The 72,089-nt window shown below is 46.3% G+C and overlaps 1 protein-coding gene across 1 annotated transcript; it reads right to left on the minus strand.

Moving 5' to 3' along the window:
* Positions 1-4,199: 4,199 nt before the first annotated feature.
* Positions 4,200-29,837, minus strand: SMOX (spermine oxidase; the record flags this gene model as incomplete). The annotated part of the gene is made up of 6 exons (XM_082316170.1): positions 4,200-4,545; positions 5,864-6,024; positions 12,326-13,025; positions 15,867-16,040; positions 24,883-25,109; positions 29,630-29,837. 6 exons carry the CDS (start codon positions 29,835-29,837, stop codon positions 4,408-4,410), a joined length of 1,608 nt encoding a protein of 535 aa, XP_082172296.1. The 3' UTR covers positions 4,200-4,407.
* Between the last annotated feature and the right edge of the window lie 42,252 nt (positions 29,838-72,089).

The raw sequence follows: 72,089 nt of genomic DNA on the forward strand, positions 1-72,089 counted from the left end.
AAAAAAGCAGACACCATCGTCATATTGTCTGCACAAGGCGGAAAAAGGAGCTTTGAAACCCTGATTACCAGCACAGCAGCTTTTCTTGGATATCCCATGATAAAGAAGCCACAGGAGAAAGCAACCCGTTGGCTTTTTCAGGGTCATAGCCTCATATGCCCAAAGGATTTGGTTTTCTCCTCTGCTTCCACTTTGCAATAGATCTGGCTGCTCGAGATCAACTCTGGCTCCTTGAGGTTAAGCTCTGGCAAAAGCCGAGTGATTGAAGCTGGACAGACTTTTTATCTTTTGTTCTCTTCAATTTGAGCTTGCCGCACTCTCTTCCCACAGCACAACTCTCTCAACTCAGGAATATCACGAAAAGGGGTTTGCTTCTGAGATAAACTGGGAGAAAAAAATCATAAAGTCAACGTAGTGCAGTCCTTTTCAGCTTTCCAGCAGCCAGGAAGGCATCCCACCTCCACACGACCGCAGAGAACCAGCGCAATTTAGCTGAGGTTGGAGAGAGTCAGTCAACGATGGTGCCTCCTCTCCGGACATCTACCTTGGGATGCGCTGACTCACCCTCTGGAGAGGTTTTCCCCCCCTCTCTCTGTCCCTTTCCCTCTCTTTGTCATCTCTAGAAGGACCCTCCGTAACTGATTTATCCACTGGACATCCTACTTCTAAATAGCTGCGGCGAAGCAACGCGACTCCCACCCCAGATGCTTCGTGGAAAAGCACAAAGAGAGTACGCACGCTTCGCGCGGGATCGCAGATGCCAAAGCAGCCGCATTCTTCGCTCCTTGCGTGAGCCCTTGGCCAGCAGCCAGCCAGATGGATTAACGAAACGCGGAGAGATAAGGCAACAGCTAAACACACGTCTTCTTCATCCTGAAAACCTTTTTTTTTTTGGAAAAACTCTGTTTAGACATTTTAAAACTATGCTGATGTCTACATTTTGTTCAGTTGACTTTAAAAAAGAGGAGGATTTATATCTCTAAGGAAAAAAAAAATGTTTTTTCTCATTCCAGAAGGCACCTTTCACAAGGTCAGGACAAAACCTTGCTTGTTACTAACATCTGTGCCTCCTGACACACATCTGCACAGTTCAGGGGCTGTTTAGGCTGGAGGAGAGCGCTCCTGTTAAGCTGGAGGACATGCAATTAAAGCAGAAATCAACAAATGGACTCATTAACAAGGGGGCACATTGTACACAAGTCCTCATGGAAGCTGTTAACCCAGGGGAAGAGCGGAGCCATTACTGGGGTGAAACACTGCAGCGAGGACAGCCATTTGCCTGAAGGTAGGCTCCAAAAGCAAAAAGCTGAGCTTCAAACCTTCACACTACAAAACCTCCTAGCGAGAAAGTGTCCTCCGAGGATTCAAGTGTCAGCCCCGGTGACACCAAGGCATGAAGTGCCACTCTCCGAAGCGAGCTGTTGGCCTCGGCGCACCACGGCTCGTAACGTCCCTGCCCGAGGGTGCAGAAGACACACGTACACACCCCTTCTGCGCTTGCTGTAGCGGCATCGAGCGCTGCTCAACTGGGTAAAGGCTCAAAGCCAGAATGAGTCATCCGAAGCCTTCTCTCTAATCCCACGCAGTTCAGGGGATCCCGGATCCTGATGGTCTGTGAAGCCTGCACGCTTCCCAGCTCGGCACCCAGCTCCTCTTCAGGACATACTGGGAGTTGGCGCGGCTGCCATTGGGCTTATGGTTCATCGAAGAAACATATGTCCTAGCAAATACTTGCCTACACAACCAGAGAACTCCGAGGGAAACAAACCATGCACACACACACACATATGCTTCAGTGACTAAAACCAGAACCCGTTTTAAAAACAAACAAGTTTCTTTTCAGGAAGCCTATTTGGGTCCATGGAGAATTCTCTCACTAAAGCGAGGGGCAGCTTGAATTCAGCACCCAGATCGTTTCCCACTGACCACAGGCCTGTTAGCTTCGCCCTGACCGGACCTCTCTGGTCCAAATCACATTGCTGGAACAGGAAAACCCCAGTTCTGAGAGATTCTTCCATACAAAGCACCATTTATGTGACATATTTCTGACACTGTGTAATCAGGATTGTTCATTTCCATACGGACCGCTATAGGTGATTACCTTAAGGCTCCACTGAGAACGTTTGTCTCTCCATCCAGAAGGAGAGTTTTACCTGGGATGCCTTCCCAAAGGTTTAAGTGGTGTACATTAGGACAGGCTTGTTGCATCATCTTTATTCGTTCAACCCAAGTTAATTTTCAAAACTTTTTCGTGTTAAATTCCCCTTTTTCATCAATTTTATTTGTAGCCGTTTTTTCAAGCACATTTGAATGAATTTTCAAGCAGTTCTACTCAGTCATTGCAAGAGGTGTCACTGCCAGAGGTGCTCTTCAGATGAAGATGTGCTCTCCGGATCACAGGAGGATCCTGAACAAACCTTGCCAGGCATTCCTTACCCTTGGCACTGGTGTTTAGTCTTCTTGTGGGTCAGCAGCACTGGCCTCTCTGCCCAAAACATGGAGGAGAAACTGCTTCCACTCAAGCAAAGGAAGGAAGAACATCTATTCAATCAGCCTTCAAACGCTGGCTGGTCTGGCAGTCCCCTAAAACAGTGTTTCCCAGTGTTTTGCTTTATTGCAGAAATAGTTTAACATAAGAATGAACCTTGTTGATAAACCAAGCACGTTTATACGCAACTGGGCCCAATCTGAACATAAAGGAAGAGACATGGGGATCCTCACTGTGTATCAGAGGTTCTGGGGTGACACCTCCTCTCAAACAACGTAAAAATCATTTTAGTGTGAGATGCAGCATCCCCACAGGGAAAATTAAGCTTTCCAAGCTGTTTCCTAAGGTCTCAACTCTTCAGAGATAACCCAGGGCTGCCCAGCTTGTATTTGGACTAAGCATAAATCTGGGATAATTGCATTTAAGAAGTTTTAATTGAAGCCCTTGTCCACTACTACATGTAGGCTCCACGGAAAATATATTTTTAATCCAGATGTAAGGTGACTGAGCCAAGCTTTTACATTCCTTCAAAATTCCTTACTAGTGGGAATGGCCTTGACCTCCCTGACAACACTCTTCAACATCAGTGTTGTCATTCAGACTTTTGGATCCTCTTTTCTGGGGGCGGGGGGTGAAAACCTCACCTGTTTTGGGTACTGCTGTCCAACAAAAGATGGAGTTGTACCACAGAGGTAGTTCAAGAATGCTGCTTCTCATCATTCTCCTTCTTGCCCACACTCCCACATAATTTTGCATGGCGTTTTCCACTTGGATTAGTTGCCATAGACTGCAACTTGGATTAGTTGCATAGACTACATAGCTACAGCTGTAGACTGCACTCCAGCTGTATCTGCATTACCAAGGTAGTTAGGGGGTTTTACTTTGCACTTTAGTCTGGTGCACAGGTACGAAAGCTCCTTCCACAATGTGGTTCCAGAGTTTTTGATGCACGAGTGATAGATTAGACTTTGATGTTCTCTTTACAGGCTGCACCATGCCTGGGGAGTTCCTGGAGAAATGCTTCTGGTTTAGTTTCCTTACAGAGAAGCCTGACTTGTACACCTCAAAACCATTTTGTGAACCAAATCAGTTTTTGGAGAGTGGGAATGACTGGGGCACTCCCTTCAAAACCAAGATACTATTCCAGACCAAATGTGGGCAGAGTCTCCAACGCTGCTTTCATCAAGGCTGTTTGTCTCTCTGCTTTGCAGCACTGCGATTCCTTTGATAACTTCCCACAGACCGGCTGAGTGAACCCAGAGGGAAGACAAATTCCCCCACGAAATTAGAGGCAGGTTTCCTGAAGCACAAAGGCCCACACAAGCTGACAGACAGATGACACACAGCATTACATACGTAGTGATACAGAGTGATTTCTGTGCTAATCTGTGCAAGGCAATGACTGTGTCTCTAAGGCGCAATTCTTCGAACAAAGAGTGAGATCAACCGGTACGTTGAGTATCCAGACCTATCTCAAGATCCTCCTACTCCAAATTTTGTAGGAAGGGAGAAAAACGCTATTTTTATCATGTTGAATAAGAAAGTTGCAAGTTACTGAGTGAAGTGTCCAGGAAGTACCAAAGCACCCAGTCTTTTTATTACAACATTTATTTTAGTATAGAAGGCACTTACAATACAGAAAGGAAAAAAAAAATATGATAGGCACCAAAAGTGAAGTTAGAATTAAAATGACAAAGAAACAGTTTACCAGACAAAAGGATCACCCTTCCCTGTTAACAATACAGCACATGGAAATGAAGCTATTGGTGACTAACTTTTTAAACAGTTAGGGCTTTTTTTTTTTTTTTTAATAGAAAAAGATAAAAGCTGTTCTACTGTGAACTGAAATTAAAAAAGAACCCCTCCACACACCTGTACAAGGATTTGGGAGTTGGTGGTATTCACAAACATGGGGCCTTTCAGCTCCGGCACTGCAGGAGGTCCTGGTACATCTCGATGAGGTGAGCGGCCTCTCTCTGCCCAGAAAGCACAGCACCGTGGGTAGTGGAATAATACTTCCTGTGAGTGGCCTCCCCTGAAAACATCACCTGCATCGGCTGGAGAGGGTAAGAAAAGCAGAAAAGCTCAGCAGCGCTTACTGGAAAGCAGACGCGAGGCTAAAAGGAGACAAAACTTTCTGTGCCCTCCCACACCCCCCCGAGCTGACACCAGTGTTTGTAGAGCGCTGGTTCTCGAAATCCCAACGGGGTGCACCACAGGGAAAGGCACAGCACGTGTCTGCCAACGTCAAGCTCATCCTCGTTGCTATGCCTGCACGGAGCTGTTTGCAGGGCTGAGGCACCATCACGGAGCCAGGTACAAGCTCCAATAACCTCAAACCAACCTGCACGAGTCACAGAGCACCTTACTTCTCTACTGACTCCCCCCTTTGCTCTCCTAAATTATACTTTAGCCTTTTAGGCATTAAGGATTTTTTTTTTTTCTGAACAGCAATTCCAGAAGGAAAAATAGTCATGTCTCCAAACCCATAGGGTGAGACACAGTGTCTTGTCTCTTACATCAATAGTTAGGCGCTTGCTAAAATTGCTGCCAACGCCGTTCTGAGGCAGGAATTTCAGGTACCTCTCTTCCACAGGAACTACAGAGAAATATTCCTAAAGCTCCTGCTATCTTTTTTAATAGATTTCTGTGCTGAACAGCATTCCGTGGTGGGGTCAGGCTTTGGATAGAGGAGATGGACCGGGCAGATGCTTGGAGGCTGCGTATTCGTCAACCATTGTCTTTGGATTCGAACACATAACCCTGAACGACGGGGTGAGTTTGGCTTAATATATTACTGCTCATCAGCTGAGCTGCAGTAACTATCTCCATGTGTGCTCTTGTTCTCCATGCTGTATTCAGAAAGCAAAGGCAGTGTCTGAAGAGCAAATTCATTGTCCGCTGCCAACGCATGAGTCCCCCAGCCAAGGACTGGGCCTCCCTCACCCTCTACTGCCAACACAGAAAGATTTCCTAATATGCACCTCCGACACATTCAGACCTAGCCATTAGCTGCGGTCGTGCATTGAATGTTCCATATACAGACTAGGCTTTAAATCAGATTAACGTGCTTTCCTAGGGAATTTCGAACTGGCCAATGGTCTTTAAATGCAGAGATCAGAATTCCAAAAGCCACGCAGATGCCCAGCTCTTGATAATTTCACGGAGATATGTGGGAATCCCCGAGATGTTGGGATTCCAAACATTAGAGGTAAAATCCTACATACATTATTTGTCCAGAGGGGTATGTATAAAAAAAACTGGAAAACGCACTACTGGAGGCCCAACCTGTTTCTTTCAACCTCTCCCCAGAAAACCCGCTGCCCAGCGTCATGTTAGTCTTCTTGCCACACAACCAATTTGGGCCATACTTACAGCAGTTTTGGAGCTTTCAGCATAAGGCAGTGGTTTAGCGAGTTTCTCTACATCAGCCCCACTAGACCCAACTTGGGTGTAAGAGTAGGATCCACGGAAGTTGGGATTGCTGCCCCAGGAGGACCGCAGGATCCGGCGAGGTTTCGGAATGTTTGGATTCCCTGGGTGGAAAGCAGGAGAAGACAAAAAGTAAGACCGTGTCTGAGAGAAAACATGACAATGCCTGTGCAAGGTGTGGAGTGGCACGTATTCAGTCTGATTTATTGCAAATACATCCTAGCAGAGCCTGCAGGCTATAGGAAAGAGGCCCTAAAGCTGATATCTCTTCTACTACTGAGTTGTAAGTATCTATATAACAGAAATAGCATCCCCTTTAATCTCAGCTGCAGTCTTCCATTTTGGGAAAGACCATTAAAATGTTTATGTTCCCAAGAGATTAGGGAGCTTCAGGGAACCCCGGACACAGACTGGTTGAAAATACAGAGCATCTCCTAGTCTCCTTTGCCATGGGGAGCCTGGTGGTGATCAAGCACATGATTGATTTCACCTAATTTTATGTATTTAATTGGGTGCCCAGGCTAAATTGGATGTTTAGGTAGTCTTGTGAGAGAGGTGTGCATCCAAAGAGGAACAGAGATAAGGATGTTAGAAGGCAAATCCTCATTATGTGGGGGCATAGGAAAATCTGACAGAAAGTTCTCAAAACATGTTTTACTCACTCTAACTGCTACCCAGTTGCCCCCAAAATGAACCTAAAATCCAGCAGACCCATTTTGTGGAATTCACATGGCATGGAAAGAAGGCTTTTGAGGCTGGAAGTAGGATTTCTAGATTGCTGTAGGATTTCCCCTGCTAAGAGGATGTAGGACCTAGAGGCGAGGGGCACCGGAGTGCACCGATGATAGGGCCATCATCAGCCACCGTCCCCATCCCCAAGAGTACAGGAGCACATGGGATCCAGGACTGTAGCCGAGGCAGCCCACCAGCTGCTGCCCCAAGAGCCTCAGGCAGAACTGAGATAGGGAGGGTCATACGTTGGAGACCCTCTTGCGAGGCTGAGACCATCTCAGTGTCATTGACCGAGATTTTGTTGGTGTCCCGTGATCGTGTCTGGCTTGGCAGGAGAGGAATGGGGAGAGAGGTCATGGAGAACTGCTATGAAGATAAATTCTGTCTGCAGGAGAGCTGAGACCCCTCCTTGAGGCCACCTTTGAGGCAGCCTCACATATCCAGGCAAGGTTCAGCTACTAGAACCTGGGAGATTGTCAGCACAAGAAGCAAGAGTAATTGAGACATGCTTGCATCTTGCATAGTTCCTGTGCCTGCTTCAGACCCCAACTCTCTAACCCTTCAGCATGCTTAGCCTGCTATGAAGAAGATCCAAATTCCCCCACTTTCTTCATCACGGCTTAGAGAGGGAGACATCCAACTGTAAAGACTAGTTAGGCACTACATTATTTAGTTCTACTAAAGAATTATTTAGTCGTGCCTTCGATTCCTTAAAATCAGGAGCAGGTTACTTCCCTGGTTCAGCTACCGCTTTTCGGAGTACCATGTGCCAACCAGACCGATGAAATACAAGGCTGAAACACAGCAGAGGCACCTGGATGGCTTGCCAGAGTATACTGTGAACACTTTCTAACCGCTAACCCCCAGATCAAAATATGGCACAGACTAGCAAATAAATATACCCTACAAACAAAATACATCCTACAACTGAATGTTGTTTCAGGAGTAACAATTTAGCATAACAAAGCCTCTAAAATGTGCTCCTCCAAGAATCTTCAAAGCAGGAATGCCTGGGATGGAAGTGAAAAGCCCAAGGGAGTCTGAGAACAGGGAGCTCTCAGATGCATCAAGGAAATAAGTTATCACGTTTTATTTTTAAGGGCTGTGGGAAAGCCCAGGAGAACGCACCATGAAAGCTGTTAGACAACGCAACACCAAACAGGGCCAAAGCAGGCATCCATCACGTTGCATTAGACAAAAACAATCACACAATGTATTTTCAAATAAAAGGAGTCTCTGCAGCAGGCTGGTGGTGCCTCTTCTGTAGCTGGTGCACGTTCTCGTGTTCCAGTGTCAAGGTACCCAGAAGATTTTCAATACAGGGGTCAACAAGTAAGATGTTGATAAAAAGATGATTAACATTAGGAACACACAGTGTTTACAAGCAATGAGATGAGGGCTTGTCAGCCTGCAGATAAGGTCACAGATCTGCTAAAAGACTGAAATTTGTTAACGAAAGGGTTTGTGGAGTCATAAGCCCAATCAACAATTGTATAAACCCAGCAACATTTAATAGAGCAATCGTTCAGACTGGTAAAAGCAACAGCTTTGTCTCTCTCGAGTGGTTCCCATGGATGACCTTGTACTGTGTATACAAGCAGGTAAACAGCAGCCTTCCCACCGGGGAATTAGTCTTCACGTAGCAACTTCATCACAAGGGAAACTGCAGCACAGCAACATGAAGCATGTGGCCTTGGACAGATGGCAGAGCTCATGCAGAAATGCCTGAGCCAGCTGCCAGCGTGGAGCAGGGCTAAGGAGCCTGGGTACATGCAATCGCAGCTGTACAGCTCCCAGAACCGAAGCCAGTCTCCTTCCCTAGCACCACGCTGTGTGGTGCAGACGTACCAGCTTTCATGAGCTCCTTTAAGGTTCCTCAACACATCAGACCTCCTGAGCATGATGTGAGCGTCCACTGTGCAGCTACTGTGCCCCTGCGCTTCTGCATTTATGCACCTTTTAATGTGAGGAGCTGTTTCTAAAAGAAAAATCAGAACTTCATTTCTGCTGCACACAGAGAGGAGGAGCTTGGTTGAAGGTCAGATGGGACCACATAACACAAGCTCTGATCCTGAACTGTTGTTTGCAAGACAGAAACTACGAAGACTGGGAGGGCCGCACTCGTTCATGGAAGATATTTAATTGGACTTTCTCAATCTGCTCTTAAATAGATGGGTAAACATGTGCCTTTGCCTACAGATAAAAGTAACAATTAATACAGATGTGGAGACAGTGGAGTTTCCACTGTCCAAAGAGAGAGAAAATGACTAAAAAAGGACTAAAATAGGAGGGCACATATCTTTATGCCACAGATTCGCACTTTTGAAGCTATGGAAGAGAAGTCCATGTGCCTCAAACAATCCTGTCTTTATTCAACTACTGGGAGGTGTGGCTACATAGATTCACTGCTTATGGGGCTGATTACGAGATGCAGGATTATCATAAAATCAACCCACAGATCTAAATTAAGACACCCAAATTTAGTTGCCTACCTGAGAGCAGGGTATCTAAGATACCCACCAAGGCCACCAGAGATCTGTGGTACTACCCACACATTAGCGTCTACAGCCACCAGAGAGACATTAGGGTATCCCAGGCATCCACATGGGGCTGGCGGATATGACGCCGAACCTAAAAGAGATCCGTTCCCCTCTAGAGGAATAGCTGAAGGACAGGGAGAACAACGCGGGGCATCTCCAGCCACAGCCTGACAAATCAGTGAGTCCTTCAGAAGGGAGCAGGCCTGCAATTACTGCCTTCTGCCTTCTAACACCCAGAGCTCAGCCAACAAAGAAACCAGAGCAAGACTTCTAATTGTTCGAAGGCATCCCATTTAATCAGATTTAGAGGACGCTGCTTTTCAGCCATCCAGTTGTGAAAAGCAGTAATTGTCAATGGTTCTGAGGTTAGAACAATCCTCAGAGCTTTTCACAGCAAAGCCAGATAATCCGCAACGCTAACCCGCATGGGAAGTTTAAGGTCACAGAGGCAGATCACCTCCTGTCAGAGAGAAATTCTCAGTGTGAAATAACACCGAGTCTAAAAGAATGGATTTAACATAGGACTGGTCTAACACCCTCTGAAGCCAAAGCAAAGGCCTCCATGAGCAACGGACTGGGAAAACACAGCTGAAGATGAGAACTCACCTGGCCAATGCATAATTCTTTAATAGAATAAGAAGAAATAAGAACACGGGGCATTTTATACCCAGAACATGAAAGCTACAAAAGACAAAGTGAACATTAAAAGGCTCATACTACCTGCTTTCATTACTCAATATAAGGCTCTTTCTAAACTCAGTAGAGAAAAGCTTCTTGAGAAGATGTCACAGAGCACCAAGTGAGGTGTGGGAGATCTGAGCTGCCTTATGGAAGAGTCTGTCTTTCCACTAAGCTTAGGATCCTAGGAAGACTAGCTTCACAACTCAATTAGCTCACTTACACGAAGCTGGGTGGTGGGAAACTCTTTAGAAGCTGTGTTTGGTGGTGCTAACTGGACCAGAGGAGACCAGACATTTTCAGAAATGACTACAGTTAGATCACAGGCAGAAGGCTGCTGTGTATCCCCCCAGCCACCTCCAGGCTGGTCTAACCCACTCTCACGCTCCTGATGACACAGATTAGTGAAGAACACGGTAGGTGCATGGAGAGCTGTGCACGCTTCTGTTATTTCAGCCTGCCTGGCACCTGGTCCAGATTAGCCTCGAGATAGTGCTTCTTCTGTGAAGCTGCTAGGGAAAATGGGAGCAAGGATAACAGGATAAACGCAGCTACCTTAGCAAGGCCATCCTGGATGATCTGTGAAAAGGTTTTCTACAGGCTAACAAGATTTTTGGGCAGAAAGCGGAAGAGGTCATGTTGTGTAAGGGGTACTCCAAGGACAGGTTTTCTTCTCGCAGTTTGGAGCAGCTGAGAGCTGACCTCTCAGCTTATGCACAAAATGTTCATTGCAGAGCAAGGCCCTGGTAAATTCAGTCTGAAACTCTCCAGGGTTAGATAACCCAGGATTAGCAGAAGGCTGAGATAGAGCTCACGCTGCTGAAGAGCCTGATGGACAGTGACCAGGTGCAGTATCAGCTGGAACAGCAACTGCAGCACATACCAATGACCCAGCGCAGACGTATTTCCATCCTGGGAGGAAGAGAGGGACATCCAATGCATGCAAACAATAACAACAGTGAAGGAGCGCAAGAAGGAAGAGGGAGAGTATACTCCCATCTGCCAAACCACAACAGACCCGAAGAGCCAAATTCCCACTGCTGAATCGAGGTGTTTTAGAAAAAAGAGATCTTAAGCAAGAAGCGCTGCAACAAACGAGGTTGTTTATACGCTCTGCGAGATGTCAGCACCGGAACAACTTGGCCTTAAAGAGAAGAGCCTCCTGCTACGCCTGCGTAGGGCAGCAGTTGGCCTGCTGAGGTCAGGAGGAAAGAAGGCGCGTAGGTACTGACATAACGTAGGGATACCCAACACCACTGAAAACAAACAGCTCAGGAGGCAGAAGCTGCCCGGAGTCCAGCATTCACTGATTCATCCTACTTCTCTGCAGTAGCCAGTTATGCAGGTAGTCCTCACCTTCCAGGACCCTTTCTCTAGATCTCTGCCTTGTTGGTAGCAAACGGTCTGTAAGCACAGGGGAAAGCTACACTTGCGAAGGCAAATTTCCTCAGTTAATTGGAGGTCCACGGACAAGAGGTAAGGCTGGAAACCCACTGGGTGTTGAGATTTGGCTAACACGAGCTAGCAGGCAGATATAAATAGTTTAATCACGGGACCAATCTCTGCATCTAATCTTGGAGGACACCGCTCTTATAATTGCTTATAATTATGTATAAATTCAAAATCCTTATTTAAAGACTGCCAATAAGTCAATCACTATTTCTTTCAACGTTACTACCTTACGCTTGAACTTATACAGCATCTCCCATCAAAGGATCGCAAATAACTCCAGACGCAAAAAGCCCTTTCCTTGGGAAGGTGTGCAACCTCTAGAGAAGTGACTGCAGACAAACTAAGGCCCAGCTTGTTCAAATATTACCACTTTTAGTGACTTCATCTTGGATTTTCTCAGCATAATACACATAAGATCTGTCTTGCTCCAACTGCTGCCTTTAATGTGATGTGTGCTCAGTACACGTGAAACCTGTGAAGTCCAGGAAGGTTTAGGCAAACTACCCAGAAATGGAAACTCTCAACATCAGTGGACACTTGGGCATTTAGGCCAATCAGATTTCCACACAGACTCATGTTGAATGGAAGTCAGGGATGCGATTCAACCACCACATCTCAGCTGATCTAAACAGGTTCAACTCCCGTAGCTCTAAAAGAGCTATGCTGCTTTCCACAGCTGAGATGAGTCCTCAGGAGCCCTGAGTCTGACAGGTCCAGCTGCTAAAGAGTTATTTGTGATTAAATAAAGCAGAGGATGTGGAATCCTCAAGCACTTCTACCCACCGCTTCCTGAGCTGGTTATCAGCACCTCTTTATAAATAGCTTTCAGGCACACCCAAGCAGGAGGTATGCTGGAAGCCCACACACAGCCCGTTCAAAGGGACATAAAACACCAAAGAACTAAAAATTGCTTTAGTGCATTTCCTTCCTAGCAGTTATCCAACACCCCAGCCCCGCTCTCCCTCTCTTCTCCACTCACCAACGGAACCAGAGCATGGCTGACCTGTAAATTTACGTAGCATTTCGGTGCAGGTTTCTGCCACAGTTTCATCATCGCACTTCTCCATAATCAAAGCCTCTTCTCCACAGATCCAGCCACTCAGGACATGGCCGTACCTCTCTGGTGGGTAGAGTACGTCAAAGCTGCAGATCTTCTTATACCACAGCTCCTCGGGATAAGTCAAGCTCTCACTCTCTGCCTCGTCTTCCCAGACAAATTGGATGCTGTTGCATTCAGAGCTCCAGAAAGGCTCTTCGAACTCCAGGAAAATCTTGTCAGTCGTATTGATGCCTAGTTTCTCAATGGCCATCACCTTCTCCTCAGGCAAGCGGGGATGAAACAGGCTCTCGTGGCGTTTCTTCAGGACTCCCAGGGACACAGTCACAATGACATGGTCAGCTGGGATGAACTCACAGTCCTCGCACTCTACGAAGACATCGGAGCCCTTGTCCTCCTCGGGGAGGTCACTGTTGTGGTCAGCCACCCTCTCAATCTCCTTACTGACTGACTGGTTCCAGTGGATGCACTTGACCGGCTTGCGGAGCTGAATGACAGACTCAGGAATGGAGCGGGCCAAAATCTCCACGATTTTAATGAAACCGCAAGGAATGATGTGATGAGCCCCAGGGATTTCGGTCCATTCCCCAAATTCACTGAGCGAGACTTCATCCATGCTGTGGGAGCTGCTCTCACAACTCTCTACCTAAGAAAAAGCAAGACAAAAGCAACATTGCCACAGAGCAACTCATTTTGCCACAGCACAACATTGCAAGGGCACAGAGGAGCTCCACAAGCTGGGAGTGCCGAGTCCCACTCTTAAACCACATTATTTTTGCTAGTAAAGAAGTGTTTGGCCATAGGATCTGACAAAATCCATCCTTAGCCTTCCTTCCAAGCAGAGAAACCATTTTGTCATGGTAACAAGCTGCATCAGCTTCGGTTGCATCGGCCACGGTTGCATCATCCAGAGTTCAGAGATGACATCTTTGCTTCTGCATGACCGTGGGTTACAGTTCTGACTGTCTTCTATCATTTAAAACCCACTTCACTGGCCAGGGACTGGCTGCTTGGTGCTGCTACAACAGAAGCTGGAGCTATGTTAATCAGATGCTCTTTCTAATGTTAATAAATGTTCCCACGAGGAGCCATGAAAAACTTTTGGCAGCTATTTCTGCTGTCTGCAGCTTTCAACATGCTGTCAAACAGTCAGCAATCAGCAAGCTAACAATCTGTCGGAGGTGAGAGGACCCAACACAGAAGGAACTGAAGGAGGCAGAAAAGGGAAATGCCAAGACGTGAGACACTTGTGTTTGATTCACTTGATATGGTTATCACAGCTTTAGATTTGGGATCTGTTGGTTAATGTTTGCAGGAGTATTAGGCATAGCCATAGCTTCCAACAATCCCTGGAACAAAGGCAGGATGTTTGGTCTGTCTTGCGATAAGTTTCTAATGATAATACTGATGCATGGGACATAGTGATCTTAAAATCTTCAAATCACTGGAGTCACAATGATTTGCACGCTATAATTCTTTAAGCATTTTAGGCAAAGGGAACATTACAATTCCACGCCTCACCCTTTGGCCAATTTTCCAGGCCTTTCCACACTTTAATGACCATGTTTGGAAGCCTGGCAAGCCCAGACCCCCTCCCTGTGGAACATCCTGGTGCAGGGCAGGAATCTCTGTGCTGGGCTAAGACATCGTGCGAACAAGTCAAAGTTGTACTAAGGAGTTCACAGACTGCTCCTGTGACTGTGCTGACAAACAGGTGGTTGCCCCTTCCTGGTCTTTGCCCAATGACTCCAGTGAAGACAGAGCAGGCACAACTGCTGGGCCAGCTCACCAGCAGCTAGGTCTTGAAGAAGACCTGTCCTCTGCGTCTTCAGTGGTTCCACCCCATCTGACGGCTGCGCGAGCGCTCTCCAGCACCCACCCAGGGTCAGTTCTGCTGGCCCACAGCACAGACCCTGCACCCTGGGTCACGCAACGGGCCGCTCATCCTGCCTGGATGCTCCACCAGGACACTCCACATTATGAAGATAACAAACAGTGATGGCTATCATGGCCTCAACTTGTGCCAGGGGAGGTTTAGGTTGGATATTAGGAAAAGTTTCTTCACTGAAAGGGCTGTCAGGCACTGGAACAGGCTGCCCAGGGAAGTGGTGGAGTTCCAATCCCTGGAGGTATTTAAAAGCCAGGTGGATGTGGTGCTTAGGGACATGGTTTAGTGGTGGACTTGGCAGTGCTGGGTTAACGGTTGGGCTTGATGATCTTAAAGGTCTCTTCCAACCTAAACAATCTATGGTTCTATTTGATTCTTTCACCCATGAAGGAAAAATGCCAGGGAGGAAAAACAGGCAACTACCAAGACCATACTTTGCCTGAGACACCAGTTAATCCCCACTCTCTCAGGAACCACTCTGATCTGATAGTCTTAAGCATCAGAAGCTTTGTTGTTCTCAGGTATTTACACTTGAGAAGGGATTTGCAAGACTTGCAGAAAAGTCTCTGGCTGTGGCAACCTGTAGCAACCACAGAAGTCACCACCAGGAAAACCAGAGCTATATCAAATGACTAACATTGTCTGCATGGGTGATGTTACATGGATAACCCAATAAATAAGTAGTCTTTATGTGGCAGCTATAGAGATGCCCTGCCATACAACCTCTTAGGGTTAAAACAGTGAAATATGAGAATAGTGCTCAGGACGCCTGGGTTCAAATCTCAGCTTTATCACAGATCTCCTGTGAGACTCTTGACGTCTTTATTTCTCTTTATTTCAGCTTCCCACCTGTAAATAGTGAATACCATACACTTACCCACATCACAGAGTGCTGCTTGCCTCCCCTGCCTCATTTCATAAGCCTTTAAGTCATTAAAATTGAAATAGGAACAACTGTTACATTTGCGGAGTGCTTTATGCAGCATTAAGTCCTCATTCCACAGAGATCTCATTTAGGCCGAGGCATCAAGGAGATAAAAAGAACTAGGGAAGCTGTGAGGGAAGATGATTAGGACATAGGTTTATACAATCTACCTTTGATTTTATTGCTTTACCTTCAAAATGCTTTTCCAGGGATTTCTTCAGCAAATTACTAGTATCAAAGTTACATTTCTTCTGGTCTCTGACATGTGGACAGAAGGGGGCAAAAGACACGCAGGAGGGACCACGGGGTCCCAGGTGTGAGGCACAAGACAAGACATAACTAAAAGAAGCTGACAATAGAGTAGCTTCAGGTAAGAAAATGTTAAATCACCCCAGAAAATTTAACGGGGCCTAGGAAATCCCCTTCTGATTAGAAAGCTGGAAGTTTAAGGTAAGAAAAAAAAAAAAAAAAGGGCAAAGACATTATTTCTTGCAGCTCACTGTCTTCGGATATGCCTCATGAGGAAAAGTTGTCAATATGAACACAAACTGCCCCAGCTGCAAGAGACCACAGAAAGCAATTCCCCAGTGACGGGCAAGGCTTAGCCAGGTCCCTGAGGTTCAAGATTTGTCTGCTCTTAGTTAAAACAAAAAAACAACGACGTGCACACACACCTTAAGGTACTGCTGGATCATGGCTAGTTTCAGCCTCTTGACGGCCTCTGTGTCATCCGGATCGGCCTTGACACGTTTGCGCACTACGTCCCGTGTAAAGACGCCCACACTATTCTGGCTCTCAGCATTGACTGGTTTACCTCGTTGGAAGAACTCCTGAGTCAGGTTATAGACCTGCCAGAGACAGGACAAAAAGATGGACAATGTTATTCACAGCAGAATCCAAGCCTCAAGCAGGATGCTTTTTCCTCCATCCAAAACCAGCACGTTCAGATCACCTTCCCTTGCCAACTCTAGAGATCAGCTTTGGCGGTTCATTGCGCGCTCTGCTCCAACGCCAGGCCCAGTTGCACCCCATGCTGGTTAGAAGGCAGGAAGCAACGCTTCCCTCCAGGCAAAGACAACCAACCTTACTCACCTGCAACAGTCTAGTTACTATTAAGTCATTAAGCTACTATTAACTTACTATTAAGTTATTTTTTAATTCGAGCATGTCCTTTCTGTCAATTGCAGAAGACCAAGTGAGGCAGTCCTGCCTCAGTAGCTAAAGCCTGCTGTCCGACCAGCTGTTCAGCAGCTGGATCTGTAAGCCAGGCAAGCACAGACTGCAGAGCACCTCCACAGAGCAGGCTTAGGTTTGCTATGTGTAATTTCTGGCTCTGCTGAGCAGTGCCACAGCCTGACTAAGCTCCAGTCTCCATCCAAAGTCTACTGGGAGTGAAGTCAAGCAGCAGGACCCACGTGCTTCCTCACATCTAACAATAAAGCACCAGCTCTTCTCCCGCCTCGGTGTCTCAGGTGCAATCTCAGATGCAGACTCTGTATCTAAAACCTTTCTCAGATCGCAGGGCTCAGATCCTTGACTGCTCTAGCCTGGAACAGCCCTTCCACCCTCTCCATTATTCTAATTATTTAGCAATAATGCCCAGGAATCCACCAGTGTGGAGGAATTCAGTTTCATATTTAGTTTTCTGTTGTCCCCTGAAAAATAGGAAGCAACCAACGCAGGCTTACCAAAGGCATTTTGTATGCACACACATTTTACTCATTGAGCACAAGACAGGTACAGATCCATGGAAAACAATGACAAAAATAGTAGCCCCCACCAGGAGCCAGCCTGAGAAGGACCACGAGAAAATTCCCCTTCTAACAAACCGTTCTTCTTTGAAGGAGATCTTCCCGACATTCTTTTAACCCCAGTTTTCCACTGTACAAGCTACTTAAAAGCAAGAAAACAACCATCCACCTTGGCCATAGGCTTGTGGCTGTCTGGAGTACTCAGTACTTCTGTCTGTAAGATTGCCAGAAGAGCCTGTAGTTGAATCATGGCCCCTCATTTCCATGGAAAAACTCTTTTAACACAGGAAAGCTTTTAAAAGATGCCTCCCAGAAGCACAACTCATCCCATTAATGACTTGTTTGTCAAGAATGAGTCACCTTCTCATTTATATCGTGCCACAGAGGTACACAGTATGCTTAGAAGCAGAGAGGCAAGATCCCTGCTTGGTGAGTTTTTCCTGTCAAAGATGGTTTGATTACAACTTATGATCCTTTTTTGGAGACAGATTATTCAGACATACTGAGGAGTTCAACTCAAAAATAAATACCTGGTAGGAAGATGGCAGAACTGTGGCAGCCTCTCCTTCAAAGGCTCCTACAGCTTCTCACTCTCTGCTGTTACGGCAAATTCACCATGGTTTAGTTTCTTCCCACCTTGATGCTCCCCTGAAGCTTGATTTTCTCTTGAGTTTTAGGAATATAGTGAATTTGAGGAGGCAAAACAGAGGAATGATGAGGAAGGGGAGGTAGTGATGAAAAATGTATAGCAGTGGTAGGAGTAAGAGAGAGCAGGTCTGTGAGAGAATGGAGGAAGGAGAGTAGAAAAGGACAAGTAAGGGATGAGGAAGAAACTGAATTAAAGAGTAAATGAAAGAGAGAAAAAGGGCGAAAATAAGCTACAAAACCAGAGAAGTAATCACAAGAAAAATAAGTGGAACTGCTGAATACAGAAGAGAACTGCAGACGCTGAATGGGACACAGCCTTTCCAAGGACATTTCCAGACAAGAAATGTGGAGACCAATGCCCTACAAGAAATGAAGGCTTCCAGCAAAGGAAATAGTGTCTTCTCTGTTCCCCAATGCCAAAAGCTCTCTGGCAGTTTCAACATCCCACAGTTCTCAGGTCCACCGATTTCTGAGGCCCAAACCACTTCCAGCAAGTACAAGCTGCATAGACCTTGCGTCAGCGTAATGCAGCTCAGCTTTCATAAGCCGATTGCACACTGTAAGCAGATAACGCATTCACAAGACAAGCAAAGCTGTGTTAAAACCCAGCTACCATTTGGCCAAAAGGATAAGCGAGCCATGGGTATGTTTTTATTAACCATTGTATTCTTCATTGCCCCACGGAGAAAAGAGCAGAAATGCACAGTTCTCTGTGCTGTAAACATGAAGTAAAGTCTTTCCTATATATGCAGTCCCATCGATCGGACAGCAGGTAAGTATAATCACCACCAGGATTTATTACTTTTTCTCAGAATCCCTGTTATTTCTTTGTTTTTCTCTTCTTGGGGGTGCCGAAACATTTGATGAAGAACAGAAGGCAAAGCTGTTGTAGGAGCACAAGTCTTACAAGGAGCGGCTGAGGGAGCTGGGGGGGCTCAGCCTGGAGAAGAGGAGGCTGAGGGGAGCCCTCATCGCTCTCTGCAACGGCCTGAAAGGAGGCTGGAGCCGGGGGGGTCGGTCTCTGCTCCCCAGGAACAAGCGATGGGACGAGAGGGAACGGCCTCAAGCTGCGCCAGGGCAGGTTTGGGTTGGGTATTGGGAAAACTTCTTCCCCGAAAGGGCTGTCAGGCCCTGGCCCAGGCTGCCCAGGGCAGGGGCTGAGTCCCCATCCCTGGGGGGATTTAAAAGCCGGGCAGATGTGGTGCTTGGGGACATGGTTTAGTGGTGACCTTGGCAGTGCTGGGTTAACGGTTGGACTCGATGATCTTAAGGGTCTTTTCCAACCTTAACGATTCTATGAATCTATGAAAGAAGCAAGAGGAGAACCAACAGCAAGTCCTACATTAAGAGATACATTGTCATAATAAAGAATCAAAAAGACGCTCAACATGTATCCTTTAACGCACACATGCAGCGAACACATCCTGGATAAGAAACTATGGAAAAGGTTCACCAGAAATCCCATTTAAGGTAGGTTTCTAATGAAGCACGAGCAGATTTGTACTGTCTGGAGTTGGAGTTACTTGGGCTTTGCTTCCTCAGGTGGAAAACTGCTCATAGCAACAGAAAGCATCATCATCGTGCCTATGGGTCCACCTCTGAAGCCATGGGGAACAGGCCTTTGTGAGATCTGAAGACACATTCTCCTTCCGTCACTTCATCATGATGTGATGAAAGAAGGATTCCTGAGAGAGTTCCAGTGGGCTTTATTTCGAAGAGCCTGGTGAAATGTAGCATCAAGAACCGCCTGAAAGATTCTGCTGATTTTCTAGCTAACCCTACAAAACATCCATGCATCCAAACCGAGGGCACCATGCCCGTCAGCAGGGCGAGCTACACCATATACAGTGCAGACTGCCCTCCCTTTTCTATTATCACAGACCTGATACAAGCAGGAAGAAGAAATAAGGACAGACTCCATCATCTCCCAGCTCCTACCACCGGCAAACTCTTGTCCCAGCACAACGACCTAATCATCTCTCACGGTAAAGCTCCTCTGGGTTTGGGCAGCACACTGTCCCTAGAAACCTGCCTGCAAGAACCGTCAGCAGAAGCAAAAGACGCAGAACATCCCAAGCGACAATTCATTCTGTGCAGATTTCCACCCCTAATTCTGAGGGTTTACATACAATCCTATGGGGAAATGGGCTGACGGTCAGCAATTAAAAGGAGTTAATTGAACATCCATAACACTAAAATGGCTCCACTTTGGCTCGGATCTTCTGTCTTCTTTCTGACCAGCTTTGGGGCATCCCACAAGCAGGGTCTCTGCAGAGAACGTGGGTGCCACCAGGGATGTCCTCTCTGTTACCTACAGGCTTCCACCTACGTGTGTTTACTACATACGTGCTCCTCCACCACAGGAAGAGGCAGTCTCTTAGGAAGGACAAATCTAAATAAAGAAGTTTCTCAGCACTGAAGGAGGCCAGGAAAGCACATCCCAATCCACGCTCCTTCCTGTCAGTGCCGGTGACGATCCGTACCATTGTCTTTTTCTCACTTGGCTTAAAAACCGCCGTGACTTAATCCCCGGTCAGTAAAAAAAGCCCGATGGAGATAGGTCCACGCTGTTACCAGGCCAGACATCTGTCAGTGCAATAGAGGGGCAGGGAGGGAACGGTGACTCTCGTGGCCCTTTGGTCCTGCTTTCTACGATAACGCAAAGGCAAGGCACTGGAGCTTAACTGGGGATGGCACGAAGCCCAGCACAGGGTGGGGGTGAGACGGGTGGAAAACTTTGTCATTCTTTGGCTGCATCCCTCCCCCAGAAGCTGCGCAGCACACAGGAGAAAGCTGACAGATAACAAGGCCATTAATTAGCTGATTGTTAAAGGGAGGGTTCCTGCAAAGCAGGTCTTTAGGGACCACATCCTTACTGAAAAGCCTAAGTAAAAATAGGCACTTTTTCTAAATCAGGCTGGCTGATGGACTGTGAAATTCTCGGGCAGGCAAAGCAGTGTGGTTTTTCACCTGCATTTAACTTGTCAAGCTCACCACCTCCCTCCCACCCTTCACAAATACCTGGGAGTTGGTCTTAAATGCCTCTGTGGAGAGGGAAATGAGGATTTAGCAGGGACAGAAGAGCAACTCTGAGATGGGTTGTCTCTATTCACGTTTTGCAGCAGTTATAGGCACACAAAAACACTGAAGCTACAGACCTTACCCTCAAAGGTCACACCCCTGTGGCTTTTCTTCGAGGGTCATGCAGATGTGGTATAAGCAGGCAGAGGCCAAAAATCCTCCCCCAGCCCCAGGATTCCCCCAATTATCCTAGCAGGAGCGGAGAGGAAGGTGGGAAGATTATGAATACGTGGCATAGACATCACACCCTGGAGAACCTTCCAACGCTGGTGCCCCCTTCCTTTGAGAGACTGACCAAATGGTCTGACGATGACCCGGAGCAGTGCCAGCCCCGCACAGTACCTGGTCTAAGAAGCATAGTCTTAAAACAACAGTGGCTGGAGAGCTGTCCTGCCCACAGCAAGCTCAATGCCCCTTCTCATGGCGCATCACTCGGCAACGTGTGGTTGGAAATCCAGGTAGCTGCTCTGCAGGACTGGAGACCTTCCGTACAGGCATTGCTCGGTTCGCTAGTGCTCTCACCGAGGAGGATTTGGGTCACCTCAGTCACAAGCTCCTGATAGATCTTGACTGACTTCAATGGGGTGCAACAGCCTCTCAGTTAAGACAGCCTCTCGTAGGGAACGTTCCGCTGCAGAAATGAAGAGCTGCGCAGTCTTACTGCTCGGCTTCCTCGTAACCAAATAAAGGCTTCTGTGAGGCATGCCTACAGCTATTAAAAATTCAGGCTACTGCAAACAAAAGAAGCAAAACTTGTATTGAAGTAGAAGAAGCCAGCCAAAAAAGACTGGACAAGTGCCTGGAAAAAGCTAAGGACTTTCCAAATGAGCTAGTGAGGCGAAGCTCTGGAGGTACTGGGGTGTCCTGCCTTTCACACCAGGAGAATTCAGCACACAGAGGAGCGACCTTGCCCTGCTAGGCTCCAGCTTCAGCGACTCCACATACCCAAGCGAGACACTCGAGGGAGACACTCAGCACTTTGCATTCCCTAGAATTTGGCGTCCAGATGATGAGATAACTGGGGCTAGAGAGATACGGAAGGAGAAGCAGAGCTGAAGGCATATGCTCGAGCCCAAGCACATGGCAGCAGCTGCAGCGAAAGAAGGGCAGTGTGTGAGCGCATGGGAAGTGAGCCGGCTGTGCAGGGGAGGGCAGGCATTTGAAACCGTGACAAATTTAGCCCGGTTCATTCAGGACTACATTTTCAACTGTTAATGCCAGTGCTCCATCCCTGATTAGGCTTTGCATCCATCGTGTGGTTGATGGTTGTTTTGGTTCTTTTGTTTTTTCTTCTCAAGTCAGGACAGCGCGTGTCACAGGCTTTGCTATCTCAGCCTCTTCTAAAGGGGGAGATGCAGCCTGAGAGATGAGATGACGTGATCATGCCCCAAGACTCTGAGAAGGGTCTGGGAGCTCCTATGAGGCAAGGGAGGAGCCTGACCTCAGGATTTGGTGATCTGTAAGATGTTTTTTTATCCTAGAGAACTTCAAGATGTTTTAACAAAACCTCTCAGAAAGCCTGCCTCCTCAAAAAAACAGAGATTCAGAACTGAAGACCAAATTCCTACTGTTCCTCCCCAGCACCCATTTCATCACCAGTTAAAGCAAGAGAGTATTGGCCAGCCAGGCTGAAAAAAAAATAATGGAATGGACTCTAGTGAAAATGCAAAAAAAAAAAATGCTGGGGGAATGGGGACTCAAAACACAAACCAGAAACGCACCAGGCAGACTCAGCATGCGTAAGCAGAAACATTCTCTGTGTTTTAAGCCAGAGGAAAAGGTCCCCAAAGCCAGACGCCTGCTGCACATGCTCCTGACTGCCCACCCACTGGGGCACTTGTATTTCATACAGACTTTTTTAGCTGGAGATTTTCAGGAGATCGCGTAGCTTGCCTTAATTCCCACTTTTTCTATGCAGCACAGGGAAGAAACCACAGTCAGCTGTCTTAAATCACTAAAGGTCGTCCAACCTGACACCCCAAAGAGGCTGGGACAAGAAGTTCACCAAAACCGTGAGCTGCCCCTGCAAGCAATTCCAGCACACTTTGAAGGAAGAGAGAGAAAGCAGCTCCCCAGCAACAGCAATTAAGAGGTTGGCTGATGTCCTGTTCTTGGCTTAAGGTGTCCCTTACATATTTTTTATCACAGAGAGTAGCTGTAGACATTTTTACAATCCATAAATGTGAAAGCCTTTTCTGTCTCCTAGCGATAAAGATATCCCGTGGCAACGATAAGCTAATTATGTGTTGCATAAAGAAGATTAACTTTTAATGTGTCGTTCTCTCATGTCACCGGCTGCCCCCTTTCTCTTGCTTTAAAAGAAAGGGTGGATTTACCAAATTAAGCATTTCTAAAACACTGGCACCTTGTTATAGCCTTTATCTTATCGGCTATATCTCAAAGCTAAGTAGCTCTCATCTTTGTATTCTCTTCTCATTTCAGAGTCTGCCTGCCTGCAACACCCTCCCTTCACTGGAGATTTTCCTATCATCTTCGAGACAGGATGATCACCGAGCGCTGCATGCAGTTTGGCGGTGCTCCATTTACATACCTAATGCTGCTCACTGCAGTATTTTCACTTACTCCCTCTCTCTTTTCTAGTCTTAGTTGCTGTTAATCTTGCTCCACACACATCTCACCTGTCTTTTTTCCTGGCTGGCTCTGGTTCTGTTTTCAATCCAGTAATATGAAAAAGTTGTTCAGATGAATTATCTCCACCTGCATTTGTCCAAGAATTCCCTCCCTGCCACGGGCTGCTAAATTCCTTCCATAACGAGGTTTCTTTGAAATTCATACTACCGCTGTCTAAAACTGAAATAATTTTGTGCCATCCCATCACAGATTCCAGTTCAGAGACCCAGGACAGTGTCAAAAGTCTTTTCAAACAAAAAACCCACCACATTTCTGCTCTCCATTCAATTCTTGGTAATTCTTTACAGGCCACAGTGACTTTTCTCTTGGTGGCTTTCTAAACGCTCATGGACATATTTTTAAACATAAAATATGCAAGAGTAACCTGAATCTAGTGTGTGTTTAGCCAAGCGTCAAATACTGGTGAAGGTCACTGTCAGATGCAAATCTGAAGGTTTTAGGCAATGGTTACAGCCTGATGAAAATAATAATGTTTTGCTCCATTTTATATAACCCACTGAGAGATCACATTACCTGGAGAACCAGACATTCTGCATTGACCCCCCTAAATGTACTTCTTAAGTGACATTAAAAAAATGTGGGGAATAATTATAATTAACTTTGGCAAGCCTCCTTCTTTCACTTCACTCTACCTACAGCCAAATCTTCCTACTGAAAGCAGCTAGAACTAATACCAGTCTTTCATATGCGCTCAGCACACAAATCAGTAAGAAACCCCATTTTCCCGCTGAAAGAAATACTAGGATGACAGCAGCAGTGCAAAGTTACATGAAAGTATATTTGGCCTTTTTTATCCAAGTCTAACATTGGCTCATTGCTTTTTTCGCAGAGGTTAATCTTTCCACTAAACATGCATTTTCATTTCCATCTTGCAGGCTTCTATTTAGTATTTTTAGGTTCTGCGTCTGTAGTTGTTTGGGTTATTTTTCTATTAGTTGGCTCTTCTGTCACATACTGAGGCCCTCATCTACACCGAACTGAAGAGGACGTCACTGAACATTGATCAAAAGAAGTTAAAATAACCTTAAACTGAAGTCCACACTGGTCTGAATCTGCCAGAAAATATGTTATCCTTTCCTTCTGATGCAAGAAAACTTGCAATTCCTACGATACTGCACTGACTTTGGCATACAACACAGCACGCTACGGTATTTATAACATCAATAAAATGTCACAGGGCTACAATATTTAGCTGGCTGTTGCTAAGGTTTTGCGTTCTACTTTGTTTAGTAATTTGATCCCTCCTCTACTCTTTTAATTAAGTAGCAACTTTATAGAGCAAATGACTGGATCTCCCCAGCAATAGTTGCTGGAAGTGATTAAATTGATGACAAATGTGGAAAGATTGTTCTTCCTAACAACAGTGAGTTAATGCCGCATCAGGGGCAGATGGGGTATAGTTAAGGAGATGAGAGCAAACTCAGTGTTGATTTTTTGCAAGGAAATTAAAGACAGTATTGGTTTTCTACCTTTGTCCAGTACCTGGAATGTTCTAACTGTCAAGGGTTCTCGCTCTTTCAGGCAAATCTACAACCTGACAAAGCAGCTGAATACCAACCTCGTTATATAAATCACTGAATTCTTCAACCACATCTTTCGGGATCCTTTGCCCGTTGTTGGTAAGATGATAAGCCACCCCATTCCTGGAGTAAAGACTGATCCGTCCAACACTTCTCTCATCATCAGTAGTCTCTTCAAGTAAACCATTGTCTTCTGCTAGATGATAGACTGGGTTTCCATGTGAACCATGAATCCACGTAGCTCCCAGTTCAAAAGTGGCGTGCCCTGCAGGAGAGTAAACCAAACAAACTAGTTATTGAAGCCCATTTTCCCGAAAGCTTGTCACACTCAACCCGAAATAAAATGTACATGTGCAAAAGCACAATTGCCCAAGGACAACACGTTTGAACGTCACTTACGCAAGCTTTCTCTGTTAGACAAGAGCAACGCCAGTGTTCTTCAAACCAGTCCTTTGGGATACAAGTTTAGGTACTGCTAGAAGGATGGGATGTTTCCAACAAAGATACATCACAGTGACACACCTCTGATGATACTTAAGGAGAAAATCAGAATCTTCTAGGTTCCCAGTTCTTACCATGGCTGCTGCTAGCTGCTCTGTCCTTGCTACTTGGCCTTTCTAAACCACCTGCGCTAAACCTGCACTTAAGAACATGATCAGACAGCAGAGGATGTACTGCTCGTGTTGCAGCACGAGCCATGTACTAGTGAAGGGGGTGTGGGAAGGAAAAGAGCTCTAAGAAGCCACACTGCACCATTGCAAAAAGGACATATAAGGATACCTATACAAATGTTATAGTTGTAGGGAAAGAACAAAGTACCTAAAGACTTCAAATACCCACTATATTCAAGAGGAGGGCATGGATACCCAGACATAGGAAGAAAAGCATCTGCAGCAGGGAGATGTAGGAAGATTTGGATTGCCCTGGGATAGCAACATTGGCCTGCATATTGAACCTTGTCCTGTGATTGAAAATGCATGTTATTTACAAATATACCTCAGATTAACTGCAATACAAAAATGCATTTCCATTCCCCAAATGAGTAAACAGGTTATATTTTCTTATTTATGCCTTGGAAAATGTAAATCAGGTTCTTCAAAAAGATGCACTGTCAGGTTGCATTTAGTCTTCATCGTCTATACTCTGCCTGCAAAACACAGAGTTGGGTCAGTCCCACTCTCTCCCTTCCTTATAACTAACGAGGTTTGCACCAGGGCTCTGATCCCCCTGAGCCAGCGCTGCCACGACTGGGCTGATAGCACAGGGAGACGTTCAGCAGCTGAAACGAGGTGCTAAAAATAAGCTTGGGTCATGTCCTCCACCCACATTTTTACAGATTCTCACAAGTCCAAAGCTAACTGTTTTAAAGTCTGACAAAGCTGTGTTCTCCCAGCATCCCAGCCAACACCACGCTGCGCAGCTCGCTCCGCAGAGGTGTGCGAATGCCTGATTAAGTGGGATAGTTAATGGGAACCTGCCTGATGAAGAAAGGATCATGCAGTCACCAGTCATCATATACCATTTAACATGTAAATATATGCTCGGACAGAGAGATGCTGCAGCACTATGCTATAAGGCAGTCAAGTTTAATGGGTGAAAGCTCCAAGAAATGATGCTCTCCAGCTGAGACACTGCCTGCAAGGGGAAGCTCCACGTATCTTGTTTTTCAAGCAGACAACCACCTCGTCATTAAGGAGCAGGCCGATTCAAAACGTGCATTACAGGACTCCAGAGCACAAGATTTCTATGTGCACCTAAAACAAGGCATGTGCTTCGCAGTGCGCAGCATCGAGTCACAAACACCTGAATATTTAAGGTGCCACAAACTCCAATACGCTCCCAGAGCACCCGGCCTAGCGGAAATGACTGCTGTACATTGGCAGCCAAAGGTACAAAGCTCATAAATATTGCATGTGGCAGTCACCTTGTTAATGCAATCCTCCTGCGAGTCATCACATGCCAGATCAGCAGCAGGAATACTGCCTGCCGCTTTATGTCAGGAGCTTGCTCTCTGCTACACTAACAATCCTCCTATATATAGCTCTTATTTATGGGGCACCTGATCTTTGAAAGAAAAAAAAAAATACTCCAGCAGGTCCTGTTGTATTGGTGCTCAGTAACAATTATGTGTTCCAAGCTCTCCTGTTTTCAGTAGCGGTGTGGAACACAATCAAATTCCAACAACTTACAAATAGTCATTCTTGCCTGTAATACTTGGAAACTCACTATCATCACTACCAAGCAGATAAGCCAGTTATTACCTAGTGTAAGTTACATGACAAATTATTTAAAAGTGTAAAATTAAATAACATCTTTTTAAACAGAGATAGCTAATTTACTTTCAGGGCCTTAAAAGATTTTAGTTTCAATATTAATCTACTTCGAATGAATTATCCAGTACAACAAAAAAAACAGAAAAAAAATCTGCTTCCTATTCTGTGAATGTAATTACTGAGACACAAGCGGCAGTCAGAACAGGCCTATATGCAACAATATACCATACCAGCCATTTTCCAAAGGAACACACAGATTGCATATCGAGCCTTCTGAATACGCATGGGAACTTCCACATTTCCCTTTGCAGCCCTGACTATTTCTTAGGCATCCTGTCGTGAAGTATCCGCAGTGGATACAGATGTTATAGATCACGTACAAGAAACACACCTACAGTCCACAAAGACACAACCCCTCTGCCTCACCCGTGCTAGAAATGATGGACCAAACCTCTGAAAATCCAAATTATTCCCCCGTGCTGAGTAGCAACACACTCTATGCAGTTGAGGGAAAATACTGTCCCCTGCAAGACACAGCATGGCTCAGTGAGAGTGGAAGTATTAGGATATAACCCAGAGAAGATTTAAACTGAAGATTTGAATCAGATCTTTAGTCAAGTGTGCAGACAAGGGAGTGGTCGGAGAAGTTTAACATTTAAATGCCATTTAGACAAGCAGATCAAAATGACTGTACGTTGAAGATCCGGAAGAACCACATCTGTAACGGTTTTTTGTAAGCTTTAGCCAGTTCTGAGAAATGAGCAGGTCTTGAATGCCCCAGGTGCAACCTTGCTGCTCCAGGCAGTACAAAAGAAGAAAACACAGCCCAGCACCATGCTGCCCTTCTGCCCCGTACCAGGGAATAAGGAGGTTCTGAGCAGGTCCTGCTTCTGAAGATTTCACCACCCAACAGAGCTCCAAAATTGTTTGGCTAAAGGGCACGTGAATCTGCAAAGCGCACGAGGGGCCAGAACATGGACGCTCCTTGGGAGAGAACTGCAGTCCATACCCACACGGTGTAACTTTGAGAGTTTGCAGAGGACAGCTTGGGGTTTTAAGAAAAGCATTAAAAGATCAAGACTTTGGATTCCAGTCCTCTGCTCTGCAAATAACAGTTACATCTACAAACTGTAAGATCTCCCCCAAACTGAAAAGCCTGCTCTTGGCTCATGTTAGTTAAGAAGTGTTAACGAACAGGAGGTAGATTCCCAGCAAAGGCAAAGATCTAAGTAACCGCTGAAGGTGTCCAAAGGTGAGAGAATTGGTCTCAATACTTGTACAACAAAACTATTTCACAGGTGCGCTGACAAAATGATGTATTAGTCCCTGAAGATTTCAGGTCTTTAATGCTTCCCTCCTTTCACAGACATGATCCAGGATATTTTTAATGCAGTGTATTGTGAGTAAAGGACACACTTCCCATTCTAACCTCTATGCCAAGTCTCGGCAAAATGTAAAGTGCCCCATTCAAACCGTGGAGATTAGATTTTTCCGACTGCCTTCTCATTCATTTCCCTTCTGAAGGCTCATAGGACACTGCTGTTTATTTACTGTGGTGAATTTATCGAGTAAAATATAGTAAGTGATGTAAGCACGTGACAAATAAAAAGAAAGGAGGGCAGCAAGAGGCCATAGTTAATAAATACAGAGAGTGGGATCAGAAACAGAACCAGTTAATTGAAATCAGGAAGGCAATTCAGTAAAAGTGAAGAGCTTTTTGCCTCCTGTGGAGAAGAGACAGGCAAAGCCCTTCTAGATACCAGGGAAAGTTTCATTGACTGCTGTGCTGCAAAGGGTAACGTTTGTTCCCGTAGTTTTGCATTTAGAGATTTTACAAGCCCTTCCAATTGACACGGGATTAAAATATCCAGTGTCTGCACCTTTATTACACACTGAGAAAGGAAGCCACAGAGGTAGGAGAGCTGCAAATCAGGATGAAAGGATACATTGAAGAGGTTTTTTCAGCCGCCTGATTCACAGTGGGGTAGTGCCCTACACAGTAAATTAGTTCTAGGGAAATGAATGGGGCTATTTGTGAAACAGAATAGCTTGGAGCTTGCCCCTTTGCAAGTGATGTAAGGCACTGAGAAATGGCCGTTCACTAGCCAGGAGATTTACTGACTGCTCCTAGTCAAGAGTGAAGCTTGAAAACGGTGGTGGAAACTGTCTCAATACAGTTATTTAATCACAGAACGCTTCTCACAGACCTGTTACACTGAGCTCTTCCTGTACGAATGAAAACGATCACCGAGGTCTTTATTTTATAGAAACATGGATTTGGAGCAGCTCTCCCTCGGAAAAGATGCACAAGATAGCTCAGATTCGCCCACCCACCCTGAAAGGAGCCCAAGGATTTATGTTCCTGACAACGCTACACCTCAAATAACTTTTTGCATGTGCACATTGACTGAAAAAGTACATTTACACGGTCAAATTAACCTAATGACAGCACAAAGCCTTGCTAGAAGAACAAAGAAAACCCAACGCATTACTCCCAAAACGCTGCTCTTACCAAGTTTCACGCTTTGCACGCGGCCTCCGATTCGGTCAGTCGCCTCAAGGATAGTTACATCCGTGAAACCGCTTTCCAAGAGCGCTTTCGCTGCTGACAGGCCTGCAAGCCCAGCACCGATAACTACTATTCGAGGCTGTCGTTTTCTCCGTAGGCCACTACTAAGAGGATCATCCGTGCTGTCTCCAGATATTTCACAACTTTGCATGCCGTCCAAGCTCTCTTTCTAAGGAACCTATGGAAAAAGCAAACAAGCGTGTTCAGGGAACTCAGCTCAAACTTATCCTCTGCAGTTAAAAATCCTAAGGAAGTCTATAAAAAAAAAATTCCAGCAGGAAAGAAAGAAAACTTTTGAACTAGACCCAGCCTTCAAAACTGGATGCGTAGTAAGGATAACTGAGGTCAAATTGGGATGCAACAACTTTTTGTCCTGGAGCACCAGTACTGGAAACTCCAGAAATCTCCACCCTCTTGTACCATGTAGACTATTCCCAGAGAAGTCAAAGAATTTTCAAACTCCAATCTCTTTATATAACCTCCAAAAGTGGCAATTTTGTGGTAAAGACTTTAAAAAAAAAAAAAGAAAAAGAAAACCACATGCCCAGTGCCGACAAACTCCACAACACAGCGACGAAGCTTCACTTTGCCTCTGTGGCAACCACAAAGCATAAACTTCAGATCATATAACTACGGGACTAGGTAAAGAGGATTTAGCTCAAAGCATGGAGATCAGATATCAAACCAGTCATTACAGAAATGGTACAGACGGAAAAATGTTTTAACTGATGAAAGCCAAGAAGGGCCAGTTCAAAAATTCCCAGCCACGTGATGCAGCCTCTGGAGCCAACACTGTCCTGCCACATCAAGATCACCCATCCTCAGTCTGATGAAGAGAGGTCAAACCCACACCAGTCCTGGCTAGCCCAGTTCTACCTCCACCTACCCAATGCATCCCGCTGCTCCTCCAAGCTGTATCCTATTTTTCTTTGCAAACTCCTAGAAGCCATCTTTTTAACTGTGTATACCCTTAGTTCTCGGGTCCCATCACCTTATTTTACTACACGGCCTGAGTCCATGATTAAGGTTAAACCTTAATGAGGGATCACCAATGTAGGATGTCTTTATACACGAGTGTCAATGTCTAGTCATCTGGTTCTGGGTAGGTTCACACCTGCCCTCAAGGAATGGGGTACAGACACCCACACTCCACCAGGCCCAAGAAAACACCAGTCCTGACTTGCAAAGAATAAACATGCAGCCCAGGATTCATCGGCCCTCGAATCAGCTGGTGCCCAGTGACTTGGGTAAAGCGCACACAGGATTCCTAGCCTTACCAGCCTCCCTACCCAACGCTTACTGAACGCAGAGAAATCCAAGGAGGTAGCACGCTGCCTCTACCCGTCGCCAAGCTGACGGATACACCTTCTGAGTTCTTCCCCAATTCGCCCAACACTTGGCCAGTGCCAAAGACTCCTGTTTCTCTCTTGCATCACCAGGAGAAGACTCAAAACTTTGCACTTAAGATACCGCTGGACTATTGCGGTATATGATCATGTGTACTAATGAAGTACAAAGCAATAGTGGTTTCATTTGTAGACTCCCTTTTTCTGTGGGTTCTTAAAGTGTTTATATATGTTGACCAAGCATCTCCTGCTCTCTGTAACAGAGGTGACAGCAGGCTGCAGTCAGCAGCGATTTAAGCAGTGGTATAAAAAGTAAAGTGGTCCTACTGGAGCTCTTGACAACTATTTTGAAAATGTTCAGTTCATCTGGAACAACTTCAGCTCAATCCACCCTGTCTGGGCTCACCTGCAAGAGAGATTAGCACAGTGCCTGTAACAAACTCTGCTTCTGCCCATACAGCTTGTTCCAACTGCCACCGAACAACGGAACCGGTGGCGTTGAGCCAGCTCCTGCTGCAGCCATGCTAAAAACTTCTACCTGCGATTACATCAATCATCCCACGGTTTTAATCTCCTGACCAACAGATCTCAGCTAGCAGATGTTTGTGACAGGGAGCCAGACATTGGTGTTGGGAGAGTTATTTCTAAGCTGAAGTCAAACATGTCAAGCATCCGATGCTTTCTAGTCTCTGGTGAAAGAGGCACGAATGATGGCGATTTGACAAGGGGAAAAGTTGTGAGCAGCCAAAACCAGGCACTGGACTTACTTCTGAGCAAGCTGGATTCGAAAGTAATACAACAGTTTGAAGAAGCAGCAGTGAACGATTTCTTCCCTGTTCCACAAGAAACAGTAAAGGTCTGGAGCAGGCAGGGGGAGGAGGATGCAAAGCTCCTTCCCTGCAGCAGCTGGTGAGATGGGTCAAGTTTCCAGTTGCAAACACCTTAGGACTTGTCTCTCTACTTGGCTTTGATGCTGATTCATTCCTCTTGTGGACTTTCCTCATCTGGGACAGGAGTATTTTGTTCTTTTTTTTTATCTTAATCCACTCTGAAAGTGGATGTTCAGAATGGGTTACAATAAACAGGAATATGGCACTCCAGGTATGGAGGGCCTCCCTCAGGAGTTAGCTGGGCACTGCTCCATGGTGTGTAGGTTAAATCCTCACCCATCAGAGGCTGATATGAAAGATAAGACCACTCCTCAACAGACTCACACAAACACACACCACAAACAGAGATGAGGGACAACATTCTAGTTAAAAAAAGCAACCCAAAAAAGGAAGAATCACTTTTCTCTATTTGCCGGTGCAGGACAACGGGAAGGAGCTGGGCTTCCTACAAAGAAATGTTTTTTCCACCATCTTCTCCTGAGGTTGAGTGAAGCAACTACATTTCTTGGGCCCTGTCCATCACTGGTCCTTTACCTCCCCTCCCAAGCGTGCCAATTAATTGACTCTTAATCTAACAAGATAAGAAGTGAAATTTCTCTGAGTTCTTTTAAGACCTTTAAGATGGGCCCCAAACACTGGGATCTCTGGATTCAGAGCTTCAGGGAAGTCCACCACTGGGACACGAAGGGCAAAGCAGTACAGTTATTAAAGGGTACACAAGAAGTGCCACAGCAAGTCATACTGAAGAGTCTGGGGTTGGTACGAAGAGCAACGATCCTCTTCTCACAGTACCCAGCTGCCAGCAGTGAGTCCGATAAGGACACTGTAAGGTAGAGCTAACGTCCAGCCCTCTGAGCCTAACAACCCAGGGGTCATCTCCCCCTCGCATTTGTCAACTTCTTTTTGAATCCCTCTATACTCCTGGCCTTCGCAACAGTTTTGTGGTGAGGTGCTCCACAGTCTATTAACCTTATGCAAATGTTAATGTCCTTTTGGTGGTTTCAAAACCGCTACCCAATGAAAGTTGAGGACATCCCCCAAAACCATGTTGTGAGAAACACTGAACAGTCATTCCCTGTTCACATTCTCCGTGGAGCTAAGGACCTTCATATATGATCCCAGTCATCTCTTCTTCAAGAAGAAATAAATCTTAATCTGGCTAGTCCTTCCTCATTTGTGAGCTATTATAAACCCACAGCTGAAATAACTCTTAATAGAAATGTCTTCAGGATTTATTACAGCCCATAGACATTCTACAACACACTCCACTTCTCATCCAGTCTCCAGATAACACTTCGATGCACGTATTTTAATTGCCACCGTAAAGAAACATCTTTTCTGCCATCTACATCCTACGGAAATAGAAGCGTTTTAGCTCAGTTCCTTAAGTACAGCTTTCCTAATCCTGGCTTCAGCGAACTCATGTGAATTCTTCACATGAAAGCTTCAAGAAAATGTTTTCCCCTCCTGTTTCACCATTTTAATACTGGATTAGGTGACCTGTCTAGACAGATGAGAAAATAACAGGGTATTTTGTGTGTACAGAATCCTGATTTAGAAGCCACCCTTAATTAGCCAACAACCTTTACCATATGATTGGCAGGGGAAGGCAATTAAAATTTAGCAAAAGCTTGGGCTTTCCAACCAGGATACATGCTCCATTGTGAAATGAACAGACAATATAAATATATGAACCCCCCCTATACTTTATTTCAGTATCAATTATACACTCTGTTAGGCTCATAAGTAAGACAAGCACATAAAACACGGTCTATTATGTACAATGCTCTATGTTCAGTATTTGCCAAGCCACCAGCCAGGGCTTAAGCCAGTGAATATTCCTAGGTCCTCTGACACAAAGATAGTGTTTGGCTTTTGACTTTTTCTTGATTGCCAAAAAGGGTTGTTTCTTTTTTCTCTCTTTTTTTTTTTTTTTAAAATCACAGGGTAAGAAGTGTGTTAGCTGTCCTACCGTGAATCTCTCTGAGGCTGCAGTTTTACTTTGTGTCCACCTAAGAGCACGGGTAGTACTAAATCACAGCTTGACTAACAGTAAAATTCCCCCTGCTTTGTCTTGCTTACAGTTTTCCTGTGAGATAGCTAACAGGTACCGGCTATCCACAGTAAAATAAAATTTAAAAACAAACAAACAAACAAATACACATATTCCTTCTGTCTTAAAAATATACAGCTTTGATCCTCTTACTTCTTGTGCATCTAAGTGTCTCACTCATGATATTTAATCATTCCTTCTTCCAGACCGGCTCCCTTTTCTCAGTTTCTATCGCCATTCTGCCCTTGCCTCCCTAGGTGCCACTACCTTTCATTCATCCCTTCTCACTGCTGTCCATTTCCTTCACTCAAAAAGATACCTTAAAAAAAACCCTAAAAACACACCCTCCCCCCAAAAAAAAACCCAACAAAACCTGAGCTCAACTGCTGTTTCCCAGCAGGCAAATCTTTGCAAAAATATATTTTCTAAGACGGGCATCATTGTACTAACCCAGAATCATGGGTTTCCATTCCTGGCATTTGTACCCTTCAATCCTATGAACTCCCCATCCCTTCATCTCTGCTGATCTTAGTTATGCACCCAGCCCACTGACTGCTCCCAGGGAAATGACTATCCTAGCAATCACTTAGAAATAATTTTGAACAGATTCTTGTGTTTCATCCTTTTAATAAAGATATATTCTGGATATATTCCCTTTAACACAGAGTGCCTTCTACTTATTTAAGTTACAATGGCCCCACAGACAATGGCAACCTAGAAATAGCATGAATGCAAACGTCACACTAGCCTTCTCTACCTTTAATCCAGCAGCAATAGTAATAAAGTTCAGAGGTACATCCACTTCATGATTTTTTTCCTCATTTTGCCAGTAAAACCTTGCAGGTCACAAGGAAGAAGCCAGAGAATTAAGGCAGTTCACAACTGCCCTCCTTATTACAACAATACTCTCTGATCAGGCTATTCTTCTAGGACCCTTAAGAAAAAGGTCACCAAGGCTCCGACAATTTAAAAATACAAAACCAAAATAAACAAAAACATTTCTCAAGGAAATCTGCTATTCTTAGCTCACCCAAATACTCCCGTGGTAGTATTGTCCTAGCTGTGATGACACAAAGATTTAGGCAAGGCAACGTACTGAAAACAAGGCTTGCATGCTTCAAGGCTTGTCTGGTGGTTGGTTGGGTTTTTTTGGTTTGTTTGTTTTTTCCACCAGGCATAGTTAGTCTTAAAAAAAGCAACTTCCTCTCCCTTCAGACTTCATATCGCACAGCAGGTTGTCTTATACCCATGAGCCATAGCTGTGAGCTCCTGGCGTACCACAGACCACAATCATGGTCATCCCAGGTGGGACTCGTCTCACCCCATTTCATCATTTGGGTGTCCAACTTGCATCTGCTGTCTGCAGCCTTTCAGGTGACGGAGAGGAGGAGTAATCCATCCTGCTGATCCCCGGCATACCTATCTTAGGGTGGGCCAGCTGAAAGGAAGCTTACAGACCAGTTTAAAACAATCACCTAACCTTTCTGAGTCCTCTTACATTAGCAGTTAGCTAGGATCAGGAGTTTGTTTTGGAGTGACCTCAACACCTCCACTTCCCATGCTTTCATTCATGCTGTGCCGTGGTATCGAAGCGGCCAAACGGCTTCACTCCCTGTGGATGAAACTAAACTAGAAGACGCACTCCAGGAGGGCCAAAATGCATCCCAGCTACTAAGGGGCATTCATGGGGCCAGAGCACAGCAAGTCCAACCTGCAGCCTCCAGGAATGCATACTCGCAGACACGGGGACCTCAGCACTGACTCTTTACTCAACACATCACCTCATAGTACCATGACATACTTACTGATCTAGAAATGGCTTTCGACAGCAAAAATGGGGTTGAGAGAAACTGCACCTCCGGAAGAGGCAGCCAGTGGCTACACTTCCACATGCTGTTCTGAGGCTCCTCCACCAGGACCCGCTTTTCTTTCCCAACCACGCTATTTAAATGACTTCTTTAGTCTTTCTGTAGAGCGCTGAATTGACAGTCTTCACATTAACAAGTGTAACAGCCAGTCTGGAGGGTGAGAAATGCATCATCAACACAAACAAATTGCCTGCTGACCGCACAGACCAAGCAGCTCCAGCATAAACCGCCCAAAATTTACCAGAATCACTTTATTCCCTTTAGGCTTTTAATTGATGGGAATTAAGCATCATCCTTAATCAGAATGCTAAACAACAATATTGTGTGTGTTTGAAATGAACTCAGATAAAAACAATAAAGACTTCATGTCAGTTGAAAGACTAAATGGAAGCACAAGAAATAAACGCACTACTATTTTATTATTATTTTAAGTGCGACTATTCAAGATGCTATCAACACATGAGGGGCACTACATACCCATGTGTTTATAATGCAGGTTTGTCATCACAGTCTGAAAGTGTTTACAAACAGAGAATACTTGACACCAAAGGATTAATTCAATCTCAGCAGAGACAAAGCGAGATTGAGCAACCAAGAGCAGAAGCTAGAAAAATTCAGAACTGAAATAGGATGTCTATTTCTAACAGTGACACTAATCAGCTGTTGAAACACTTTTCACTAAAGACAGAGAGGATATTGTTTGAAGCTTTTAAATCAGGATCCAATCTCTCATAGATAATTACACTCCAGTCCCACCAAAAGACAGGGTTGTGGTGCTGGGAATGCTCCTGCCTATATGATGGAGACGACAAGGACAGATGTTCAAGACAAAACTTTCTGGCCTTTGCACCTCAGGAATCTACCATGACGCGGAACTGTACGCCTGTGAGCACATGCATTAGTAGCAGGGCATTGCAGAGACGGAGTGCACACGCAGGTGGTTTCCAGTGATGCCTAAAGAATGGAAATCGGTCGCACAGCCCACCCAGTGGAAGGCATCTCCTGGGCCTCAGAAAATAATAAACAAAAAAAAAACCCAGCAAACTTTCTGATACAGTTTCAAAAAGCCTTTTTTTCAATAGATGTAATAATCTCTATTATTTCATTAACTGCAGGTTATTTGAAAGCACTATGAGCAGAGCCCATACGCAAAAGCTCCCCGACGGAAACAGAAAGGCTCCTTGTTTAGCAGATGTAAAGACACTCCAGCATTTAGGCCGTTAACTCATTACGCAGTCTAGCACTACTTGTACTGAGCAACTGCATGGCTGTAATGAGTAACCTTTATCTAAGTAACTGCAATAACAAAATTTTCAATTATCATCTCTAATGCACCTTTTTTTCTAAGCTGAGGGAGAAGCGTTTGGAAGGATTATTCTAGTTAGAGCAATTTTATCTCCTTTAACACCCTTCCAGGCTTCAGGCTCAGGCTGTCCACTGAGCATGGGTCAGGATAGAGCAGATCGTATCTCTGAGCAGACACAAAAATGAAGTGGAAGGAGATTTCTGCGCTGGCCCCAGCACTGCCTGTCACCAGTGCCTCCCGTTGCTGTTAGCTGTGCTTCTCTCCACGCGGCTCCTGGCACAAGAAACAGGCATTTTGTAACTTCTCCTCCTCCCCTTTCATCAGCCTTCTCAGAAGCAAGCACATTAATCCTTACTGCCTGTTATTTCAAGATGCTCTTTCCAAGCTCTCCAGGCTGTAAACATGTCAAACTGGAAGATATGTCTCTTTTCTCCTTCTCCACATAACCCCCTGTCTTTTTAATCCAGCAGGTTGCATGCCAAACTCGCTCACAATCCTTTTCAGAACCACCATTCATACCAGCACGGGTTAAGTACGGACGCCCTTTCAACAGAAAGCAGGAACATTATTAATTGAACTTAAGCACTCCACGTCAGTCAGATACGTGAGTGAAACAAGCCTGCTGTTATAAACTGCCTTGGTACAGGAGTTGTGCAAACACCAACGCGGCAAGGTTGCGTCTGCAGCGCAACGGGAGGTTTATTGCATCGGAAGCAGACACACCTCGCTTACTCAGCTACCTGGAGAGCTGCAGGAGCAGGATAATGGTCCACAGCCACCTATGTACACACCAGGGCCCTTCCCAAGCTCATAAACCCGTGTCACTGACAGCATACGCACCAGTGAGATCAAGGTTAACTCGCATTACGCACACACATGCTGGAAAGCCCCCTCCAGCTGAGCTGAAACCACCCGGAGAGCGGCGTTTCGTCGTCATCCTCATGCTCAGGCTTTATCCAATTTGGTATTTTAGTCTAAACAGGTTTGCCAGCTGGATATGGGCAGCTGGAACAAGTCACTCAGCCCCAGACCAATCCTGCTGCCCTCTTTTGCAGGCAGCTGCCTGGCGTGGGTATGCAGCAGGTCTTGGCAGAGGAGACCTGTTCTGACAGCTCACAGAAACTGGACATGTTGGTCAGAAGCAGCCCCTGAAAGGCTCTACTCCAACCTCCTGCTCCAAGTAGGACCATCACCAGCATGGTCTCCTTGAATACAGCGTTTTCTAGTGCTCGAAACAAGCAAGACAGATCCAAAATCCCCTGCTTTTCCCATCAGTATGACTTTGGCCCCTTCCTCCTCATCACCTCTTCATGTCTGAACAGAGCCAGGAGCCTTGCGGATGCTGCATGGGGATATGTGAGTCTGAATGAGCAATTCTCCCTGGACCCAAGCAGGTTTTGAGTGGAGCACCTCCATCGTCTCTGCAGCACCCTCCCCACTGCATCCCACACCATCAAGACAACCCATTTTATCCTGTGTGCCTCACCTGGTGATGGAGAGCTGACTACGCTGATCTTTCTCACCATAGTGGTACAAGGAAGCCAGACAGCTTTTCACAAAAACAAGGCAGCACTCCTGCTGCAGACGAGCAACCCATGCCCTGCCTTATGTTTCTGCAGGCAGAAGCAGAAACAAAGTGGTTCGATTTCCAGAGAGCTGCTGGAATTTATACATGGCTGTGAGAGAAAAACAAGTTTGAACTGAGGACAAATGCTACCATCTGCTAAAATTTGCCGACGTAAAAGCCCAAGCCACCAAATGTGGCTTGAGGTGCTGAAAAGGCTGCAGTTCAGTGGCCTTGATCTTACATTACAAGCCCCATTTACAAATTACTGACCCACCCCAGTGACTGACAGACAGTGAATGCAGAGCTGGATCAGACCTCAAGGAAGGGAGCACATTAATAACACACCACCTGTGCTCTTAGACAGCAGCGTGAACAAAACGCTTCCCGTTTTACCCATATGCCAAACCTGCAGCCTTGTGCCCAAAACCTCCTCCGCATCATTTTTTTGAAGGCAGCAGAGACCTTCAGGCTGACTCCGCACTCTTCGTCCTCTGGACACATCCCAAAAGAGACAGAGGGAAATCACAGCACTAACCTTTGCCTGTCCGATCTCAGGTCTCCTCCAGCCTGAGAAGACGACCTTAGCTGGACTACCTAGCCCCTGCTCTTGTAACAAAACACTGCAGGCCTTATCTTCATTTCCCACCTCATTTCCAGAAATACCACCTCCCCACACCTCAGGAGAGACAGAGATGGGGCCATATTAAATTTTTTCTTCTTCCCAAGCTGGGAAGAAGCAGCGCTGCTTTGATACACACACAACAAGCAATGGACTAGTGTCACCACTGATGGTCTGTGGGACCTCGGGCAAGCCATTGTACCTCTCCATGTCATATAAGGATGACCACCCGGAGCCACCTCTGTAAAGCTACTCCACTAGTTATGAATGAGAAACAGCCCAAAGCTGCTAGATCCTAGCGCTGAGGCCATCAGACCTTATGCAGGCTACAGGCTCCAACCACAGCACCACGCTGTGGTCCTACGCTGCTGGCCTAGAAAAGGAAGCAGAAATGTTTAAGTTCTTCAACAACAACAACAAGATGTTCTAAGAAGCAGTATTTTTCATAAGTATGATCCAAGACAGCTGTCCCCTTTGCCTCTTCCCACAATACCATCATCCAGGAAAAATGCAGGGGTGACAGAACAATCGAATGTCATCAAATCTGACATTTTATAATTACCTCTGAATCAGCAAAGATGGTGGAAAAGGCTCCATGATAAGATCTCCTGCTAGCTTAGAGGCACCTCCTTTGCCACCTGATTATCCGAGCAGCTTATCCAAAGCTGTGTTGCAAGAAAAGCCATAGCTAGCTGGCATCCAAATCTCTGAGCGATCAGACCAGCAGCCCACAGAGAGTGGGAAACGTGGACAAAACAGCATCTGTGATAATTCAGTCTTCAAGACCAGGAGGGCCGGGAAGCATTGCCACGAGCCACCAGCTCCCATAGCCATCACACACGGACTAGCCTCCCCGCGGAGGGATGATCGGCAGAGCTGGCAGGGGAGCGGGCCGGGCAGACAAATTCAGACAACAAGCCGGCAAAGACGGAGCGGGCAGGGAGCAGAGCTCACTTCGTAAGTGGGTGCCACAGTTCTGACTTTACGAAGGAACCTGTTGAGGAGCGCACAAGCGTCACACGGGATGTACACACTAGTGGGGAATCCGCTGCTGCGGCCAGTGAACGCCACGGAATAATACTGACTCCAAGCAAAGAAGAAGTGTCAGGATGTTTTGTCCTGTTACGTCCGTACCCCTGCACACCGACATTCAGTTTGCATCGACTGCAGCACGTGTTGCAGTAACACACCGAGTGGCTCCCAGAAACACTTGCCCCAGTACGCCCCCTCCCCTCTCCAAAGTCACCAAAAATTTGCTAACTGCGAAAATCTCTGTACGTTTGAATGTTTAGAGGAGATTAAAACAAAAAAAAATGGGTCACTGGATGGTGCTTTTGATCAGGAAACCACTGCAAATTTTTACCACTGTGATCCAACTTGTTTTAATGCCTGCAAATATCCCTTGAGTCAAATGAACTTGTTCAAAGCTGATTCACACCAAGGCTACTTTTTAAATTGGGTAGTTGTTGACAAGTAGAATATATTTAACAAGCCCCAAGCATCTTGGCATGCAGTATAAAGACTTCCTATTATGAGTTGTGTTTTTTTTTTTAAAGCTAACATATGGGCAGAGCAGGTTGTCTGCCACAGGGCACTTCCATACAGTGCTTGGCACTACCAGAACTATAAGGATATCCAAAAAATAAACCAAAGAACGTCATGCCAAGAACACAGGGGATAAATCACGCCATTTAAAACTCACTGATAAAATGCACCATTATGTGTTTTTCAAACCCTTCTCATCTGAGGGAAAAGAAAATAAATCAAAATAATTGGCTGGCCTACGGCTGATTCTCAAGCGCGTTCCTCTGGCTGAAGGGCACTGTGAGAATGCAGCAGGCTCAGCCAGCTCGGAGACGCTGGGAAGGGAGCAGGCTATCTTTAACTACTCTTCAAAGGCCCCTCTGACAGCCTGCTGGAATACATCTCAGTCAGCATCTTGATTTGGGGATAAAATTAAGGACTAGATGATTTCCTCCACCATCAGAAGCTCCCATGGAAATGCTAGGAGGCGGTCACCATCCCCAAGCGATTCCCAGAGAAACGGGCTGAGAACGAAGTCAAAGGCCTTTCAGGAACACACAGCAAGGGCACCCTGCGATGGTAACATGGGTCAGCTATGGTCAGACCGGCTGAGCTTTTGGGACAGTCTTGGAGGCCTAAATCTCTTCCTTCCCCTTTTTATTACAGCTTTTCTGGTCGCACAAAGCTGGTTAGCTCGTCTGCAGCCGAGACAAGGCTTCCCTGCGCCACGCAGTCTGGGCCATGGGGCTTCTCCTGCCCACGCAGCTAGTAAGATCAGAACACTGTAATGCTGTGGTTCACGTGCCAGAGGCTACAGTATTACACAGGACACGGTTAAAAGGAGTTTCACAGCAGCAACAAAAAGCACAGCTTCAGCATGTTCCCTGCACAACAGAGGAGCAAAACTAGTAAATCCTCTGCTCAACAAATTCCCCGAAGACAGAACAAGTATATGCTGTAGCTGGCATATCAGCATCCCCTTTATTTTGGGAGGTTGCAGGGATAGGTACAAGGGCCCACCTACCTAGAAGGCATCCCACAACATCTACTCCATCACCAGGGACAGCTTACACTGCCCGAACACTTTTCTACTGCATCAGGAGGACCTGGAGAGAACAGGGATGCCAGAGTGGTATTCAACCTGCTGCAGTGAATGGGACATTCATATCTTAACCCTGGTGATAGAAATCGCGATCTAGCCACAAATTCTAATACCTGTGGTAGAAATCACTGTGTTTCCACATCCTATAGACCATCGGGGACCAATCAACACTGGGAGCTGGCCAGAACCTAAACCAGTACAGCAAGATGCAGTTTGGCTTCGTTAGCCTCAGACAAGACAGAAGGTTAATAGCTCAGGAACGGAGCTGTTGAGCCAACCAGGACAAGCAACAACCAGACCCAAACTGGCCTGCCTTTTACCGTGTCTCTACAAGCTTGCCGAGCCCTGGTTGACCCCGTGGTGGGAATCTTCCCCTTATTTCCAGCTCCTCAACCGTGTTTGGTATTGGGAGGTACCTGCCACTGCTAGGCTTCTCGTGAAAGCACAGCTTGCTGTTTCAGGACTGTAAAAGGAAGGAGAGACAGTAAACTACAAAAAAAAAAAGAGGTTGCAAACTAAAAAACACTGGCATAATGGATCAGAACAATGCTGCAAACAAGTTTCCTGCAGAACTTGTATTCTGACTGCCAAAAAGAGCTGTACCCTATCCCATCTGCATAACCGTGCGATCTTATCTTCGCTACCCTCCTTCTCTCTCCAATTGTTTGGGAACCTTAATTGATAAAACCAGCCTTAATTAAATAGGAAACTTGCCCGTGTTTGCACAACTCGGAACACAATGGGGTCTCAGTCAAATAAACACTGGTGTCCATATTACATTTGGGAATTCTCTGCGGTTTGGGGTTTTAAATTCATCGCAGCAAGCTTGGGAGCAAAGTTTCAACAGGAATCTTTTCTTCTCCTCCCATCCTCTGTAATAGGAGGGAGAGACAGGGACTGAATGCGCATGCAGAGAGGCTCAGTACTGGTTCCAACTCAATGTGTACATGAGGATCATTTCAGGACACGCCATATGAGACACGCCAGCCCAAAAGCAATTATTTTTTCTCACCGCTTCTCAGAACCCAGACCTAACAAACTGCCCTGAAATAGCAGCACAACTCTCTAAATAGCATCATTTCTTCTCTATTTGAAAGCAACACCCACACTGAATCTTTGATTTTAAGCCATCCCCGAGCAGTTACCACATCTTTACCATTCAAGCCACAGGGAAAATCATTAAATGCAACAGAAACACTAGGGGATGAGAACCAAAATTAGAAAAGCCGAATGCTGCACAGATTTACTCCCACAGTAACTGGATTGACTTCAGCCTGGAACAGACTAGATGTGACTCCAGGAAAAATACGTCTCTCCAGGTGGAGCTGTGTTGAGGGGACTTCTCCTGGGCTCGTGCTTTGCTGGAACGTTAAACGCAAGCCACATGCTCCAGCTTTCAGACAGCAGACACATAACCAGGGCCGGCTTTAGCACGCCGCGATACACACAGCTTTCTCCATCCTGCTGTCTGCACAAACATGCTCACATATCAGATGAGAGCCTAAGGCAGGGGAATTCAGGTTGGGAAGCGTGTCCTTAGATCTCGATGAAGTCTGGGTCATGGCTGGCAGATTGGCTTTCTGAGATTTTTACCCACCAGAGGTCTTCCTTGAAGAAGACAGGTGTTTTCCCCATGCTGCTTGAGGTGTGGGGTTTTGCATACCACAGCAAGAAACGTTTCAATACAAAAGCACAGATCTTCTCCTAACTAAACACTGTCTGCATTCAGGTCGTCTAGAGATATCCAGAGGAAAAAACATCTTATACAGGAACACATCCCTGCTGTAACGCAACAGAAGCGATTCACCCTGCTGAGTGATTTTCCTCCCGAGTGCTCAGCACGCCGAAACAGAGCAGAGAGCAGAAACAGCTCATGAAAGACAAGGAAAAAGAAGGGTGGGAAAGGAAAGAGATGAAAACGCAACAGTGACACCTTCGGCTTTGTTTCCACCCTGTTGCAAACTTCAAAACAAAACCCGAGGATCAAATTTTGTGTGGAGATTCCCAACAGAAAACCTCCTCCAGTCGACTCCTTGTGCTCTGGGGTTACTAAGCACCCTGCAGACCACTGCAGCCTGGAGTGCCACGGGATGCACACTAATGGGGATTACCACTCCTGCGAGGTGCCTTTCATTCCTCCCGACACACCCAAACTCAAAAACATTTCTTCTGTGTGAGGATAAAAGACATTTACCGAAATGAAGGGAAATTTACTTTGCATCACTCCTCTACTGTAAACGGTGTCGCAAACAGCTTCACAGAATTAAGATAAAACATTGCTCAGAAAGAGAAAAAATAAGTAGCACAGGCTGAGGGGAAAAAAAAAAAAAAAAAAAAGAGGGAGATTTTAGATCTAAGAGATTTTTCAGAGCAGGAAGACTTGTCTTGTGGTAAACAGTAGAAACCGGGAACTGGGACACTTGTGATTTATCTGTTCTCCCACAGCCTTCCCACGTGACTGGGGGTAAAAGAACGACAATCCGACCCATAAGTTAAAGCTAAAAATACAGCACAATTTCAATGCGTTCAGATGGGAACTCATTTTATTCAGCACGTCACGCTTTATCCTTTCAATACTTCAGCTTCACCATATGTAAAACAGCCTTAGCACCTAGCTGTGCCAAAAAAGCATTTAGATTAATGCCCTCAAATGAAAAGGAATTGGTGTAAAGTATTAGATACCCACCAGGACCGAGCTATGTGGAAATCGGAAGAGATAACAAGGCAGCAAATTTCAAATCACTGTTTGCATCCATCCCATAACTACAAGCTGAAATCCATACCGTCCACAGATAGGCTGGCATGTTGGCAAGAAAAAATTGTCATTTCTAAATTTAGCAGACACTTTGATGATTGTGCAATGCTTCAAAAGCAACAGAGATATAAAGTGGAGTTTGTAGGAGGACCATTTAAACTTAAATGAGAGCTCCGCTCACTAAGCAAAGTCTTTTCTTAATTCCCTTCCTGTTTGGACAATTTGATCCACTTCTTTTTTTCCACCGCAACCGCAAGGGTCTGTCCTGCAGTGAATGGATGGGCTTTTTTCTGGGATAACTTCCAGGTTAAAGAGAAAGGATTTACACTTGAATGAAACATAGGCTCTGTATTTGGAAAATTTGTTTTGAAAACTTGGGAAGGAAGCAAAGCCTCCTTCATTTAAAAAGGGACTCAATTAACATTCTCCAACAAGTCTCCCTATCGAAAGAACAGTACTTGCTGGGGTACATGTGATTTGAAACTTGTTCTCCTCGCTCACAATGCCCCTTTCTGAAATACAGGCCACTGTTTTTGAGAGACACGAGGATCTTTGCACAGCTTTCCAAAGGACTGCCCGTCACAGTCAAGGCCTTGACTCCGGACACAAGATGTTCTATGACTTAAGCTCAGGAAACTTAAAACAGTGCCTAAAGACCCTAATGAAGGCCTAGAGTGGCACGTTCCCTCTGTGAGCACCGTGGATCTCTCTACATGGACAGCTCACCCATGCTCAGCCACAACCGCAAGATGAATCCTCCCCAAGAGCTAAGCAGCATCACAAATCTTGCCTTGTCTTCTGGAAAACGTACAGCATTGCACATCTGGTTTTGGTTTTAAAATGTTTTGTAAAGACACTAATGACCAACCAAGCAGGTGTTCTGCTTTTGATTCACAAGTTACTGGGTGGGGGTTCGATCTGCAGCAGGCAGCGGCCAGACAGGACCACCCTAATGGTTATCTTCGTTTTGAAAAACAACCTTGAAAGTGCTGGGCATGTCTAGATACTGCCCACGCAGGACGAGGAAAACAACCTATGCCATTATTTTTTTCCAGCTAAAGGTAAAAAAAGGTCACTGATACTTTAATATGCACTTTTGTTTCTGATTTCCCTTATCAACTGCGTATGACAGAGCATTCTTCACTCTCTAATAAGTATAGGTCGAAGTCTAGTCCAACTCAAAGTTGATGATGGATTGAGTACGGGAGTTTACTTCAGTACACAGCAGACGGGGATGGGAGATAAAGGTATTATTAGTGTATATTGCTAAAGCAAGCATGCAACCTTCACCTCATTTAACACTTTGGGGAGACCATCTATAATAAACCAATCTAATTCATTTCTTCTGGATGCCTCAAATTGAAACCTGACCCAGGGACGCAGCAACAGAAGGGAACAGTTACCTGTAGGTACCCACCGTCAGTGCCTCAGCTAGGAGGGCAGGCTTTCTCCGTAGTGAAAACAAGGAGGCAGACTCTCCCCAGAGCCTGTCCCACCAATTTAGATGCTGAGATGTGAAATACGCATTGGAAAAAATACGATTTTCCCTGCTGACCACACTTTTAGTCCAGGCACTAAATCAGGTGTGGATAACTATAAAAACTCTTCTGCATTCAACAGCTATTCTCTATTTCATCCAAAATAAACTGGTGGTTTGGGAGTTTGTCTACACTGAAATGGACCAAAACAGCTACCCTGCAATCTTTTCCCTTCACCCAAAATAAAAGTGATTGAGGAGTTTTGTTATTTAATAAGATTTCCACGGGAAAGTCAGCATGCTTTAAATTCACACCCCACTTTACAGCGGAATAGTTTCCTCACATGGACAAGTGCCTAACTCTTAACCCTTGCTGGCCACAAAAACACAGACGTCAAGACAGAAAGCAGCAGAGAATCCTCCAAACTTCCCATATAAATGAACTGCAAGGTACTTTGCACAGCTGGTAAATGAGCCGCGTGGCGATAAACACACTTAACAGAGTTTACATTTGCTTAAGACACTTAAAGATTAAGAGGTCTGCTACTGTCTTTTCTGCCTGCTACAGACAGATGTTGGACAGCATGACAAGCTGAAGATACTTTTTAGATGAGGTAAGCAGGCTATAAATGAAAAGCCCTAGGCACCTCACCCAAGATACAGGGCCAGAAGTTGGGGGTCAACTTCAGCCTTGTGTCAAAGCCCTCCATCGATCCCAAGGGAATCCACAAAACATTCGGACGTTATTTCACAGTCACTTTCCCATTACCTTGAGCTAAAGATCCCCTTGGCAGATGCATCTTTTGTACCCAGAAACGTCCATTGCAGATACGTTCTCCTGAGAATATACTAGGTGGTGACAACTAGTGAAATGTGCTCATATCCACATGCCTTTCAATAAATAAGCTAGCTGCTGGGAAAATATAAACACACATCTTCTGCAAGAGTCTGACTTTGTTTTTGTTATGCTTTTGAAAAGAGTTAATCCACTCCAAAAGCTTTAAAATGGGTAAATGCAGCAACTGCATCTTTTCAGGAAAGGGAAGAAAATAACCAAATAAATAACCAAATAACCAAATAACCCCATAACCAAGTAGTACGGAAGTGGTCACGCCAACCCCCGTGCAAGCTTTCTGATCCTGTCCACTCTGCATCCTCTTTACGTGCTGGAAACAAGCTTTAGGACCAGGAACCTGCTGCAAAATCCAGGTGTCCTACATGCGCATAGGATGCATCCCTCTGTTATATCCCATTGGATTTAAAACCATGGGTGAAGTTATCCTGCATGTTTTATTAAAAAACACCTCTGAAAGGTATTTAACCGCTAGAAGAACCGAGCTTCTAAAAGTGAAATTGCCCAGCTAGCACGGGCAAAGTCTGAAAGTGTTGCAACTCTCTGCTCTGGGACTCAAATATTAATGTAAATGCTACATACATACAGAGCCTCCGCCACAGAAAGTTCCTGGAAATGCAGCGATGGGGACGCAGGACCATATTTACACCGCTGCTCCACTGTGCAGCTTCTTCTGTCCATTTGTCACCAAGCGCATCTTCCCCTCCCTGCTGCAAAGCAGATTAAGCTTAATATACTTATGCAGTTGTGAAGTGTACTGCCTATTATCCAATTAGACAGCTAACGAGATCTGAGTAACAGCACGTAGGCACAGATAACCGTTGGCTGATATCTGGTACAGATTAGACACGTTCTTTATTTTTCCAGCCCTTGCAGAAAAAGGGTTGGGATTTGTTCAAAGGCTGCTCCGAAGACTGGATTCAGGTAATTGTTTAATTTTGTTTGGGACCCATAAACACATCACATTTGTTTCCTCTTGATCTCCTGGAGCTGTCTTATGGCAACTGTCCCGTTACGAAAGTCCGGATAAGTCTGGCATGGCTTGCACGTTTAAACTTTCGGTGTGGACAAGGGCAGATCTCATCACCTCTAAGGTCCCTTCTAGCTTCAAAAACCTATGGAATAATAAAGGATCTACGCATCAGCAGGAAAAAATGTATGCCTGTACAGAAGTGATAAGGATATTCAGAAGTGCAATCTTTATTAGCTCTGATGCTGTTCCACATGACATTCCCCTAAGATCCAGCTAAGAAAACATGAACTAGATGTAATCACCATAAAATTGCTGCTTGACAACATAGTTCTCAGAGCATAATTATCAAGGGTTTGCTATCTAATTGGGAGGGCACTGGAAAGCGGGTCCAGCCAGACACAAGATCTGCGCAATATTTTCATTACCAATTTGGATGATAGACTGGAATGTATGGCCGTAAACCCAATAGATGATTCAGCTGGGAGGATTTGCAAGCACTATGGCGCGCGGGTTTAGATTTCCAAATGATCTTGACACACTGGTCCAACATCAACAAGAGGAAATACTTAAGAAAGAGAAGTCACAGGTACGAATGCAAAAATGGGGAGCATCTTCTTATACAGCAAGACTCCAGAAAAGGCTCTGGCATTTTAGAGGGTCAGGGTAGAATTGCGAGGTTCAACAACGTCCCACAGCTGCATGAAGGCAAACCTCAGCCTGCAGTGAGGATCCATGGAAAGCACTTAGCCATACCGTGCAAAGTTTTGCCCTTAGCTGCTCACTGCTGTGCAGCTAATATGCGTTTTATAAAAGCAGACTGAAGAGAATCTTGTGGAGAACAACAAAATTAAAAAACACCAGGTAGGAGATTAAGCTGGATCCACTTAAGCCAGACATGTTCCTTGGAACAGACTAGCCCAGGCAAGCAGGCAGGCCACAGCCTGAAGGAAGCCTCCTTCTTCCTACATCCAGCAGGAAAAATTCAGAGTTTAGCTCTTCTGAGTTTAACACTCTGGCTTTAATCTCTGTTTAAAAACAAGCTAAGGGCCATCAATGTGGATGGAAAGAAGAAGAGTCCATGGGCTTATCAGCATAGAAAAAGAGACCAGAAACTACTTTTTAGAATCCCATGTGCTTTTACTTCACACCCCTCTTCTTCCAGCACACTTCCCCTACAGAAAAGCCCCACCTAGGTCAGTCTGAACACAACTTTTTCACTGTTTTGAAGCAACTCCCTCATTAGCAGATCTTTCAAAGAGTGACCATCCTAGAGACACTTAACCTGTCCCCACAAATGGGGAGATACAGATTGGACGGGTGCAACACAAGGTGGTTAAAATTTGATTGGATCATTGAGCTCGAAAGGTGGCAGCCAACAGACTGAAGACTTCACTGGCAGCCCGTTATGGATGCTGTTCCTCAATGAACAGCCAGTACTGACACGAACGCTGTTCAACATCTTAATTAATGCCCTGGATGATGAGATGGAGAGCTCCCTCAGCACGTTCAGAGACAAAACCATCCTGGGGAGAGCGGTGAATACATTGGAGGGCAGGACTGCCCAGCAAGCTGGAAGAAAGGGCTGAAGGAAACTTCATTAAGTTGAGAAATAGAAATGTGAAGTCCTGCACCTGAGACACAGAATACCCGTCGTCAGCACAAACTGGGGACTGACTGGCTAGGGAGAAGCTCTTCAGAACAGCACCTGGGGGTCCTGGTGGGCAATTAGGTGAACAGGAATCAGCAGTGTGCCCCTGCAGCAGTGAAAGCCAGCCATGTACTGGGCTGTATTGGGAAGAACAACAGCCAAGAGCTCGGGGAAACGGCTCTTCTCCTCTTGGCACCAAGGAGGCTGCATCTGGAGCACCATCTAATGTAGCTGCACTACCCAGAAAATATATTGAGAAACTTGACAGAGTTCAGTGGAGCACCACTAAGCTGGTCTGGTCACTGGAATACACGATGTAAGAGAAGAGAATGAAGGGACAGGCTTTGTTTAACATGGAGGAGAAATGGTGGTTAGTGGGGGATCTCATTTCTATCTTCAACTACCTCACTGGGGGGTTACAGAGAAGATGGAGCCAGACTCTTCTCAATGAGTATCAACAAAAGGACAAGAAACAATGGGCATAACTTGCAGCAAGGGAAATTCTGATCAGGCAAGAGGAAAATATATTCCTCACCGTGACAGCACTAAGCATGGCATCAACCTGCCACGCTTGACTGGAAAAGGTCTGAAACTTGATCAGAAAAGTTCACAAGAAACCTACCTTTGATTCTGGCCCTGCTTGAGCAGGAGGTTGGATGAGAGCGCTCTGGATGATCTATGCAGCCTAAATTACTCTTCCGTTCTAAGAAATCATTACGAAGAAACATTGAACAAGGGATTTTACCCAGTAGCCTACGGCACTCTACACCTGTTCAGTGATAACAAGTACTTTAGACTCAGAAACCATCAATAAAATACCTTTCACATGACTAAAGATCCCTGTATCTGTAACCAAGGGAGAAAAAGAGTAAGAAAGAAAACACTAGAGCTTTCACTGTTACTTGAAACAGAACAAGAGAAACTGGAGACTCACATTATACAAGTTATCATACAAAAGCTCTGCGAGAAAACTGTGAGCAATTCAAAGAAGATACGTACTGATAGTTCAAACAAATAAAATCAAGACTGCTCCTCCCTACCTGCTCTTCCCACCGCAATAAACACGAGTCGATGCCAAGAGGTGTTTCAGACCTGTCCGGACCAGCCTTCATTTTGGTGTTAGCTTCGTCAGCTGTCTCAGGACAAAGGCTCTCTGTATGTAGACATACCTTTCATACATACTTCCTGCTCTCTCCAAGAGGTGTTAATAAATCTAGCGAAAATGTCTGCAACAATATACACAGACAAGTTTTTTCATTCTTTTTTCCCCAAAATAAAGTGAAGCACTCCACAAAGCGAAGCCCTTAGATACAGTTAGTACGAAACTGCCACCTTCCTCTGAGTACCCTGTAAAATGAACCCCCTAAAACCTGACAAAATAGATACAACTACGGTGTAGAAGAAGGTCAATGAACGCAAACTACAGTGTTTTGTGTAACGTGGACATCTGTCCACCTGGAAGCAGCAAGACTCAAATTCACTTCACCCAGATGGACAAGCAGCCCTCAGATATCTGTCTCTGTCACACGACAGCCATTTGGAATAATTTTCCTAGAATTATAACAATCAAACAACAATCACCTTCAGGCAAATGGCTAATTGTTCCGTTAATGCTGGCTGGCATGCTACCCAGTTTACCTGTGTAAGTAATGTTTCTAAGGCTTATCCACTGCATTTTCTGTCACGCTGTATGTTCGAGTACTACTCTCCTCTTCAAATAATCTTCACAGCCACATTTTACCAGCTTTGGAGACGCATGAATAACTGTATCCTTCACAGCACAAAGGGATAGTAGGTACAAAATCAGACGAACGGAGCGTAACCACTGCAGGGAGGGAGAATAGGTCACTCGTGAAGCACAGCTGGGAGGTCAGATCAGGAAAGTGCAACTGCTCAAGTTGCAATCGAGCTAGTCATGGGGAAAGCCTTGGTGAGAGCAGCTGGCAAGGACCTTCACCTTACCACGGAGAGGCACTATTCTGGAACAGTCAGTGAAGATCAATAGCACGTTCCTGTGGAAAAGATGGCACTCGAGGTAGAAGAGCACGTGCCCTGTTTTTATAGTGGGTAAAGAGACATAATGAAACCTTCCATGACAAAATACTTTATCTGTGCTGCTGTCAGAAAAAAATAAGAAATGCATCCATCATACCCCAAAGTCTACACATGACAGTCATAAAATTGTGTCTGTCGGCTCGGTACAGGTAGGTGCCGCATGGAGCATGGCAGGCAAATTTTAGGCCCTGCAGCTCAAGAAAGACATGGCCCAGGCATTCCCAAAGTCTGCTACAGAGGGCTGAACAGCTCTCTCTGTACAGTAACAAAAGGGCAAGAGGTCAGCACTTTTCAACTGCAGCACAAGAAATTGAAGTCAGAAACTAGGAAAATCTTGGTAATGCTAAGAACAATGAAGGACTTTAAAGGATCACCCCGGGAGGATGGGGAAAGTCCATCACTGGAGGCTTTTAACAACTGTGTTGGACAAACATCTGCTGGGAAAGTTTAGATAGATCTGACCCAGTCTTGGGGCAGGAGGTCAGATCAGACAACTTATTAAGGTCCCTTCCGGCCCTGCTGTTCTTTGCTTATAACCGAAATATGACAACAGACCCTAGCAGCAGCAGCCCCAGAGCACACGAGCTGCCCTAATATTTCCATAACATGGCAGAGAAACGCTGTGAGACCCTGCGTGCAGCAGTCGCCCATTCCCACGTGGTAACTTCTCCCTCTGTTTCTGGAGGAGCGATACAGGGCTAACACGAATGATCGGTCCTACGAACAGGCGTGTGAACAGGAGCTCCCCTGTGCAGCCTTCCCACCGAGACAGCCCTCTCACACCCCACACCACGGGATGGTTGTTAGCACGAACCCATCTGCACTTTTTCTCCCATTTTGCCTCCTTCACATCTCACCCTGCAGTCAGAGGAGCTCTCTTTGTTGTTTTTTTTTTCCTCCTTAGGCCATTCTTCTGTTCCTCCCTGGAATATTTTCACATGTAAGATCTTCAGGACTGGATCCCTTTCATGTTTTGGGGAAGCCCTGAGCAAAATGTCTGTGCTTCTAAGAACAAAAAAGCTCGCAGATCATCTGCTTAGCCTGACAGACTCCCATCTCCCCTCCAGCACTGCCTGTCCCTCTGCTCGGCTGGGAGCCTGCCATGAGAAATCCCACCTGCACAAACTCTTCATGCAGAAACACCTAATTAGTGCTGACTTTTCGGTCATCCCCGAGAGCTGCAACCTTCGGTGCTTCCTACCAGCTTGCCCATGGCAGCCAGCTATCAAGGGCAGAGCTGACTTTATGTAGAGCTCTCATCAAAACTTTGGATCCCCTCCTAACGCTCTGCTGTGCTGCGTGGGCAGCCCACCACACAGTCCTGGATCCCACCCCAAGGGACAAAAAGGGTAATGACCCAGTGCTTAACTCTAAAGCCCATGGTCACATTCAGCCCTTTGTCAAGTCCTCTTCAAAGTCCAAATAGAGGCACCAGATGCTATTGTATAACTGGAGCAATGGTGTGAGCTCCCCATGACTATAAAGGGGACATTTAATTTCGTCTACTACATTACTGGAAGCACTGTGCTTCTGCAAGCATTAATTAATGGCACATAGTGTTCTGCGAGATCAGACCATCCAAGCGGCACAGTGTAAACTGCAAGCCCCAAAGTACTAACCTTTAGCTCAGGGTTAAAGCTTGACCTATCAACTTCAGCAGCACGGGGGTTTTAGGAGGGGGTTTTAGGAGTGGGTTTTAGGAGTGTGTGCCCCTCACAACTCCTCCCGGCTCATTCTTGTAAACGCAAAGCCAATCTCCAAGCTCTTAGTCGTGTCTGTCCACGGAAGCACACAGCGAGCACGATGACAGCAGCGGGCCGAGGCAGAAATACCCACCGGTGTGTGCCTGAGTACACCCCAGCACATCGGCGGGCACCGTTTTGCAACCCCAGGAAACTTAGATCTAAGTCTGCACTGTCCTTAAGAAGGACAGTCCTGACTGTGTAGTGCTGACAGCAGCAGTCATGGGATGGGTCAGGGATTGGATTCAACTGAAAAATAACCCTATAAAAATAAGTAATAATCTGCTGCCAGGTGTGTGGGCTCCCTGATCAAGATCTCTCGCCCACAGTCACACCAGAACATACACAAGAATAGGACCAACCCTTTCACTAGAAGTAGTGCCTTAAATTTGTATGTCACCCGTAAGACTATGCCCTGATGGGGGTGGAGAACAGTTATGCAAGAGAGGAAACAAGCAGTCGGAGATCAGACAGCACAGTGAAAATATCTTAATGCCGTTGCATTGCCGAAGCCAGCGTCTTGCAAAACGACGCTCCTTCCAGCAACCCAGACTTTCCGACAGGGTCTGTGATTTTTAGGAGTTCAACCAAAGGATTACCAGACACGCTAATGATGCACGTCTTCCTGGCAGAGTCCTCTGGGATCACAACTGTGGCTGATTCCAAAAAAGAAAATCCCGTTAGAAAAAGACTGGAGATCAAAGCAAGAGGTTACACCTACATCCTGGAACATGCATGCCCATGCGACAGGAGAGTTTTAAACTCGGTTTCACACTAAATGTCTGTCCCTCCGACAGAATCATTAGGTTAGCATTGAATGCTACACCTGTACAGTCTCTCTGGGAGAAAAATCGTTCCCCATCTGCCCTGAAAAATGAATTAAACTGAACAGAGCTCTTATAAAGGAAAAGAAACTGCTGCTTTCCTACGCAATTCCCAGCTTAGGAGCAGGCCAGGTCTACCTGCTTAGCTTAGCAGAAAGTATTTGCTGGGTACATTAGCTACAAGGTAGCTTGAGTAGGTATTCCACAACAGAAATGATCCAAACAAAAGTGCTTTTTCTTTTTTTTTTTTTCTCTCTCTCTCCTCAAAGTGTGCAAACATCATCATATCCTGTCCAATATTTCAGTCATTCCAAGCATGCCAGCAACCTACACTGTTAAATGCCACTCGGCTAAATCTAGAGGACACACTTAAGGAAAAAAAAAAAAAAAATCGGGCATTATGCGAATAATGAACGATGAAGAAATGACTAAATAACCATCCATTCTTCAGAAATTATCTACCTCCACTTAGCTCTCTACTTTGCCAGCCAGGAAAACAAATATTTTCTTATTTCTTAAAAGGTAGTTCCTGCCTTTGAACTCAGTAGGTAAAAAAAAAAAAAAAAAAAAAAAGGATTTTAATGACATTTTCAAGCCATTACAAAGATTCTGCAGTTTTGTAAAGCACTACTGGGTAAAAGAAATACAAGGGACCAAAATGAAAGATTCCCCAAAAGCTGAAATCATCTTTATTTACATGAGTTCAGCTCTCTGGGCTCCCCACAGCTGAGAATCTGCCTCACTTACCGCAACCTCCATTCTGTCACTGATCTGCTCCGGGGCCTCCAGCTTTCTCCCTCCATCCTCCCAGTCCCAAGACGCGACATAAACGTGGTCTCAGAGACGACGTGGCAAACGCCTCCGAAGAAGGAAAGTGCAACAACCAAACCTCTGTGTAAATCACTGCTCCGGGGAGGCAAAATCTGTTTCCCTCAGACCCAGCAAGCTCCCAGCCGCCATCATTTTGAGTTATCTAAGAGCACTAACAATAGCTGTCTTGTTTTAGCCAGACTTGCAGAAAACCTTAAAGGATGGCCTGGTAGCTGAGAACTATCCTGAAACAGCTCCAGGATCAAACTCCAGTGTGAACAGCAAGGAGGGGCTTTGTGACCCCTCTTGCATTACACTCCTGCTGATAAGCTTATCTCGCTATCTTCAGAGCAACCCAGGTCTTCCTCAGGGCCAAAACACTCCCTGCTGCATCCATCCTTACAACCTCACGCCCCTGGCCCCAAGATGTCACCAAACAAAAACTCTGGTGGCCACAAAAAAAACCCAAAATTGCACTTAAAAACAAGGACATGATTAAAATTCCCCAAAAAAGCACCACTTTTTACAAATCCACTGCATTTAAAGTTCTCCAGAGGAAAAGGTCACCAATAGATATGCAGTGCATCTCCCAAAGCAAAGGTTTGCCATGCTGCTGTCAGGTTCAGCCTGCAAACAGGTTGTTATAAAAACCCTGCGTGTCCACACCACGGTGGCACAGCTGTATATTTTGGTGACGTGATGGACACACTCTGGTCAGGTGAAGGTAAAGAACAGTGCCATCAACTCCATAAACAGCACGTGTCCCTCACAGCCAAAGAGCACAACCACTAAAACACCAACTGATGATATCCTACTTCAGACAAGACAGTTGCATCTGTCAAGTTTAACCTCAAGAGGCTTTATTACAGGTTGCAGTGGACTCTCAGAAGGTACAGGGAGGAGCTGAACCCCACAGGCTCCCCAAAATACGTTCATAACTGTCCACAGGCACAAACACAGGACCTCAAACTCGGGTTCCTACAAAGCCACTTTGCAGAGCAGAGACACATATCACATGAAATAGCTGCAGCGCATCAACAGGCTCTCCGGGTCCCACGATGCATGGGATGCTAACCGGAGTTGCCATGAAGTTTTATTTTCCAAGTAGTTCATACTCCCACCTGGAATTTATGGAATTATGGTATTTCTGGTATTTATTCTTAAAATAAAAAAAAAAAAAATAATAATAATAATAAAAAAAAAAAAAAACAGAAACATTAGATTTCAAAAAAAAGCAAGGATTTGTAACTAATTCCCATGGTGACTACTAAAAACTCAAGCGATATGACTGTGCATACACCCACGTGCCCTCTACGCGGAGCATGGAATACCTGGACACATCAAAGCCAACACGTCAAGAAGAGCTGATGAAAACGGGACACATCATCAAGGCAGCTGAAAATTTTCATGTTCCCTCAACGGGAACACAAGAAGGATGACAAAATGTTCTGGGAACAACACAATGGTTTGTGATGCCATTTGTTAAACAGTTCACTTCTCAGGAGTTCATAATACAAGGAATTGGTTGCCTTCGTTGTTTTACATTTATGCTTCTGTCCCCTCCTCACAGACCTGCTAGCACACTCGCTGTGCAAGAGGATTTGAACCCCAGCTCCCACCAGCCAGGAGAGAGCACCTTGCTCACCAGCCGTGGTGGGTTACTATCACTCTCCCACATTACTGCGGTGCTACAGATTAATTTTTGCACCCAAGCAGAGCAGGACAGATCCTTAAGCCAGGCGGTTTAGATGCTCTCTTGAGAAGGAAGAGTTCAAATACATTCTTTACCCACTTCATTTCCAAGAGGTAATCTTTATACCTCTTTAATTTATTATTTACCACTCTGACACAATGTTTTAGCTCACCAACAGAGCTAAAAAACCCAGTAATTTAACTTCCATAGACTTGACTTCATTAACTTCTGGAGAGGACTAATGTTTGTGGCCACTGGGAAAGGATATTTCTACATTTTTCCATTTTCTGGTCTGTTAATTACGGTTACTGAGAGAAGGAGACAGCAGTTAGATTTATGAAATACAACAGGCTGTATTTTAATATTTGTCAAAGGCACAGAGAAAATAATTTCTTTTTTTATATAACCCAATCATAAAAAGTAAGTAAATCCACATACCTCAGAAGTCAGCATCACCATTCTCCCTAGACACTCATTTGGGCCAGGAGGAAATTAGTTAGAGAATCTTAGATGTCATTAGAAGGGATTATTTTTCTGTGGGATGACGGTCACAGAAAACATGAAGCCATATAACTGGGGCTGAGAGGACAGGCAGCTACGCTTTTGTAGTAGGCAGCGGGAACACACTACAGGCAGGAACATCCCTCCAAGCTTCTGAAGCAGAGATGGGGACAGTCCACTACCTTTTGCAGATGGAGGGTTGTGAAAAACCCAAATCATACTACTTGGCTAAGGAGGAGACCAGCCAAAGAGCACCATCGCACCTTTTAGACCACAGGGTCCTGTAGGGAGCCCATAAACCACAGCTGGCTTTCTGTTGTGAGGAATGTTAGCAATTTCACAGTGTTTTCCAAACTCTACCTCAACCTCTCCATCCCCACCAAGTCAACTGAGATTCCCCCATCCCAGGCGAAGACTGCGTTCCAGAGACATCACGGATAACTTGGGACAGCACTCGGACACATCTTGGTGGAGAGGAAGCCCTTCAGGTGAAAACCAGAGGGGGCTATCCAGGAGTGCCTTCAGCAGCAGCAGAGATGGGGACAGAAGCTCCCAGGACACGTGAGTCAGGCATAAGACCATCATTTTTTTGCCAGCTCAGTAGTCACCCAAACCTGTTTCCCAGTCCAGCTCCCCACTCCACAATGGGGGTACGAAGGAAAGACAGTACTGTCTTTTTCAAAGGCAAAGCCAGCTGAAACCACAGACCTTGCTACTCACTGAAAAACACCGCACATCTGTTCCACAGCAGTGCCATATAAGATTAGTAAGTGCTGGGCTAACAATCTGGAAAGGGAAAAGGACCTAGGAGAGCAAAATGTTATCACTAAGTCAATAAAACAACATTCGTAAAAGACTGAAAACATACAGCATTCTTGCACAACGCGCAGAAATGCTCCTAGGCTGATTTCTCGTCCTCCACTAAACCTGTCTGGTAACTCCGGGAACAGGACTGTGTCGGACAGGCTAAGGGAAAAGTGGATCAACGGGGTGAGCTAAGGACAGAGCTCTGGGCTCGACTCTATTTGTGCAGGATCACGGAGTGGACACGCATTAGCCGATACATATGGTTTCACTTTTACGTAAAGCTCGTGTTTACATCTAATATATCAGGGCAATTACAGCTGGCCCCAGCACTGGATTTGAGAGAGCGTGCCTATACACCACGCAAAGGATTTTTAGGGGTGATCGGAGAGCAAGGATCAAGTGAAGCAGCTGTATTTCTGGGGCTGAGGATGTAAATTGCTAAAAAGCTTTGTTTTGAGGTCAGGCTCGGTAACTGACAATTGGCTTTGTGCATTTCGCTACTGCGCGTCCGAGACGAATCCCTCATCCACCGCAGCGATTTAAAAGACGGAGCAATTCCGCAGAAGTCAATGGATTTGACTGAAAACACGAGATCGGTACCAACTGCCAAGCCCCCAGTTATTGTAACAGCTTTGTGTAAACAAGAAACACCAGAACGCAAATGAACTGCAAGCCTTCACAGCTCGTAATTTACATCCCGCCTCACACATCAGATGATGGTGACTTTCCTACTTAACCTTTACTCTTCATGTCATCGCCTCAAACGCTGAGGCAGGGAAAGCAGAGGCGGACGCGCGTCGCGTGCGGGCGATACACCGGCATCGACACGGGGAGGGAAAAAAATAACCCAAAATGCCCCGAAACCCCAACACAACCGCCCGCACCAGCGGGTGCTCGGCCCCCGGCCCTTTCCCCCATCCCTTCCCAAAAACACAGGGAGGGATAACACCAGCACCCGCAGCCTCCCGCTCGCCACCCGGGCTCGGCGCGGCGCCCGTCGGGGTTTCTCGGGGCTGAGGAACGAGGGTTTGCGCGGTCGTGAGGCGATTTCGTGAAGCTGGTGGCACGGGGCGGGCGGGACGCGGGGGCAGACCCGCGGCGGGCACCCCTCTCCCACCGCGGGCTGGAAATCTGCCTCGGCCGTGAGGGGGAGAGAGGCGGGCTGACCGCCGCTGAGGTGGCCGCTGGCCTTCCCGCCAGCCCCTCGACGCCGGCAGCGGTGACAGCCGCAGGCGGCCGAGGGACAGGCCGGGCCGCGGCAGGTGCCCGCCGAGGGGAGGACGAGGGGGCCGGGGAGCTGAGGGGGCCCCTGGCCCGCCGTGCCCTCGGAGCGGGGGAACCCCCGGCAGGCGGGGAGGGAGCCGCCGCTGCCGTCCTCCCCGCCTCGTACCTCTCTCTGCGGTGGCCGGAGGGGACGGGGTCTCGCCGCCCGCCCGGCTCGCCTCAGCGCCTCGCTCCCCTCCCCGCGGCTGGCGGCTCCCGGCGCGGCTGCGGCGGCGGCTGCTGGCACTACGAGGCGAGAACCAGCGCCGGCCTGTTTTCCAGCCGCCTCCCCTTCGGCCCGCCCCGGCTCCGCCTCAAGGATCCCCCCGCCTCCTCCTCCTCCTCCGCCTCCTCTCCGCCCGCTTCCTCCCGCAAGCGGCGGCCCGGCGCGGCCTGCGGGGCCTGCGGGGCAGCTGGGTGCCTTCCCCCGCCGGCGGCCGGCCCCGGGCCCAGGGCACCGCAAACCCAACCCACCGAAACAGCAAAGCCTCGGGGTTCGCAAACCCTCGTCTCCTCCTTTAGGACAGGCCCGGGAGAGGACGGCGCCGGGGGGGATCCCAGCGTTGGCCCGTCGTGCCCCTCAGGCACACACCCAGGCTGACATGGGATGTGTACTCATTAAATACCTCTGGGCATAAAGCCTCCGCCGTGCGGACCTCTCCCGAAGGTAGGAGAAAGCAAAAAATCTCATGACGGCATAACAAGCCGGGAGATGGCAATTCAGAGCCCTAAAGCAGAGGGGACAGGGCTCTCCCGGCTTCTAAATTTGATGCTTTTCGTGCAGCTGAAGGGTAAAAGCCTGGTCTCCACGCAGCAGCCCTGTAAACAGCACATTTTATTAAATTACAGTCTCTTTCCAAAAAAAGTTTGCAACCAGGAACGAGGAATGTGAAAGGCGCAGGATGAGGCTCCGCCAGCGGAGCTGAAACACTCAGGCAATCCCCAGCCTTACCACCAAACGCCGGCTGAAATTGCTTTTGGATGTCTGGAGAAAAAGTCTGGAGAAAAGACTGCGCCTTGGATGAACGTAGTCGTGTCTGCAAATTGCCTTCGAGCATTTTAAGGTTTTATAAAACATGTTCAGCTGCCTGCCGGAGGTTTGCACCTGCACAAGTGGGGAGAGGTTGCTTAGCCAGCCAAAACATCTGGAGAACACAGCAAGAATAACGTGGGGCTCAGGTTTCCCAGGTTCAACCAGATATTAAATAATAACTGTGCAAACTTTTCCATCTCATATATACAGTGTTTGCAGGCCATTTTCTTTCAGACCTTGCACTCTTCTGACTGCCCTTTACTGCTGCTGTCACGGCTGCAATCAATACCTTCAAAGCACCTCGAAGTATCCAGATGCTGTAGCATCTGACAAACAGTACAGGACAACAGGCATCTCATGGCCTTATGCTGCGTCTGAAACATGGCTTCTGAGCCCACAAGCCGTAAGGATGGCTGTCCCCATCCAGCACACCACAGGAGCCAGCCAGCGCTGCTAGGGCAGGCTGGGCATATTGGGGTGCTAATGGAGAAGAGGCAGCAGCTCTGCCCTCACACACGTGCCCCACAGCCTCAGCATAGGGTCTCCACGAGCCTACAGATGGAAGCAGAGCTTTGCAAATTAAAGGACTTCAGGGAAATGAGCTATATCCTTGTTTTAACCAGCTATATCTGGAAAGAGGAATTGGCAGCGAGGTTGGTTATGTTGGCTGGAAAGAGCAGCCTTTCCCAGCGGACCGGACAGAGTCTGAGATGATGAGGAAATAGGGTCAGTTTGGTGGTCCAGCTTGGAGCTACCTATCCAGAGGGGATGGAGAGGAAGCCGGGATTTCCTGCCCGTAGCCCTCAGCATCTCACAGAGCAATACCTGCCCCTGGGGCTGCCTTTCATCGAGGCCACCTCTGCTCGTAGCCAAAGGGGAGCCCCGGCGAAGAACAGACTGGTGCTCCCTGTTCCCACAGAGAAGCTGACCCATGAGAGATGCTAGTCATCCGGCAGCTGGGAAAGCTGGTGAGCCAATTCCTACTGAATGGCACTTCTATTTCCTCCATAGCAAATAAACAACCGTTCTCCAGGACTGCACTAGCTCTCAGCTCGCTTGGCTGCAATTTGAAGGATTTGAACTAAATCTAGAAAGCTCTGAGTAGCTGGGGTCCCCTGGGCTCTACCCTCTTTCTCCAGTTTAAATTTGGCAACAGAGCCCAGCCAGCTCAAAAGCCCTAGGCGTGCTTGCAAGACGTTTTGAGGGTACATAGAAATGCAATTACCTGTGGGAAAATAAAGCGAAAATGCCTTGCAAGCACATGTTTAATACAGTGTTCGATGCATTAAGAAAGAGGAATTAACAGATATGGCTGATGTTGGTGCCATACTCGGACAGTAGTTGCAAAGAAATTTGATTAAATCTTGAAATAAGCACTTTTTGTGCCTCTGACATTTGTTTTCTTAGCTTGTGATCTCTGAATCTGGCCTTCAAGGTAAATAGAGCATCTTCCCTGGGAAGAACCCGTGAACCACAGGTTTATGAATGAAATGCAAAGTGAATGATGAAAGTCCAGAGAGCGTAACCCACAAGCTAGGAAGAAAGACCTCCTTGTGCAACACACCTGAGAGGACTGCCAAGAGACGTAATCGGCATGAAGAAAGAAAAGGGTGTTATTGCCTGGAAGGTCTCTTTCTGGGAGGGTTGTTGGGTTTTTTTGCACTACAGCAGGATCTCCCAGGGATGGACAGAAATAGCTCAGGTCTCATGTCCTTCAACACACACACATTCGAATGGGGAAGGGAGTCTAGCAAACTGATCTGGAGAGCTCATGGTGGGCAGGAGGCGGGTGGAAAGGTACCTGGGCACTATATTAAGCTATACTTCTGGGTTTGGGGGTGTTTGAAGTCTTGTCAAGGGGATCTATTGGATGGATTGATCCTTTTTTTTTTTTCTTTGGCCAAGCAAAATAATGATTTAAAGCCATTAAGCAATTGTCCTCTAGATTCCTATTGACCAACATAATGCCCCATTCCTAGAACTGTCAGGCGAGATGAGGATTAAGCCTGGCATGAAGCTTTTTTTAGGAAAATAAAGATCCAGCTGCCTGGAAAAATGAGCAGGGGTAGAGATGAAAAATAGGCAGCATTCAGTACCCCTCCATGCTCCAAAACACTGCATTCCTGACATTAAGTATAAAAAGGCTTTGCCTCTTGCCATTCTCAGGCAGCGCTTTTCATCCTCAGATTTAAAAATATTGGTAAAAGTGCCATTATCCACTTGAAATCAGCAATCCTTCCATGCAAAGCCATCTGATACAAGCCACTGGGCGTGCTGTGCTTTAAAGATTGCCCACTCTTGCGAAGACTGGGAGTTGGCATTAAGAGCGTGTCTGCAGTCAAAAGGCCTCATTGCGTCTCAGAAGTTTCACGCGTGCTCAAATCTTTGGGGGGATCCACTCGCACGCTGACATTTAGCAGGACCCTCGTCAAGTTAAAATACAACTCAAAGGAAACACAAAATATGTAGCTTAGAACAGGGGTCTTCCAGTTTTCTAACCCAGGAATCATTATCGTAAGGGCACCTGGGCGCTGATTTTGGCTCCTGCTCTGGGCTGGGTGATGCGCGACGGCAGAGCCGCTTGTGTTCCCCCGAGCAGGACACTAAGTACAGTCGGGAAATACCCGTGTTAAATAATGACATTACAACAACTCCAAACAGCCCAGCTGACTTTTCCAACCTCTGCACTTTGTTTCCTAGAGAAAGACTAATCCATTTTACCTGCAAAGCAGACAACGCAAGCTTACCACAAGGGCTCAGATATAATCCTTTATTATCTTTCCGTCCGTACGTAATACGGAATTTCCATGATTCATTCACCCACTTGAGGAACACTTGAATAGTCAAACAAAAACATACATTCCCAGGAGAAAAAGCAAAACCACATCCGGTGCAGGAGAGAGAAACATTCTAACATAAATACAAAATCCCTCTAGAAGTTTTATCTGAAGCAAGACTACTGATCATAAACACAACGAGGAAGGGCAAAGATCAAATGGTATCGCTTCTTGTGAATGTTTTTCCCCTTTTCCTCACGATCCCCTGACAATAAGTCAATAAAAGGTTTTACCAAGACTACAAAGGGAATCTGAAAGCTCAGCAGCTTCCCTTTGAAAGTATATTCAGGCTACAGGTGGTTTCAAAAGTCACTTCGGAGAGTCTGCCCTTTGCTAAAAAGCCTTGTGACTTTCCAGTCGTTCCAGCGTAGCTGCAGTAATTCGTAGGAAGGAGTAATAAATGACGTTTGCTATTCAGTCATCATTTGACAAGCTGTCTAAGTGACAGGGAGATCTATCATAAATATTTCCCTGTGATGATAAACAATCTAGACACAGAACTGCCATCCAGCTCACCTTTATGGTTAGAAACAAAACAAGCCCAGGTGAGGAGAAAAACTCCTGAAATTCCCCTCCCAGGTTTTTTTCTTCTTTATTCCCTTCTAGGAAAGTTATTTCCAGAATGATACAGCCCAAGCAATAATATCTTCTAACATCCTGAGAACTACAGGCTTTAACACTTTCCTACATGGATTCCTGGAAGGATATAGCTGCTGAGAAAAGTATCCAATCTCAATAACGGGGGGGAAAAAAAAATTCTACCTGTGAATATCCGTTGCAATCCTCAATAAATTGTTGTAGTGGGCATGCACCCTGAATGCTTGAAATGTGTCGCTCTTTCTAGCTTGTATCTGTCAAGCGTCAAGTCCCAAATACTTATTCTCCCAAATACTTATTCTTACCACAACCTCCTCTCTGCTAAATTTAAAAATCCTTCATGATTCCATTTCTGCAAGTTCTCGTAGCTAAAGTAGCCCTTTGGTTTCATTTGGATTAGGAAATTTCCAGTGGAAATACTTTCCCTGGAGCACAGGCAGAAAGCAGAGGTTAAAAGATGGCACTGTCCATACACACCCCCCACACGCAAACACACATCTGCCTGCTGGCCCGGGGCTGTGCTGTCCGACAGCCGGGATGTCTCCCAGTGCTCCCAGTACACAACATCTGGCTCATTCGGGAAGGAGCTTGGACATCTGCTGTGCCTTATGTGGGCTGCGTAAGTGCTGCAAGACTCTCTGGGATATATGGTGGCAACAACATGGAGTCAGTACAGCCAAGGCCGTTGTCTGTCCATGCTGGAAATAGAAAGTGCACGCGAGACCTTCAGTCCCCACCATCATCAGGTGAGGAAGGCTGTTAGTGCATAGATCCCGGCTTCGGCATTTCATGCTTTTATGACACATTCTTTTCCCTTGCACCTTGCTACATCTCTCAAAAATCCTGAAGAAAGTCATCTTCAGGAGACAACGGGAAGGACAGCAGTACCCCAGCCGCACCACAAAGCAGATGCCTTTGAAAAAAGGCAAAAATAATAAAGAGGCAGAAAAATGGGGCTGGCAAAGAACAGCTGTCCCGGGTGAAAACAAAGATCTGTCTAGGCCAGTATGCTGCCTCCACAAGTGGAAGAACAAAACTCTCTCCTCTCAGCTCCCCGTTATTTTCTGCTCAGGGACTTCATGAGATAGACATGGTTTCTCTGTATTTAGTAACCTTCTTTGGATTTTGTTTTCATGAGCTTCTCTGCTCTCCCCATGTAAATATTGACAACCCCAGCACCCTGCAGCAAGGAGTTCCGCCAAGGAGCCATGTCAATGATGACACGTCCTTTGATTTGCTTGGAGCTTGCTGTCTTCATTTGATGCCCCCATGTTCTTATATTGGAAGAGACAGTGACCAGCTGACTTCTCTGCAAGTCTCTCGCTATTTTGTACACCTCTAGCATATCCTTCTTAAGTTATCCCCAGGAAAGTCCTAGCTCACCTAGCGTCCCTTTTTATGAAAGCAGTTATGGACCTTGACTCCACTTTGTTGCCAATTCAGCATAGGTTGCATGAAACTGCAATCACTGAAACTATTCTGAACACAAAGAATCCAGGAAATGAAAATTTGGCAGGTACAAAGGAACAGAATTGAATATGGAAATCTGGGAGGAGGCTTTGCTGATGATAGCAGCGCAGCTCCCGCCTTATCTCACAGCAGGTAACAGAGGAAAGCGCAAGCAACGGCAACTGCAGTGAGAAGAGTGGAAAAATGCAAACTAGTCCTACGAGTCTCGTTTTCAATCTATCTCTAGCGTTGGCCAGCTGACAGCAGTACTTCCAGCCAATATATCTCTCTTCCAGCCAATATCTCACTGGTTTTGGATGTTCCTCCTTGAAAGCCAAGGGCTGATACCTGCAAAGGCCAGTGAATGATCCTGAGAGTCCTCCTGCCCCCACCGATGTTTCCATCCCGGTCTCAGCAGCCCCTGCCTCCCCTCCTCTGCCTTCACTCTGGGCACTGCGATGCCCGCAGATGCCTGCTCGCAGACTGCAGCCGTTCTCGCTGACCAAAACAGCCCTGTTGTTTCGCTGTGCCCCGCTCTCCGTCCGTGCCTGTCTCTCAGCTCCTGACGGTGCCGAGTTCGCAAGCCGTCCAGTACAGAGGCTGCCTTTGTGTTCTGCACGTGTACGCTGCCAAGTGCTGTGAGCCATCCTGGTACTGCGTTTCCTAAAAATAGCTTGCCCCACAGATAACCTGCAGTCTTTAAAAGTCGCAGGTCTTGAAGATAAGCCCTCATATAACCTGCACAAAATGAGAAGCCAAGGCATTCCTGGGGTGAAGAGAAAAGCTCTGAAGAAATAGGCTAAGAAGTATAATGGAGAACACAGCCTCGGTACACCCACAAGCAGCAGAGGAAACTAGTGCCAAGGGGCCCAGGGAGCAAGTATTATGTGTAACCTGCCCACAGACATAATACGACAACTGCGCTGAGCCACAAGGGTTTTTTACAGCCAGCCTCCAAGTTCTGTGCATGAAGACACAGCACTGCTAGCAAAAGTAGTCCAAAAGAATAATGATCCATCTAAATTACGTGAAAAAGCACTCGAATTCAGCTCTTTCTTTACATAAGGGTACGTATTTCGGATATGAAGTATATCCAGATAGCATTTTACCCTTCCACAACTTGCAACATATCCACTTACTCTTTCACATTTTATTTTAATAACAGGGGAGTCAAGCAAGCTCGATTGACGGGCTGGTTCCCAGGGAAACATGAGCAACTTATTTCTCTTAAATAGCAGGCACAAATGTTTCCTGTGTTAAACCATGCAGCCTGCTGTGACATTCAGATCTCTGGGATATAATCGCAGAAGGACAGAATGTGTTTGCCTGGCTCTGAGGTGGGGAAGGAGAAAGGTAGCAGCACACTGCAGCTGGTGACAGGCACTAGCACGGATCTGGCACCCAAATCACTTTTGTGGAAACAGGTCCCTTGCCCTAATCCCCAAAGGAAGGGCAAAACAAGATTTTAACAAAAACTGGTAAAATTACCCAGGGTTGCTGGGAGAGAAATGGAAGAAGAGAATTGCTAATAGCAAGCCATCAAAATCTCAGTCAAAATGCTAGGCTGGCCGCCCGGTGTTGTTGGGACACATCAAGAGTGTAAAAACAGCCACACTGCTGTGGCCCGGGGTCTGTCCAGCTTGGGAAGCTGCTTTGGCAGGTACAGATAAAGGTGGGAAGGGACTTGGAAAAGAAAATGGAAGACAAAGCTGAGCACCCTGATAAGGTGCCCTCCGGTAGCATTCGGGGCATCTCAAAACCTGAGATTACCTATGCAGAGACCGGTGAAGAACATGTTCCCGCTGCATGTAACTAAGGATGCTGTTCCCAACTCGGATCACACGCCACGAAGTGCAGTGGTTTTCGTGGCTAAGCTCATTTTTCTTCCTGCTATTTCAAGTTAACGAGATGAAAAAAAATAGATAAAACCAGTGGCCATGAGCAGGCACTCAAGGATGGGTCAAACACATACAATACTTCTCCCCAAAACTCTCCCTGCCTCCTTTATATTCCGCTCAGGGGACCTCTTGAGCCTGATGGGATCTGTATGCTTAGTAAATCCCAGCGGATCACTCATCCCCGTACTTGGCCATTCACCTCTTGAACCTTCTTGTATCCACAGTATCCATCAGCAAGAAGTTTACAGCTCAGCTACCCAGGACCCGTCTCCATTGGTTTGCTTGGAGCCCATAACCCACGAACTTGCTTTGCTGGCCCCTAGTTCTTGTTCTGGCAGAGGCACTGGACAGCTGTTCCCTCGCCACCCCGTCCCTGGCACGCAGGATTTTCCAAACCTCCTTCATGTGCTCCTTCAGTATCTGGGGCCACAGTCTGCTTTCACTTATCTCCTCTGAGCCAATATTCAAGTGGTTTTTAAGTGAGCAGGTGATAGTTTGGCCTCAGGACAATTTTTTTACACCCTCACACAATTTGCTTTTTTGTTAAAAAGAAAAAAAAAGATAAATACTTCCTTTTTTTTTTTTTTTCCCTCAGTTGCTTTAGGATTCAGAAGAAAACAAAAAAGATAATGAAATACAAATTTTGCGTGCCAAAGTTTCCAGGTGCCCAATGTCCTGTTACCGGGACGCTGAGCAAACAGCCTGCAAACACGATCCCCTGCCTTTGTTCTGCCAGCTGGAAACCGCAGGTCGCTCTGCACCCGGACACCACCATGGACCAGAGCCTCCGAAGGAGGCGATATTCGACTGAGCAAAACACTCCTTTCATCTGACAAAGGAGACCGAAAAGGAACTTGGATTTTTTTACTGAATTGCTGGGTTTTTTCGTTCACCGAGGAACATTTTCTGTGAAAAGGTCTCTGTCCATGCAAGTGACTCAGCTCAACAAACGGCGTCGGTGATTCATTAGTCCTGAGTGTGCCAGCCATGGCTGGTGACCTGTGTGGTGCTGAGTCTCTTCCTCACCAGGAAACAGCCTTAATAAATGACATGAGCAGCGTGATTCAGGCGGTAGGACCATGCTGCAAGCCTCCCACTCAGGTGCTCGCTCCTGATTTCCCTTCCCTAGCCAGCTTTTTCCCTCCTGTTCCTCTCAACTGGCCTCTCAACTGGCTCGTGCTGCACATCTAAATGGTGCCCAGCACGGTGGAAACTCTAAGCTGGGCTGTAACCCAAACATCGCAATGACTGCATGGTGAATTCACTCAAACGACAGAACTCAAACCATTTCCCTGAACTTTCCATGAATACACATAAAAAAAATGTTACCGAAAGGAAAGGAAATGGGCCAACCATCAAAGGTAAAAGATGATCCTTCATGGAATTACTTGCTCACAGATACACATCCCGGGTCATACATCCCAGTCCAGCTCCAATTGGAAACTTCTTATCAGGTCATTAAAACAAATCGAAATAGGAGATGAGGCAGATTTCTAATGCGGTCTGAGAAACGGTGAGAGTGCATTAAAAAAGTCATTCCTTTTCTCTGTATTCAGGCCAAATATCCAAATACCCAGCAGCTCTCCAAGTCCCGATGTTTCATGTTTGCCTGAATCTTGCAGATAATTTCCGCACAGACGGAGAAAAATTGTCTCCAATAAAATAACTGTGATCCTACGCAACTTAAACATAAATCTTCAAAAATAAGAACGCCTGTTTGGCGAAACAAGCACATTAAGCCCGGTTGTCTTCCTAAACGTGAAGGGTCTTTTTCACCTTTTGCGATTCCTGCTGTACTTCAAGGCTGCTGTGATATTCCTGCTACCAAGGCGTTGTACAATCCACAGAACAGACCCAACATGGAAAGGCGCTTAATTCATGTACAATTTTTTCCTATTCCTGTCCAGATAATGAAATTAGAGTCCATCTCACAGCTGAAGGCCAGCCTGTGGACCAGAAGACCACAGCCCACTACAATCCTATCTAAACACTGTCAGGTTTTCTTATCTCCCAGCGTCTGTTTTCCCCCTCTGCTGCTCACTCATATCAGTGTTTATGCAGTTGCACAAGGCAGTGTGATATAGAAGAAAAACGCTATATAAACACAAAAATAGGCGTAGCTTTAAACTTTTTTCAGCTTGAAGACCCCTAAAAGCTAGTGGAGGATCAGCTCCCTCTTGTGCATAGTTCAGCCTACAGACCGCGGTCCTATTTGTCTTAGTTACCTTCTGCTGAAACTTGCTGGTCACGTAGACGGATCGAAGCAGGTCCCTTTAAATCCTTTGTTGTGCTTGCACAAGTGGAAAACAGCTCCTATAAAAAAAAAAAAAAAAATCCCCTCTGTTTGCCAAGCTGTGTGTAGAGCTTATGAATCACTAAATGGCAGCCACGTGTCAGCAAGGAAGTGTCTTGCGTTTGACCTTTATTTATAGTAGCAAGAGCACTTTGCAGCGTATAGTTATGACGATCTAATTATCCTTGCTCACCAAGAAACATCGGATCAATTGCCTGAATAATATGTTTTTTCCATTAAAAAAAAAGAATAATACCTGGCTAATAGTTATGGGTCTGGAGGAACTCTAAGAAAGCCCTTTCAGTCTGTTGCCTTTGTGTGTTTGGAAGGCAGAGGACTTCTTTGGAGGTTTTTCTCTGGGTTCCTGATGGAGTGGGGGACTCGAAATCAAGACAGCTTGACAAGTCTGTTGACCGATCTTTTGACACACCTCTCTTGTTCGATATACACCCTTGTTTCACAGAATCAAGCTGCGAGTTTGGGAAGCAACAAAGTGCTGAGCCCTCTCCTTGCTGTACACAGGTAATTTGATACATATGCTTATTTTTTAGTAAATCCCACACATCAGAGTATTACTGAATCAAGACAAAGTACCTCTGGGCTGCTATCCAGTGGGGAGCCTGGAGATGTGTTTGAATTATGCAAGGGTGTAAGTGGCATGCCTGGTTCTTCCTCGTATGCAAGAGAGCATTTTGGTACCTTTGCAGATTAAGGGCCAAGTCTAGCAGACGTGGTGAGTTGAATTAATGGCTCCCTGCATTAGAAGGGGGTTCTTTATTTCCCCCTGTCCTCTTTGCCCCTGGCCAGTGGGATAGTGTTCTGCCAGATTAGGGAGTTAAATCTGCTCTCAGAAGGGTTTGCTGCAGTGGAGGGAGGAGACCTGCATGGCCATGGGTAAGGGTGAAGGTGAGAAACAAGGCTGAGGTGGTCTCCATCTAAGGTCAACACAGCGTAAGCAATGGCCTTTTTTTATAGCGTGGGCATGAGAGCCGCACACTGGGTCACACGATGAGGTGGGTGAGAGGTGCGTGTTGGGACACATTAGGAGCACCCCAGCACGTCCAGCCGTGTGACAGAAAAGGGATCTGTTGCCCAGAAGGGATCCCATGAGCATAGATGCCTGCTAACAACAGGGCCACACCACCCTCCCACTTTGGGTCTAGTGATCCAGGCAGCCTCCTGTGTCTGGCACATGGGAAGAGAGCAGGAAGGCAACCAGGGCGACGTGTGAGAAAAGAGAGTGAGATGAGGGCCCAAAGCGTAAAGATTAGTCCCTCGGGCTGTCCAGACTCCTGCCCTGATGAGGAAGGGCAGCGATCACCCTCTTACCACTAGCCTGAGCCAAGACTGAGCCAGGCTTTGTCCTGTGTGACTGCCTGAGCCCTGCAATCACGTCCCCACACGTCCCAGCCAGCAGCACTTAGAAGAACCAAAACCAAGCCGAACGGCCCTTGTGAGCTCTGTCAGCCATGGTGAAACAACACACTACCTTTCTGCAGACCTGTCACTGAGGAATCCGGCGAGGAGATTGCAGAGGATGTTCTAACCATGCTGTCGATCACCATGTGCTGGCTTCCCCATGCCCACCACGCTCTACACCTGGAAGTTCAAACTTGCCAGGAGTAGAGAGCACCAGTTTCTGCTGCTGCATGGTCTCTCTCTGCCCTCCCCACTGGGATCCTCTCCATTAGCTCCAAGACAGAGATAAGCCAGCATCCCTCACCTCTTCAGAGCCTAAGGTCCATCCTGCGGTGAGCTGCTGCAACCCCACCAACCAGCTCAGTGACACCATGCTGGGCAACCCTGCTTCTCCTTCAACTTTTTTTAATTAAAGCTCTTCTAATCAGATAGAGGGCTCCATTCTGCTTTAGATGTGGGTCAGGGATGCAAGAGTAGCCTGTTGCCTTCCCTCCACTACTGGGTCTCCCTGTCCGGTCAAACCAACTCAGCACGAAACTGAATTCTTGATGGTCAAATGCCACTGACATGTAGGTTAGTTGGTGGCCACTCCCAGAGGTGGCATGTATCAGCAGGATCAGGCCTTTAATCATACTGTCCTTCATGGATTCCCATTGTCCCCCTCAAATTCCTTTGTGGCTCTTTCCTACACTTCCCCTTCCCCTGCTTTGTCTGGTTTAAAATTGTGCTGATCCCCATGTTTCATTTTCCAGGACAAGGCTGGGCTGTTGCAGACATCCAGCCACTACCCAGCACGCTCAGCTCTGCTCTGGAAACCCTTTCCCTGTGTCCACAGCAGCGCACCGGAAGGAGTCACCTCGGTGACTGTCTCCAAACAGCCCCAGCACCATCTGGATCTCACACCACAACCGCATTCTTGGAAAGGATGCACGCACCCTGACGTTGGGTTGCTGCAGCAACCATGCTTGACATCATCACCTTTTTCCATGTCCACCGCTGTCGTGCAAGAGGTTGTGAAAGCCTCTTTGGCATTGTCAGGCAGCTGCATATTTTGATGTTAGGGAGGGGACTCCTACTCAAAACCAGGAGCATGAGGAGCAGATGTGTCATGTCTCCAGAAGAGCAGGGCAGTACGATGTGCCTAGCGCAGCATCGAACGTGGAGCCACAAAGCAAAACAAACAAGGAAACGAAAGCCCGTG

Source organism: Platalea leucorodia (genome assembly GCF_965183815.1).
Source record: "Platalea leucorodia genome assembly, chromosome: 6".
Taxonomy (NCBI): Eukaryota; Metazoa; Chordata; class Aves; order Pelecaniformes; family Threskiornithidae; genus Platalea; species Platalea leucorodia.